Consider the following 72,089-nt stretch of genomic DNA (forward strand, 5'->3'; position numbering starts at 1 on the left):
AAAGGTATTGGCAACAAATTTAGACGAAAGGGCTGCCGCTATAAGCTGTGTGTTCTGTGAAGGGACAGGGCATAGTCTTCACAAGTGTTATAAATTCATCGAAGGAACTGTCTCTGACCGAGTTTGTGCGAGAAAGGAGGATGTGCTTTGGCTGTCTGAGGTCTGGCCACCGCTCAAAGGACTGCGAAAACAGAATGATCTGCCAAACGTGTGAGAAAAAACACCTGACTTGCCTCCATGATAATCGCACCGAGGAAGGAAGGATGTCAACAATGCCTAATGCAGCAAGAGACATGTCAAACGGACGCAAGATAGAAAGCTCACAGCATAGGGCAACAAGAACCTCACTTGAAGCAACATCCAATAGAGTCCTCCAGCATGTCAAAGACACTCATACGTCCACCATCATCCCAGTGTGGGTGTCAGCCCGAGTAAGCCGGATTGTGAAGTTCTTGTGTATGAACTTTTGGATACACAGTGACACAACCTTTCTCCTGGACGACACTGCAAAGGCTCTACATGCGTAGAACGAACCAGTTCAGCTAAAGCTCTCAACAATGGCTTCAAGAAACACTGTTGTGTCCTGTACGAAACTGACTGGTCTGCAAGTAAGAGGAATGTACTCTGACAAAATAATTCCGCTGTCAGTGACCTATACAAGAGTATACCTGCATTGCTGCAAACAGAGATCATATTCCAGCACCAGAGACGGCGAAAGTATGGCCACATCTCGAACACATCGCAGATGAGATAGCTCTGCACCAAAGCTGACGTAGGCTTGCTAATTGGCTACAACTGTCTTCAAGCACTCGTCCCAAGACAAGTGGTTTCTGGTGAAGAAAATCAGCCCTTTGCACTGAAAACTGACTTGGGCTGGAGTGTTGTTGGCTACGGCAACTTATGTCTCGATTATGGAGATGCGATTGGACTGAGTCACCAGGTCATCGTGAAGCAAGTGCTACCAGGTAATCCATCCTTATGAAATCTCTCAAGCGAAGTGCACTACGTCTGTAGAACACAGATCCAGGAAGTTGTATCGCCTGCAGCTGTCATCAAGGTGCTGGAATCAGACTTTGTGGAAAGAGCTTCAGAGGACAGCAACATATCTCAAGAAGACCTCAGATTCCTGAGGTTGGAAAAGGGCATCAGACTCAAGGAGGATGGTAATTATGAAATGCCACTGCCATTCAAGAAAGACGGACCCAGCTTAACAGATAACAAGATATGTTCTATCCACCGTCTCGGATGCTTAGAAAGGAAGCTGAAGATAAACGAGCAGTACTACCAAGACTACATGACCTTCATGGACGAGACCATAACCCGTGGAGATGCAGAAAAGGTCCCGCAAAAAGATATCGGCAAAGCCCCAGCATGGTACATTCCCCACCACGGGGTGTATCATCCACAAAAGCCTGGGAAATTTTGTGTCGTCTTCGAGTGCTCCGCAAGATTTAAAGAGACATGCCTGAATGATCATCTCCTGAGAGGCCCAGAGTTGACAAACACCTTGATCGGAGTCTGTCGGTTTCGTCGAGGTCCTGTGGCAATCATGTGCGATATTGAGCGCATGTTCCACCAGTTCCACGTGAAGGCAGAAGATCAAGATTACCTACGTTTCCTATGGTGGGAGAATGGAAATCTCGAACACCTCGCCGCTGAAGGACGTGGACGCTTCAGTTTAAGACACCATCCGCTTCATCCAGAGGAATTTCTATGTTGATGATGGGTTGGCAAGTGTACCATCTGAAAGGCAAGTGATCCAACTAGTGAAAGAGGCAAGAGAACTATGTAGCACAGGCAAACTCTGGCTGCATAAGTTCATCTCTACCAGCAAGGAAGTCCTAGCCACAGTCCCTAAAGAGGAATGTGCTAAAGTTGCCAAGGACTTTGACATGGCACTCTGAGAGCAACACATGGATAGAGCACTCGGTGTTCATTGGTGTGTGTCTTCTGACCAGTTTCAGTTCAGGGTGCTTGTCAAAGAAAATCCATTTACCCGAAGAGGAGTCTTGTCCAGGGTTGCCTCAGTATATGACCCGCTTGGGTTCGTGGCACCCTTCATCCTGGTTGGAAAGCAGATACTGCAGCAGATGTGTCGTGATGAGCTCAGTTGGGATGACCCCTTGCCTGATGACCTTCGACCCTTGTGGGAATATTGTCTCAAAGACCTGAAAAACCTGGCTGGTGTGAAGATCCAGAGATGCTACGCTCCACCAAGCTTCAATGTCCAACACTATGAGCTCCACCATATTTCCGACGCCAGTGTGTCAGGCTACGGAGAGTGCTCATACCTTAGAGCGTCAGTACATCAGGTGAAGTCCACTGTACCTTAGTCATGGGAAAGTCAAGAGTCACCCCTTCTAAGGTCACGACCATACCAAGACTAGAGCTGTCAGCAGCCGTGGTAGCTGTCCGCACCAGTGACCTGCTCAAGAAATAGTTTGAAGTAGAATGCCTACAAGAAGTATTTTGAAGTGAATCAATGGTTGTACTTATACATCAGTAATGAAGACAGAAGATGTCATGTGTTCGTAGCAAACCGCATAGAACGCATCAAGCAAAGCACAGAGTCAACGCAGTGGAGGTATGTGACTACTGAGGAGAACCCAGCAGATCACGCCTCAAGAGGACTCACGGCAGAACAGCTTATAGCCTCTAACTGGTTCACAGGCCCAGACTTTCTGTGGCAGAAAGAGCTACCAAGTGGAGATGTAAAGGTGGGAAATATCTCAATTAGTGACCCAGAGCTCAAGAAGGCCCTGGTTCATGATACTCAGGCAAAGGAGGTTAAGAGTGGTCCGACTGGTTAAGAGTGGTGAAAGCCATTGCCAGGCTCAAGCGCTGTGCAAGAGAAGTCAAGGGTCTCAAGCCGAAGTCCTGTGAAGCAAGCAGTCTAGAGGAAAGGAGAGAAGCAGAGAGGACCATAATCAAGAGGGTTCAACATGCAACCCTATCTCAAGAATTCCAGTGCCTCCAGCATCACAAGGAGATAGCTTGCACAACTTGGATTTGAGACCTAAGTCCATTCCTGGATGACAAAGGAATCACCAGAGTGGGAGGTCGCTTAACTCATGCTGCCCTACATCCACATGTGAAGCATCCAGCAGTTCTTCCATAGGACAGTCATGTGTCAGCATTGTTGGTCGAACACTATCACGAGAGAGTGCACCATCAGGGCCGAGGAATGACTATGAACAAGCTCCGCTCGAATGGCATATGGATCCTTGGATGCAGCAAGGCAATGTCATCCCATATTTACAAGTGCACTAAGTGCAGGAAGTTCAGAAGAGGCACCGCACAACAAAAGATGGCAGACCTCCCGGAAGATAGGATGGACACTACTCCTCCGTTCATTTACTGCGGGATGGACTGCTTTGGACCATTCCACATCAAAGAAGGAAGGAAAGAACTACAGCGTTACGGGCTATTACTTACCTGCATGTGTTCCAGAGCAGTACACATAGAGTTGCTAGATAGCATGACCACAGATCCCTTCATTAACGCTCTGCGCTCCTTCATCGCTATTCGTGGAATGGTACGGCAAATAAAATGTGATAGAGGGACAAACTTTGTTGGTGCAAGGGGTGAGTTTGATGAAAAATTTAAAGAGATGGATCAAGAGGAGCTCAAGGAACTGGGATGCGAGTTCATCATGAACACCCCAGCTTCAAGTCACATGTGTGGTGTCTGGGAAAGACAAATACGCACCATCAGGAGTGTTTTGACATCTATTCTAGAACAGTTAGCAAAACAACTTGACTGTTCCTCTCTACGAACATTCTTATATTAAGTCATAGCGATCGTGAACAGTCGACCTCCAACTACTGATAACCTGAATGATTCATCTAGTCCAGAGCCCTTGACATCGAACCACATACTGACCATGAAGTCTACGATCATATCCCCTCCTCCTGGAAAGTTTGTCAAGGAAGATCTTTACATCCGCAAGAGATGGCGTCGGGTTCAACTCCTAGCCAACAACTTCTGGTCACGATGGAAGAAGGAGTACCTCTTAAATTTCCAGCACCGACAGAAGTGGGTCAAAGAGCGCAGGAATGACAAGGTTGATGACATCGTTCTGCTAAAGGATGAGCTGACGCCGAGAAACCAGTGGAGGTTAGCTAAGATCATCGAAGTTTATCCTGGGAAGGATGAGAGAGTAAGGAAGCTCAAGCTGCTCATTGGTGACTCAACTCTGGATGGAATGGGAAGGCGCACCTCCAAGCCGGTTCACCTCGAAGACCCATTCATAAGACAGTCACACTGTTGGAAGCAGACTAAGGCCCCGTCCACACGAAGCCGAAACAGGCGAAACCGTTACGGTTTCGATCTATCCGGTTTCGGAGTATCTCCGTAATGACGGAGTCAAGCGAAACCGGGTAGATCTGTAGAAACGCTGTAGTACACATTCCAGGCCCATAAGTGGCGCTGCTTCTGCTAGAAATCTTTGTTGTTGTGAGTTCTGAGACTCTGCGGGCTTAACAGTCATTGGCTAGAGGGTCGAGGGGTGGGGCGATGACGTCATGGTTTACGGTTTCAGTAGGTTTCAGGCGTCCACACGAATCCAAAACGAAACTGGGTAGATTTGAAACCACCTCCGAGGGTGGTTTCAGAAGTTTACGGTTTCGGTCAGCGGATTCGCCGGCTTCGTGTGGACGGAAGGCCGAACCGAACAAGACCTTTGCGGTTTCGCCATGAAATCGGCTTCGTGTGGGCGGGGCCTAAGACCTCAGGGTATTAAGATCACTCTGTTCATCAGTTACCTAAAATTAGATAGGACTTTATTTGATGTTTATATGCAGTATACAGCGCCCTCCATAATTATTGGCACCCATGGTTAAGATGTGTTCTTTAGCTTCTAATAAATTAATTTTTTTCTAAATAATATAGGACTACAATGAAAGAAAGTGTGAAATCCAGCCTTTAATTCAAGTGCATTTATTCAGTAGGAAAAACGTTAAGAAATAATTATTTAACATCAAATCATGTGTGCCACAATTATTAGCACCCCTGATGTTAATACTTTGTGCAACCACCCTTTGCCAACAAAACAGCACCTAATCTTCTCCTATAATGTTTCACAAGATGGGAGAAAACAGAAAGAGGGATCTTCGACCATTCCTCTTTGAACAATCTCTAAATCATCCAGCGACCTGGGTCCTCTCTTCTGCACTCTCCTCTTCAGCTCACCCCACAGGTTTTCAATGGGGTTGAGGTCTGGGGACTGAGATGGCCAAGGGAGGAGCTTGATTCTGTGTCTGGTGAACCATTTCTGGGTAAATTTGGCCGTATGTTTAGGGTCATTATCTTGCTGAAAGACCCAGTGACGACCCATCTTCAGCTTTCGGGAAGAGGCCACCAGATTTTGATTTAAAATGTCCTGGTATTTCACCGCGTTCATGATGCCATGCACCCTAACGGTGCCCAGGGCCTTTGGAAGAGAAACAGCCCCACATCATCACCGATCCTCCCCCATACTTCACAGTGGGCATGAGGTGCTTTTCTGAATACTCATCTTTTGTGTTCCGCCAGACCCACTTAAGAGTGTTTATTACCAAAAAGCTCTATCTTTGTCTCATCTGACCAAAGCACACGGTCCCAGTTTAAGGTCATGTACCGCTTAGCGAACTCCATGCGTTTGCGTTTATGATTTTGAGTTTTTTCCGTGCATGCCTCCCAAACAGCCTGTTGGCATGTAGATAGCGCCTGATGATTCTTTTGGAGACTTTGTGACCCCAAGATGCTACCATTCCTTGCAATTCTGTGACAGTGAGCTTTGGAATTTTTTTTATTTCTCTTACCATCCTCCTCACTGTGCGTGGTGGCAAAATGAACTTGCGTCCTCGTCCAGGCTTGTTTACCACTGTTCCAGTTGTTTTAAACTTCTTGACGATTCCTCTGACAGTAGATATGGGCAGGTGTAGGCGAGTGGCTATTTTCTTGTAGCCATTGCCTGATTTGTGAAGGTCGACACACATCTGCCTTAGTTGAACGGTGTGTTCCTTTGTCTTTCCCATGTTGAAGAGAATGGCTTCTGTGGCATGTCATATTTATACCCCAGGGAAACAGGAAGTTATGAATTACTAATTAAATGTTCCTACATACTCTGATCAACTTTGTAAACTACCGTAGAAATGACATGAATACTTTAATTACATTTATTTCCTAGGAATTGTTAGGGTTGCCAATAATTGTGGAACAGGTGATTTTATGAAAAATAATTATTTCTTACTCAGGGATTTTTTTTTTCACTTAAAATTCACTTGAGTTGAAGGTTTCATTTTTCTAAAATTTTCAGTGTGAGAGAGGCTTTTAACACATCTTAACCAGGGGTGACAATAATTATAGAGGGCGCTGTATGTCCTTAAGACGTTTAAGTAATCATATGTGATTGGTGGTAGTTTAACTGCCGCACATTGACAGTTTGTTTAATTTGTTAACCTCCCATTTTTTGGTTCCTACTGTTCATAATGGCATTGGGGCGGAACTAATTGCCGCCGGCATAGGTTTCCGATACCACACTTTAAGTGACGTACATTGCCAAAAAGCGCGTAAGAAGCAGCACCCTTTTTATAAACTAGAATTTAAAGTAAAGTTAATAGCACTTAAAGAAGAAGGAAAAAAAAACATAAAAGGACAAGAAAGAAGATTCCCTCCCTAAGTAGTTTAGCAGTGGACGAGGTTTGTTTACCTTTTATTGATTTATATGAAGAATGTGACCGAACGTATTCTGCTGGTTTTGTTTCATTCCGTGACATGGTGGATAGTGATTTGCATACAATGTTAAGTTCGTGAATATGTTTATGCAAGTTAACTTTGTAAATGTGTAAGTTGATGTTGAGCTGCGGGCTGTGTGTGAGTATTTTTGGTGCAATGTAGCATCTGATGTGCTGCTGTAAAAAACGGAAATTTGCATGCATTTACTTATTTGATTTATTTTTCTCTTTAAACCCAGTTCTCACGGGTCGGTTCGAACTGAAAATAAACCCTGTATTCAACAAAGACCTCTGGCTTCGTGTGACACTACTTGGGAGCTACAATCTATATAATATAATATATAATATCACAGCCAAAAGCTGTGTGCGCCTCCGGATGATATTATGAATTAAAGACTGCGTTGGGTTCGCGGACGTCTCTGGTACTTCCACAACAAGTAAAGACTCGTAGTAGGGGTTATCTCGGCCAGAGTCCTGCACGGGTTCAGGTACCCGACGGCGGGTGACCCGCACAATTTAGATTAAATGGGAAGAAAATAATGTACTGTGTTGGACATGGGTGCTGGTCAGGTCAGACGCCTGTACAGCGCAGGTTGGTCGCGGGTTTTGCGATTGTGAGCGAGACTTCCCGGTGCTGGATATGTTATTCAGCTTCGGAGGAGTCTTCCATGCAACGGTAGAGTCTGTTCTCAGGGACCAGCGAATGCTGGTCTTTGAGAATAATGAATTTCATTGATTTTTTATGATGATTTGCTTCTGGTTACAAAGTGATTCTTGTTAGTTTCCCCTAATATAAAAATATGGGCATAATTTCTCAACACCACGAAACTACGAGAATAATTCATTTATTCCGGAAAAAAATAAGTTCTTTATTTTGAATAATTGATGAAATAAGGTTTTATTCTCTAAATTACATTCACATTTGGCAATATACCCTTGTTCTCCACGTTAAATATCATCATTTAACTACATGACCCAAAACAACATGAACATAAGTTAACAGTAACACATTGAAAACAAACTACAACCAAATAAGCCAATCACAGAAAACAGCACGACCAAATATGCATGTTGTCGGAGACTCAAGATGAATATCAAGTTCGATAACTCTCAAAAAATCACTAGCAGGAAGCAAAAATAGGAGCCATGTAGAACAATAAAACCCTGGTAAACCAAACAACGGTATTACAAACCCGTCTTCACTTCCTGCGACGTGATTGGCTGTTTTTCATGCGGGAGCAAATTGAAGGCGGGGTCAGCTAGTCGCACTTCCTGCTGGCAATCGCCACACTGCGGCCCCCAAACAGCGGAAAGCTCATGGCGGGACCGGTAGATCGCAGGGAGGTGCCCGGTATGCCTGGACAGGACAAGACACCACCCAGACATGTCAGTTATCAGTGAGGTCATCAATGAGCTCCCTAAACGTGGGTTCCCCCGTCACACACACACACACACACACACACACACACACACACACACACACACACACACACACACACACACACACACACACACACACACACACACACACACACACACACACACACACACACACACACAAGCTGGCCGGGCTATTGCCAGACCAAGCTCTATCGTAGATTGCACGTGGGTCTGGGGAGGCTGCTGTATTTTTCTTCAGCACAAGAGGTGTAATCAATGGGCGTAGTTCAAACGACTCTGTACGCAATTGGTTGCTTGCCATCGCTTCCCTGATGTCCTAAACCACGGGGGGGGGCGCACTGCGCATCAATAAGGAGCTCTGAGGGGTGTTCCACGAACTGAGGTTTAACAAACACTGAGTTAACGCTGAACTCTAGGTTGATTGACCCTGTGCCGACCAACCCAGAGTTTTCGGTTCCACAGCAGCGACTATGCATTAGTTCAATCAACTCGGGGTTGGTTAACACAGGGTTGTGCGCGTCCACGCCAAACCTAAAAAGACGTGATGTATGGATCATGGAAACCCTGATCGATATGGCGAAACGGGCCGCTTATTTCAATTAAATGGAACTTCAGGTTGTCCTGGAGAGCTATGACGAGGAGAAGGACATTATCACAAGAAAAGGGAACGCTAAAGCATCTGCAACCCGGAGAACCAAAGCCTGGCAGCGGATGGCTGACTGCGTAAATGCGTTAGTTACACGTCAAAAGCATGATCCTTAATATTTGAGCCATGAATATATAAATATCCCAGTTAAGCATTCTTAAAGATCCTACTACATAACCCCTTTCTTCTAGAAAAAAAGATGTCCTCCGATTGCTTCCAATCGGTCAGCGGATGAAGTATAAAAATTAAGTATAAAAAACTGGTAAGCTTTTCCCACCATCGTATTGGTATAAATTTAAATAAGCCAATTTTTTAAGCCAATCGTGAAAAGGCCGACAGTCGACAGACTGGATCTGGCCCTCAAATTGTCTTGACCCCGGTGGAGGAGCTGTTAATAAACATAAATTCAGGGCGCCCTGGCATGGAAGGGTACCTGGAGGTACCTACCTCCTCAGAGAGTCAGGGGCCATACCCCACAGGTTGAATGTAGGTTTTTGTGTTTTCTTGTATTTAGGGGTCCAAGCCAACAGGTTGGATCCCTATTGTTTTTGTAAGGATTTTTATTATACTTCCCAGGTAAAAGTGGTACCACAGCCCAAACCGTAAATTGTGCAGACACACCAATTGCATGACTAGATCCAGATCTGAGCGGACTACGCAGACCACAAAATCCAGACCTGCCGGTCCCTAGGTGGCGCTATACCAAGGAAAACGCGTTTGGGGCTATAACTCCCACACCGAACCTCCCACAGTCCAAAACATTAGACACACAGATTCACTGGAGTCTGTTGCATCTTTTGGCATAGGCCACGCCCATTTGCGTCAATACATTTTTTTCGCAAAAACGTGAAAACCGCTAAACTGCTTTTTCCTTACTCCTCCCACATTTCTTGACCAATCGACACAAAACTTTGCACACGACATCTTCAGACGCACACGCAAAGAAATTATCAAACACTTCTTTGATCTGACCTTCGACAACAAAACGGTAGCGTTTTGAATATTTGTTTATTAGCTACGTTACACTTGGAAAATGAAAAATCCCCAAAAACCCAAAATTACACATCGGATCGAGTCCAGATTTAACACGCATGTTGGTGCTACCCTTAATGTCGTTCGATAAAAATTTCGGAAAATTTTCGCAATTAGGGGCCGCAATAAACGAGGAAATTGTATATCTTCTAATTGGCCAAAGGAATGTTCTTCTAACTCAAGTGATACCATCAAGGGCCAAACCCGAGTCTATAGAAAAAAATTGGCCCAGAATTATTAATGTGGGCCGGAGTTATTTGGCAAAGGAAAATTGTCTTTGGGAAATTTCACCAGAAGGGGTCGCCATAAACGAGGAAATAATATATCTCCTAATTGGCCAAAGGAATGTTCTGAAAACGTGTTTGGGGATATATCTCCCACACCGAACCTCCCACATTAAAAACCACGGTAGCGTTTTGAATACTTGCTTCGCGTTGTGCTGGCGAAATGCACATATCTTGGACCCCTGCATAACTGCTTGCAGTTCTAGTTTAGATTTGTTTTGCCTTCGAAGTAACACATGCAAACCGTGTGCTTGCCACAGCGCATACTATTCCAAATGTTTCTTTTTTTGGTAACTTGGTAGAAAACCTAAAAGTGACAATTCATCAACTTCACAGATCAAGATGGATTAGTGCTTGTAATGAAGCCGCCGGCTACGATCGAACATTCTCCAGTGGATGCAAGTCCGTTAGGTCTATTTTGTACTTTATGTTGTAAATGCCTCTCGGCATAGTACTCAGACAATATTGCTCTTTGTATGATAGGAGGCCGATACAAATCTTGGATGGGTCATCTGAAACGACTGAGATGTGCTCAGCATCTTCAACATTATAGCCTAGATCAGGGGTCTCAAACTCGCGGCCCGCGGGATGATATTTTGTGGCCCCCTACTTGATATCAAAGTTAAGTGTTAGTGCGGCCCGCACGTTTTATTTTTTTTATTTATTTTTTTGCCGAGTCGCTGCGCTTGCCCGTTGGCCTCATTTATAAAGCTTGCTGCGCACAAAAACCTTGCATAAGACGGAGGTGAAATGTGCTAGGCCAACGGTATGGCTTCTCCCAAGTCTGTGTGCGCTGGAGATACGCCCTTTCTGTGTGTATCTCTTTCCAAACACCATGCACCTGACCGGGTTCTCTCCTGTGTGACTCCTCTGATGTATTTCGATCTTACTGAAGCATCTGAAACTAACCGCTAAGCAACCGAGTTCCTGAAGTTGTGGAGCTTCATATCCCTGAGCATGAAATGTGCGTCAGTTTTTTTTCACTGCAAACGTTGGTAGGCTATTTATAGAAAATGTCGATGTTCTGACATGATTGATTGCATTTTATAACTGCATGGGCCTGGATACGTCGGTAGGGGTAGGGGTGTGTGTGTGTGTGTGTGTGTGTGTGTGTGTGTGTGTGTGTGTGTGTGTGTGTGTGTCTGTGGGAGGAAATATTGACGTGTGAAAGAGTGTTTTGTATCAAGTTGAGGCCGACACATATTAATCGAAATTTATATATCATAAGTTACACATGTATTAAAAGAGGTTGAAATCGGGCTCGGGCTCATAATTACAGTTAATGTGTCGGGCCGGGCTTGACACACACACACACACACACACACACACACACACACACACACACACACACACACACACACACACACACACACACACACACACACACACACACACACACACACACACACACACACACACACACACACACACACGTTTGCGGTGAAAAATGCTTCTGCACATTTCACCCCGTCTTCGCAAGGTTGTTGGGCGCAGCAAGCTTTATAAAAAATATATATATAAAGCCCTGCAGGAGCTGTGTGAGAGGAAGCGCTGCCAGGTCTCTGGCAGTAAGGAGTAGGCAAGAAAAGCCATATGTTCAGGACACTTCATGTTCTGAAGGAGGTTCATGTTTTAAAGTCGTTCATGTTCAAAAGAGCCATTCATGTTCAAAAAAGCATTCATGTTACAGAACTGTTAATAGTAAAGCTTGAGAAGACTTGATATTTGTACTTTTTTGTGGAAAACTTGATGCGGCCCAGCCTCACCCAGAATCTGCCTCCAGCGGCCCCCAGGTAAATTGAGTTTGAGACCCCTGGCCTATTTAAAACTACCATTTGCAACAAATGGAGGGCTACGCAAATAGTCTGGAGTGAACTGAGGCCAGGTCCTCGATTGGTAGTGTTGGCTATGTAAGGCTATTTAAATATATTAAAGATTTGCGCGAGAATCTATATCCCTCCACTCCAGCAAAAAGTCATTCGATATGCCAAGATGTCGAGCCGTGGTCTTATCAATGGCTCCCGGTGGATTGCACGTATAATTTGCGCTCCGATATCAGCAGTTCTCTCATCAAAAGGGCATGCCATTGTGATCACATGAAATCTGCGGTGAACGCCGGTTTGAATACCCAAAACCGGGTTATGTTTCAAACTTCACCTGCGCAAAACCTGCTCCGACCAGGTTTGATTCAGAGCATATGTTTCTATAGCAACTAACATACCGTGATCCTTTTGGAACGGAAAACCTAGGGTTACCGCAAACCCTGGGTTAACTTACCCGGTTATGTGATAAAAGCGGCTTTGTGGAATACCCCTCTGGACGCAGCTCTAATGGCCCCAGCAGCCTTGATTGAATCTGCGTCAGCTGCTCCACAGCAGCTGATCAAGGGGGGGGGGGGGGGGGGTGCGGCGCGGCCACGCGCGCTCCGATTTACCATTACTATTCCTACCGTTCGGAATTGAATACAGTTTGATGGTTGTCGTGGAAATATCAATCATAACTATAAATATACAATCACATACAAATTATATTAACCTTGTTTATATAATTATTACATTAGAAGGAACTGTATACATTCTCCCTGTAACTTAAAACAAATCCCTTCCTCTCTTTTAACAGAGAGGTTAAGTTAATTTGCATTTGAGTTCCCACTGGAGCCAGTCAGTCTGGTATCGAGACCAGGCCAATCGACTCACTTCTTTGTTGTGTAAACTGTTTACAGCCATGTCTTACAAACCTGCAGACATGTCCAATATCCACCCATTGTATTACAAATTGACTTGGCCTTAGGTCACTCCCACTCCCTATTCACAATGAAAACGTTTGCCTATAAGAATCTTGTTCACCTATTGTCTCGCTGAATGTATCCTTGGTAACCTTTGCTGCCAGTACTTTTCCCATGATCATGCCTTAAGATTAAATCAAATATTTTGCTGTCCGACGTGTCCGTGAGAGAACTTTCTCTTCATCAATGGTTGAATAAACCATGGATGGACTAGACACTGCCTCGTATTTGAGAACATCATAATATATTATCACGGCCAAAAGCTGTGTGCGCCTCCGGAATATTATGCACAGAATTGCAACCCTTTGAGTGCGACAGTTTTTAAGCACTCTACAAATTACGTGATTTTGTAATTCGTCAGACACCTTATATCCAAACCATTTTCATATTATGGAGCCGTTCTTTCGCTTAAAAACAAGCTCCTCGGCGCCGCTTGTGCAGGCGGACTCCATAGCTGTGTTCGAAATCGTTCCCTATCACGGATATAGTGACACTAAATAGGGTGCTCGCCATTTTGTAGTGGTGTTCGAATTCTCAGTGGTTAATTTCATGCACTATGTAGTGCACTTCCAATACCCAAAATTTGAGTGTACATACGATGTTCCCTACATGTTACTCCCGTATACCACAATGCAATGCGGTCGTGTTTTTCCGGAGGAGAAGAAGAAGCTGAATAACCGCGAACCGTCTCCGGCTTTCGTTTAGAAATGTCAACAATTTATTTTGGATTTAACTTAGAAAATGTAACATTAAAAATTAATTTAAAAAAAACTTGATCAAGGAAATGTAACATTCAACATCAATACAACCTCCAGCTTTCTTCGTGAGTGCCCGTTTTGTTTCCATGATGTGGGCGCATCTGTCTGCGTCACACAAATACCCGGCGCATTTACTGACGCAAATGACGTTTAGAAAAGTTCAGCGTAGTGTCCGAATTCTTGTCTGTTCGTTCCGTATATAGTGCACTACATCATGAACACTATATAGGGAATAGTGAGTGAGTGAATAGTGAACGATTTCGAACACAGCTCATGTTTCCCGATTTCAAAAAGTGACGTAAATCAGTGGAAGGGGGGGGGGGGGGGGGGCCGGCAGAGTGTGTGTGTGAGCCGGAGGCAGAGCGGGAGAGACATAAGCAGAGTTACGAAATAGCAGGCGGCAGGCGCGGTTCGAAACTGCTGTTATTTGGAAAAAATGTGCTGTAATTTCAACGCAAATTAAATTATATCGATGTTGACGATATGGTCTTGTTTCATATCGCGTTTGATACAAATATCGATATATTTTAAATATCTAAATATAAGAGCCCAGCCCTAATACACATCTTAATTCTAAACATCATTTTACACAGCCTATAATAGGAAATGCTCAAATTGTGAAATGTCTGGGTGATTGCAGTGACTTGGGTGGATTTGCATGCACCGTAAGGTTGATGTAGTGGGTTAAGAGTACATTTTATTTGGGCAACCATTTGGGGCTATCCGAGGTCCCTTTGCCTACGGAAGCATGGCGGGCCTCGGGAAGAAGCGCTCGACAGCTTGATTTTTCTCAGTGCGCATTACTGTCGGCTCAGTGCGCTTGTTGCGCTCTCTTTATGCGGGAGATGTTGCGCTAAGTGGGTCGCAGAATTCGGTGTAACAGCCTTTGCTGTCGGCCATGGCTAAAACCTGCTTTGCATATTAGAGATGTAACGATACATGTATTCCTATGTAACCGAATCGGTACGGACGTCACGGTTCGGTGCATGGATTTACACAGAGAATAAACGGTATCAAATTAAATAAAACTGGCGTGCAAATTAATTAATGTAATGCGGAACTAATGTTAGATACGCGAGTTCTTCAGGGACAACTAATGGGGCGTTTTCCACCGGAGGATGCGGGTCGGTTCAGTTTGCTAAGGTGCGGCACGGATCATTTTTCCACCGCCAAAAGTGGGTGTGACCCGGACTGAGCCGTATTGAGCCGTACTCGTCTCGCTGTACTCCACCGTTGGAGTACTGAGACGCCTGAAAGGGTGCCGGCAAGTTCGAGCTACACACGCCGTCCGTTGATTTGTCGACAGAATCGCACTTCCGTTAGACAGGGGGATAATAACAAACTAACACATTACCCCCAAGGTATTTCTGGACAACGGCACAAAAGTTTGCTCATTGTGCGCGTTCATCTTTTCCTTGGATTTATTAGCAGGCTACACTGTGATGGGCTGCTATGAGCGTAGCTACCGCGACTATCGCCATCCGGTTTAAACCCTCCCCCTTACCATAAGGGTAGTGTCGGCGGTGGAAACGCGAGCCATAACTGATCTGCACCGAACACCACCTTCACTACTCCCCCAAGCCGCACCGAACCGACCCGCACCCTCAAGTGGAAAAGCGCCACAAGGGTACCGTCGGCGGTGGAAACGCGAGCCGTAAATGAGCTGCGTCGAACCGCACCTTCGCTACTCCACCAAGAGACACACCGAACTGACTCGCACCCTCCGGGGGAAATGCGCTAATTCTTTGTACTTTGCAATTACATAAATAAGACATGCTTCATTTTCATTTTTATAACTTATTGTCATTGTTTGTTTACAAGTTACGGATGGAGTCTGGAGATGATGTGGGGTACTTATTGTTTACATCTTAGATTACACAGTTGACACTAGGTGCTACAACCTGAGACATGCACAATGAAGAATAATTCTATACGTTGAATTTTGCATCTGAATATTGCATATTATGATATTTGATTTTGAATTGTGAACACGTTGAAAAAGTAAAGAGTTCAATTCAAAGGCAAAACAATCTGATACGTTACTTCAATGCAGGAATATTCAGGGCTTAAAATTCAATGGCTTTTTATTTTCAAAATCCGATGAGAGAGATATACTTCCATACATAAACAGACATGGCACACACACACATATACAATATTTCCCGTATGGGCCAATGAAGTGCGTCTTAAACACACAAACACGGACACATTTGCACAACCAGGCACACACACTTATTAAGCTCAAGACTTTACTATCAGGGGTGAGCCCATGGATAACCAGGATGAACACACACACACACACACACACACACACACACACACACACACACACACACACACACACACACACACACACACACACACACACACACACACACACACACACACACACACACACACACACACACACACGTACGTTGTTGGAAAGATACAGAGATAAAGAGCAGTGATAAGCCGATAAAACACAGCTCAAGTTGTTCCACTGCACATCATATGTTTCTGGTAAACTACTGAAAAGCTGTATAATTTTTACCCAAAGCCTCAGAGACCCACACAATGAAAAACGATGGACCCAATACCCCTAAACCGAGTTTAAGGTTCTAACCCTTGGGTTTGTGCGTTTTTGATTGTTTGTGCGCGTGTGTGTATGTTGTTACCGTAGAAACAGCCCTTGGCCAGTCCGGGGGTGAGAAGGCTGAGTGAGGTCAGAATAGGAGGAAGGGAGGAGACAAGGGAGGTCATCGGCGCTCTGCAAGCGTCAGGGGTAACGGCCGGTGCCGGGTCACCACCGGGTCTGCTATCCTCCTCTGAACTGGTCAAGGTGGTGGCAAGGTTACCATTGCAAATAAGGGGAGGGGCCTGAGGGAACATAATCTTTTCCTTGAATTTGTATTGGTAAAGAGAAAACATTGTACCCGAGTAAAAGTTCATTCAATTTAAAGAAGGGTCTTCAGACTCTGATGTTTTAGATAATATCAAATAACCCTTTACATTCGATATAATAATAAGAGACATGCCTGTTGGCATTATTTGACTCTAGTCAGACACACGGTATGCCATCAGCAACCTGGTCTCACAGGAATCCGTGAAATGACTACGGACGAATAATTCGAAAATCCGTGGACACATCACGGAAACACGCCGATTTCCGTGATGTGGCCACGGAATTCGCTCCAATGCAAGTTAATGACGCTGATGTTCCGTGGCTCACACACGGATCCCCGTTTCAACAAGCGAGTCAACCACGGGGCTTAACTCAAAACCCGGGGTGGTCTCACTGAAACACTTAAATTGTCCTTGTTGTGTCCACGGAAGTTGCTCCAATGCAAGTAAATGACAATGATATTCCTTGGCACACACACAGATTCCCGTTTCAATCTGTGTGTGTGCTCCCGTTTAAATCTGTGTGTGTGCCACATTTGACCACAGCGGGGGCTTAACTCAAAATCCGTGGTGGTCTGACGGAATCACTTCAATTGTCCGTGATGTGGCCACGGAATTTGCTCCAATGCAAGTAAATGACACTGTTATACCGTGGCTCACACACGGATATCGGCGTGTTTCCGTGATGTGGCCACGGATTTCGAGTTAAGCGTCCGACCGTAGTCATTTCACGGATTCCTGTGAGACCATGTTGGCCATCAGAGATCTATAGCCTGGGAACTAGATGAATGTGCCAGCTCATTAGGTGAGTGCTGCATGCAGCACTCAACTATTGTTCTTCTTAAAAGATCCCATGGTATGAAAATGTCACTTTATGAGGTTGTCTAACATTAATATGAGATCCCTTAGCCTGCCTATGGTTCCCCAGTAGCTAGAAATGCCGTTAGGTGTAAAACGAGCACTAAGTATCCTGCTCCGCCTTTGAAAAATGAAAGCTCAGACGGTCCGCTTTCGAATTTGGCCCCATATGTTGTCATAAGGGGCCAGGTTACCTCCCCATCTCTGCTTTGCCCGTCAAGAGAATTTGAGGCACCAACGCCGCGGCGCTGCCCGCTTCCGAGACAGTGGTTCCTCGGCAGCGGGCAGCGGGGGTCCGGCGGGAGACAATCGCAGTCTACAATCCCTTCCTCCTCCATGTCGTGGTTCCGTCTACTTCAGATTGATGTGGTAGTAGAAGAACCAGAGACGTCGGAGAACCCAACGCAGTCATTAAACCTAGGTTATATTTGTTCTACAAGTGTTGTGTGCTTTTTGCATTCAGAAAGCTCATCTTACCTAGGCGCAATATCTGTTAGAGGAAATTGCCACGACACACATCATAGTTATGGCAGTGACATGTCACCCTTATGTAGATACTAGAGATGCTGCGATCAGCATTTTTGGACCCGATAACCAAAACCGTGATCTGCTGATCGCCGATCACTGCCGATCACAGATTGGCAGGGGAATGGGAATCTTCCATATCTTTTATCTATAATCTGGATAGGTGGCAAGCACCAGTTTCTGTTCCAATAGTTTCTGTTCTTTGGATCCTTCAGGACTGAAACATCAAAGCCTCCGCGGAATGTGTCATATACGGTCTGTCCGCGCGCATACTGCCGTCATTACGGTACTGAAATGTGCCTGCGCGCATACTGAGCTATGCAAGTTCTCAGTAAACGACACTGAACATTAAACTGCCTAGTAGGAGACATTGCTCTTCAGTTTGTTTTAATTTTCTTAATTTTAAATAAAATTTCTTAATTTTAAATAAAAAATAATAGTTGCACGAATAATATACGTTATGTGATCAGCCTTTTTGATCAGTGGTTTTGGGGTGCTCCGATCAAATATTTTTTTTGTCAATATCGACGATCATGATCGGCGTCCGATCAATCAGAGCATCTCTAGTAGATACTAGTGGTGAAACGGATCAGTGTGTCCACGGTTCGGTTCGGATAACCGTTTTGGGCCTCGGTTTCGGATACGGTTCGGATTAGGATCATGTCCGTGATAGTAAAAAGGCGGAGTTTTTTTTGACGGAGGGTTTGGGGGAGAAACACAAAAATGAATGAGACCCACAGTCTATTTGCAATGTGTTAATTGACTGCAATCAGACAACTTGCAAGGCTTTTTTGTGCAATAAATGTTCCCCTAAATGCATTTGAAAACATGTTGCACTGAGTGTAACATGTAAGGGATAACGGCCGACGAGGCTTAGAACTCTGGCGACGAGCGCAGCATGAAGCCAGAGTTGCCTCTACCTGTCCATTATTTCCATCGAACCGGTCGACCTCGAAGGCCGTTATCCCGCTTATCACCCATTTGTATTTATCGCCCGTATATTTAGAATATAATTGTATCAATTACTTTCTTTAAATTTAGGAATCGTGCGCTTGAACTTCAGAAAACAACCTATTACAGCTATCGCACTGGAGAGTTACTCAAGGGAGGGGCGGGAAAAGTCTCATTGGCTCGGGCAGCACTGGAGAGAATGCATTCCGCTGGGTCCTAAACACCCTTTGTATCGGACGTAGGCTACAGTAGGCAAAATACGCTACATAAGGCAATGCCTTCATGAAAACGAAATCCGCGGATCTCCAGAATGCTCCGAACTGTGGTAAACGAACCGAACGGATTCGGATACAATTCGAATCCGCTGCAGGCCTAGTAGATACCTTCAAATAAAGTGTTACCATTTCTTTATGTCTTAATGTTGTCTTTTGTGGCTTTACTAATACATATTTTCAACCTCACTTTTTCGCATTTTCTGCTGGAAATGCATATTCTATTCTTCTGATCTTATATGTGGCGGGTCTGATACGATGACTGATAAGAGGAGCGCCCTATGAGAGCGCCGTCAAGGCATCTACATAAAAAACCAAGATGGATGTCAATGTCCAATGTGTCACAGGTTATGTTGCGATTGGTTGTAGGTCTATCCACTTGCATACAGAAGCATTTTGGTTTGAGGCCGTTGATAACCCACCTCGGAAAAACGCAAATGAAATGGTTCCAAAGTAATACAAATTTGCAAGTCAGTCTGATGATGTCAGGCTAAGAGAGCTACTCACTTGGGAAACACAGGGCAGATCAATGGGCTGGTGGTCTGCTGCTAGCTCAGGGAGTTTGGTGAAACTTGGGGGTCTCAAGTCCTCCACTGAACCACCTGAGGCCCAGGTTTGGTCCCCCTCACTACAGCGGTTCCTCTTCAACCAGGACTCACACAGGTTCTGATCAGTGTGGAGTACAAGAAAATACAGTAAACCACCATACTAGGAGAATAGGACAATAGATTAACCTGGTACTACAGTTCTAACCTGGTACCACTGTATATCCTAGGAGGACAATAGGACCACTAGCAGACTCACCTGGTACTACAGTATTAACATAGTACCACAGTAGAAATTTACAAACATGCTAGAGGGACAAAAAATGCGTGTGTGCGTTTGTGCACCAGTGTTTTGGTGGAGTTGTGGAAGGCCTCGACAAGCTCCAGACCAGGAGGTTCAGAAAGTGACTCCTCTTCGAGGACCTGACAGACCAACAAACTTCACGTCAATGCAGCTTATGCCAACACATTTCCTGTTCGCACACCATTACACCAACAGACTTCCTGTTAATGCAAACAAGAAAAATCTGACATCTAAATTGCGTTAACAATTTACATCAGCTACAACGCAAACATGATATTCTACGTATTTATTGTTTTTTAAATTAGGTTTTTTGGTTGGCATCTAAAAAGGAAACTGTACAAATGATACAACTGCACACAGTCATGCTTTCAAAAGCAACCAGTAGTCACGTAGCACAGTCCAAGTAAACATTGGCTTGTAGCGCCGACTGCTATCGAGATGAATGATCAATGCATATAACAGATAATTATAGGTCTATGAATGTAGTTTACCACTAGTGTTTTCAGGCCTAATGGTACGTAGCAAATAAACCTAAGGAGGCGCGCAGGATGGCATATTGGCGCACAAATTTTTGGATAGATGACACAACAGGCGGTTTCTAATTTATATTTTCGTTCAAATGTTTGTTCACTTGGTATATTAAGATTTGAAACAAATTGATTACAAGGAAAGGATGACCTCAATAAAGAATTTATTACATAAAAATAAATATGAACTTTGTAACAACATAGCACTAAGTGAAAACATTACAGCTGTCAATCTTCCTTTAATCCCATTAGAAGTCATTATTTTTAGTAATCTAATTATAAAAAAAAATGAAATGCTCAATTTAGCCAATTCTTAATAATTGTTATGTACCCATATATTGAATACTCAGGCTTATGCATTGCCAATGGCACTAATCAACGTTATGCCCACTAGAGCGCATTCTACCAATAAAATTTTTTTCTTGCCGAGCAAATAATAGGCAGTAAAGGGTATTATATTAACGTCGCCTCTTGATGGCGTCAATATAATTAGCCGCATTGTCCACGGGGAGAGCACTGACTCACATTTTTACATTGAACCCAATTGTTGGTTGCGATTTTTTCAACGCAAAAACAAAACAAAAACAAATCATTGAGTTGAATGGGACTGCAAACATACAATGCGATTTCCGTTTGGTGTCAAATTGTATTTGGCCCAAGGTGGATTTCCTACAGCTTTCATCAGCTAATTCATCCGTTTAAGCATTCACAGTCGGGTATCTTTGTCGTAGTCACCATGGCCATTGTGCAAGTTGAAGGATATGAAGGTTACAGCCTATTAACGTTCCACAACAGTGTTCTTACTGCATCCATATTGGTAAGCTACATTAGGTCTATTCGTAGACCAAAAATAATCGCAATCTGTTACATGTTTTTATCATTCATCTCGAAAGCAGTCGGCACTACAACAGGGGTTGACACCAACGGTTGCCCGCTTGCCCGGGGCAAGTATAAAAAAAATGTTTGGGCAAGTTGAGATTTTTTCCGGTTGCCCGAACGGGCAAGTGGATTTTGGGTGGATGTTAATATAAAAGCTATTTATTCAAATGTTTTTAGAAACGGCAGAACAACCTTTTGTTCCTCAAAACCACACAAAATAGAAGTATTTGCAATTGATCAGCGCGCTGTCTTCTCTTCTCTCGGAAAAGCGAGTTAACAGACACGCATCGCTTCAGTGCGAATATAGCCCCGCCTTCTGTCACTCACTCGCAGTGCGGTCTCTGGCAGTGATTCGCTAAAGGTTAGCCAACACAGCTAGCATCTCAAGTGCAGCACCTCCGCGAACGGTTTAGGTAGAAGTTAAATGGAGTAGTGATGGAGGAGTGCAGTTTGGAAGTACTTTGGATTGAGGCAAATTATCAAGGAAAGTCAAGAACACGGTTTTGGGTTTCATAACTGTGCACATGCACACAGCAATAGAGATCTTTTTCACGAAATTGGACCCTCACAAACTATATATTACATGAAAGCTGAGCCTCCACTTATTCCAACAGTCCAAACCATATCATTCTGTGACTAAAAACTCGCAAATAACAACTTAAGAAGAAACGTCCCCTTTTCTTTTAACAACCAAAAATGAAGTATTACCTTTGTGATTTTTGTCCACAAAGTTGATTCTGATCTAATAAAACCACCATAAACAGATTATCCAGTATCTGGGCCAAATTTTGCAACTTAACATGGTGTTTTCAATCAATGAATAAGAGAAGGTTTCTTAGGAAATAGGTAAATTGCCTTCAATCAGAAAACATGTTCTTTAGCGCAATCTAGTGGCCATATATTTATTTGCGAGTGTTTGGCTTGGTGCATTCAATTGCCCTGAACTTTAAATAGAGGTGTCAAGTGTCAAAATTGTAAGATATCTACCTTATTTGTGTCTCATAGTAAGACAGCGCTCCCAACTGATAACGACCAACTGATACTGATAATTATTTCAGGTGGAAATGTTATCTTCCACTTATGCTGTGTTCCATGGCTTTATTCACTTTAACCAAGTATTATCCCCATTGAATATTTCACTTGCACAACAATCTTTCTTTTGGCCCAAAGATGACATTATCGCCCTTGCAGTTGTGGAGATATAATCTATTTACTTTTGTTATGTTCTTTCCTGAACAAAACTTTTCCCCTGATATCAAAAATGGTATAGAATATCGATCTTTTTCCAGGAATGGTATTGAAGTTAGAAAATCCAGTATCGTGACTGACAACCCTACTAGAAACGCGATTGTGATTATTCAGTTAGAGCTACAAGAAACTTAAAAGTTAAAAAGACATATCTTTGCTACTACCTCTGACATTTAGTCATGTACATTTGCATAAAATCATGCAGGTCTACATATAACTTGGCGATAGCTTTAATAGGTTGGAACGGTGGACTGAAATCACTTCATGGCACGATGTGAGCGCTCGATAAATAAGTAAACAAAGAGAAGTTTGTTATTTTTTATGTGCTGAAGCTAAAATTCAGCTTCAGTCTGAGCTAGGAGAATTTTTCTGAGCCCCCCCAAAACCAGGCCGGGTGCCTGGCAAAAAGAGGCCCATTCACGATTCTGATTATAATTTGGGCAAGTGAACATTACATTCGGGCAAGTTGAACCTGACCTGTACTTGCCCGATGGGCAAGTGCTTTTGAAACCTTAGTGTCAACCCCTGTACAAGCATTGTTTAATTGCACATTAAACAATATAGATGGTTTTTCTTTCGTTTTCATTTCGGATACAAAATGTATTTTCAACATTGCGATTATTATAGGAATATGCCATGAGGCATTATAGCTTTTTCTCTCACTTTTTATTGACCTGGGAAAAAAGCACAACCAACAATCGTGTTAAAGGAGAAAGGGCCTTTATGTTAACAAACATGGATTTAAAGGCAATGGGAAACATCAAGGGCGGGAAACTATCGAGGTCTTATCCATATGTTGATAAAAAAATTATTGTGACAGACTTACCGAATACTGACAATGCTGTCCTGTGATTGGTTGGGGAGTTATGGTTGTGGTCGCGTTCTCTTCTTCGTCCTCTAGGTTAATCAGCGCCTCTCTCAAATGGAGACTCTTCAGGTGGTCCCGGACACCCCCCTGAAACAGACAGACACACACAGAGATAAAGACAGATGGATAAAAGGACCAGCTGTCCGATTTTTGAACAGCTGGTAATTCATTTTTTCTTCGTTGATATTTAAATACATTTGTAAATTTCATGACAAGAAGAGTTTACACAAACATGTTCTGCTACTGCATATGTGTGTGTATGCTCTGAATGGTTGTTTTTATGCATCAGTGTTCCCTCTCTAATTTCACAGGCCAATTTTCTTATTTATTTGTATGTGAATATAATTTGAATATTAAGAACAAGGAATGAAAGTCGAATGGGATTATATAAAGATTCTTACAATTCAATTCTTACAATTCTACCATGTTCATTACGTGATATGTTTTGCATAGTTCAGAATTATTTTATTCAATAAATGCACTTTATCCAAGTTATCCTCTCCTTGTGATCACTTTGCTTTTGTTATACCAACTGAAAATAACAATGTTAATCACAGGCCACCTGCTTTACCATCTGGTCAAAACCGTCCGCACCAATATGCGATCTCTCTCACCTCGTTAGTTACCAGTAGTACCAGTAGAGGAGAATGTTTTTTTAGGGGAAACACTATGCATGTATTAGGGATGGGCGTGAGGAATCGATTACTCGAGTACTCGAGTGTGTATTATGCAAAGTACGAGTTTGCATAATACACACCAGTGGCGGCTGGTCGTTTTTAAAGTGAGGGAGGAAGGACCGCACACTTGGTTGCCATTGGCCTGCTTGCACTGTTGGTGTATGGTGGCATAAGAATGTGAGACTCAAGTTGTTTCAGGATGTTTTGGTGAACTACAAAATAGTAGGGAGGGATAGTTATGTGAATAAATTTGATACAAAGCCACCAGTGGCATCACTGTAATCTGAAAGCTGGTGGGCAGCATGTCTTTGAAATGGACTACAAGGGCAGAAGGAAAGGATGCAAAGCCCATTAGTCAAATCAGGCCTACTCTTGATTTGTAAAAGTAAATCTGGGCCTATTTTTGCCCTCAATGAATGAAGTTATTGGTTGTAATTTAGCCATGTTTATTTTTAGGTACAATTGTTTTAAGAAAAGACTGACCAAAAGTGATGCCATTTAAAATGCATCATGCTCTGAATCATTCACCCTTTCCACACCATTTCCACAATATCAAACAGAACGGTCAGAGTAGCAAACTAGCAAAAGAACGAGAACATTATTCTAGATTCAACCTGATCTATAGGCATGGTGCCTAGCAAGGAAAGTCGCATAGCAGCACCAACGTGAACTTGACACTAGTCGTGGCGTTTGGTTGCTCAATCAAGATTTTTCCCATCAGGGAAACCATAAACAGCCCACGTTGGAGATTTGCCATTATTCATTAGCAAACAGGGCCAGCAATACAGTCGATTGCTAGTAATGCTACCAGTAAGCCATGAATACCTAGCAAACCATGTAGCACCCACAACACTGACGTTGCCATTACTTTTGGTGATCTCGATTTTGCGAAGTGGTCTACCTTTTTCTTTGGTCGCTAACTTAGCACTGTAACTCAATGAATAGAATGCTTTGTGTAATTAAACATGAACAATGTCCTCTGTTTCCAATGTTTCCATTGTACACTTTCGCAAATGTTAGAATCTCGTTATCCTTCAGATGATTTCACCTGCTTTGCGTCTCTTAGACTGAGCGGCAATGCGGGCAGAGCGGGTTTGTTTGTTATCGACAGCGTTGCCAGATTGGGTACATTTCCCGCCCAATGATCATTTTCCCAGCCTAAAGCGGTTAAAAGTAGCCCAATTGGGTGGGAAATCTGCCCAATCTGGCAACACTGCTCACCAGCCAGGGATCCTGCTGATTGGTTCATAGCGCAGCGCGACTAGATTTTTGCGTGAATCAGACGCCTGTAAGGTCCCACCCACTCAGAGGAGGACTTTCCTCCTCTCTCCCATTGAAACCCATGTTATTCACCGGCCGCCAGTACTTTCTGAGAAATGAAGGGGGGGAGTCAACGGAGGCTGAGGGAGGACCTTCCTCCCTGAAGTAATTGTCAAAAGGCGATAGGGGGTGCTAATGTCCCTTTACCCAGGGAAACAAACATTATATTCAGAGTAGGGCTGCACGATTATTGCCAAAATGATTATCACGATTATTTTGATCAATATTGATATCACGATTATTTACCACGATTATTCATTGAAAAAAAATCTTTCGAATTTCTACCACCCCCTTGTGGTAGGAGCCACACACTATGCTCAGCGGCAAATTGCCGCCAGGCCACGCCCCCCCCCCCCCTCTTTTCACGCTTCGCGCCGGACTCACGCAGTCGCAGACAGGTGTACAGGGAGCGCTTGGTTTGCTTTGCAGCGGAGGTAGAGCGTTTACTGCATGGGCGGGGCTCGTTTCTTTTTTCGTTTTCTTTTTTTTGCGGGTGCATTATTTAAAATTAAAAAAAAAATAAATAATAATAATAATAATTAAAAAAGAATATCGTAAAAATATCGCGGGAACACTACGTGTAATCGTGGGACGCCAATATCGTCATCGCGATAAGAATTCGATATATTGTGCAGCCCTAATTCAGAGGCATTAAAGTAGTCATATTTAAGGGCATTAATTCATAACAGTAGTCTGGGCAATCTACATTTTTATTCTCAACAATGTTAAGGAGGATCTTCCTCCCTCTCCTCAATGGAGAAGCCTCCACTGATACAAAGTTTTCTGAAGCAAATGTATCAATTCTGTGCGACGCCACTAACGCATGCCGTGGGCAGAAAGAAAATTAAATGTATCAAATTTCTGTGAGGCGCGTGCCGTGCCGTGTGCAGGCAAGCCAGAATTCAAAAAGTTAAGAGATGGCAGAAGCGCAGCGAAGAATTTAAATACTTTAAAGAAATAGGAGATCATAAGGTGAAATGTAAAATATGCCAAGCGAAATTGAGCTACCAGAGTACTACAAGTAGGCCTACTATGCAGCAACATATGCTCCTGAAACACAACGTTGAGTTCGGGAAAGCAGACCCGCAGCGACCAAGTGTGTCGGCTATTTTCACCGCCGCAAGACGCAGCTTTAATCCCGGCCGTGTAGAGAAGATCACAACGCGTGATAGTGAGTATTTCCATAGTCCATTTGCTGCCGTTTTATTTGCAGCTTTAAATTACTTGCAATGGTTAGGCTACTTGTTTCGTTTTTGTTTTCTTTAAACCGTTACAGGCCTTGGTTCGACGTGATTTAAATTGTGAGACGCATATTTATTTTTGTAAGGAAAATGTTTTGAACGTTTGCAAAAATAAATAATGAAAACTCTGACTGTTTTGATGGAGAATAAGCATTACATGTTTGGTTGATAATATTGCCGTTCATCATTAGGCCTATTCCAGCTGCAGATGCGTTGCATTCTAAAAATATATTTGATTAAACGAGTACTCGATTGATCCTCAAGGAATTCCTTCGATCACTCGAGTTTGGAATTTACTACTCGTGCCCACTGTGCCCAATGTGCTTGCATACATAGTATGTATGCATGCATGCATGTGCTATGTACTCGCGTGTGAACAGAAATGACAGGGTTGCTGGCGTGTGAACTGACAGTGGTGCCGGGGGGGCAGCAGGGCCGGGCGTGGCCCTGCTCCAGCAAGACGGAGTGTACGTAGCGGTCGTCCTCCGTGTGGGTGTCACACAGCAAGAGCTGCAGCGCGTCACCGTGGTAACCGTGGAGGACAGCCACCAGCGTGCGGTCGCTGCACAGGCTCTGGAAGGAGGCAGTGGCCACAGCGCTCCAGTCGCCCTGCAGGGGGAGCAGACGACACACACGTACATACAGGTCAGCAGAATGCACCCAATCATGTGTCAATCACGCAGAGGTAAACTGAGCCAGTTGACAGTTGTTTTTCTGTACGTTTATCCATTTATAAAAAGGAGATTTGTCCTTTAAAATGTGAACAAAAGAAACATTACACTGTGTTTATCCATTTCCAAGACTTTGAACAACTTCAGATTATTTAACATATTGTATCAGACAAAAGGGTAAACAGGAGAGAATCGCAGTCAGATGCCGGATTTGATATACAAGTTAAACATTTTGTGTTTAGCAATACTGACAGCGTGAAATTACACACACACACACACACACACACACACACACACACACTAGGGATGGGCAAAATGATTCTTTTCCGGGAATCAGTTCTTTCAGTTCAGTATAACCAGGGGTTTTTCTAGAAAAAATTCACAAGGGGGAAAACATCAATGGCGAGGGAGCAAAGCGTGGAAGGGGGGGTTCACCCCCCTTCCGCGGTGCAGAGCTTTTGGAAATTTGAGGTAGAAATGGATCATTCTGAGGCTTGTGAAGGACCAGTATGTTGACTCATATAGTAAGGCCAAATTACTCAAAATGGCTACAGTGATGTTGATAGGTTTTCAATGTAGTGAGTCCCCGGGACCCACAGGTGGCGAGTTGGGTGGGTCCCTGAGAAATTCAATGGGTCCCGACTCCCCAGTTTAAAAAATGTGTTTCTTTTTTATTATTATTCTATTTCTTAAATTATATTAATAGTGTTAAACTCCTTGATGGTGGTATGATATGGTTAGAGCTGGAGTACTCAACCGTTCATGTTTAACACTAGAAACGCCGGGCCATTTTTACTTACTCCTTGCGCCGCAAGAGGGGTCAAATGACCCCTAAGTCATTTTAATGAGAGGCTGTGCATTTGCACATAATGATCACTAGGTGGCGCCAATTAGCTAATACCGCGCGAGCGCCACATTTGTGTGTGTGTGTGTCACAAGCCTAGTCCTCACGATTTTGTCATAAATGTACATATATTTAATCAGAAGGATTGCAAAAAAATCCTGTTTGATTTGCTCATTCGACACGAATGAGCACAGCATCGAGCAGTGGAAACGTGGGTTTATTTACTATGAAGTTCGTATTCTTAATTGTTGAAATGAAATCAGCGGTGACGAGCTAGTTGTTTTGGTAGCGGCTAAATTAGCATGTCGCGATACTTTGTACAGGGGATCACGTCTGCGCCGAGTAGATGCGCAGAGGGTTGAAACAGCGCTTGTCCGATCTGCTCACAAGAAGGTTTCTTTGGCCAGTTACTGTGATTAAACACGAGTTGTTTAATGTTCACAATGTATTGTTTTTCATGGGGAAAATGAGATGCGTCCCCGGGACGCATGGATAGTGAGTTTAGTGCGTCCTTTCAGATTTTAATGCGTCAGGGACGCAGGACGCGTACCTAGCAACATCACTGTGGCTAAGTTACCATAGATGCAGAACATTACATCCAGTAATGTATATAGAAAAAACACGTACTTCGGGAACCTGCTGGAAGAACACTTTCTTTATTATTTAAATTAGTATTTTTCTATTCCTCAGCCCCCCCCCAACACTCCACTGCTTGGTCAAAGTTGAATTGATAAATTTGGTTCGGGAGAAGAGATAAAAGCCCACCTACACTGTAAACTGATTGGTTGACTTACCGATCCAGGCCAATCAGGAGGCGCCTGAGGCTCACGTGCACACTGCCTCATGCACAGTTTCTAGATCCCTCTCTGTTGTGCTGCGCGCTCGCTACACAGATGCGATGCGAACGCGGTTAGGAGCACGTCTGTCTCCTGTGCGTGGTCTTGCTCGCTCGCTCTCTATTCCGGGAGATTTTAAGTAATTTAAAATTTTCGGCAAGGAGGCGCTGGGTTGAAACAAGGAGGCGCAGCGCCCCTCTTTCCCGGTTTAGATTAACCCCCGAGTATAACGATTCGTTTGTTTGATTCGTTCGTTTTGATTAGTTCGTTAAGTCAGATTACTGACTTAACGAACGTTAAGTCAGTAATGACCCAAGATACGTCAGACAGAGAAAGCGCGCAAATTCGACAGTACCACCTTGTCATTTGTTTACCAAGGTGCCATGGCAACACCATTGCTACCTCTCATTGGCTGAATCTTTGAGAACGTTGTAGATTCAATCAATATAAGGTTGCGGGGAGGCAAAGCTCTGTTCGTTTGTATATTTTATTTACGTGACCATATTTTTGTTTTATGTTAAAAAAAAAAGAATCAAAGAACCAGTTCTCTTGTTTTGGGGAACCAGTTGTTGTCGTTCACCTTCGGGATTTGTTCGTTGTGAACGAATCGGTCGCGACTGACTCATTCCTAACACACACACACACACTAGGGATGGACGATATGGCCTAAAATCCATATTGCGATACACATGCAACCTATTGCGATAACGATATATATCACGATATATAAATCATAATAGAACCATTTCAGAACAGGTAACATAGACTCTAAGGAAAGCTAAACTGCTAAATGTATGTCGTTTTGAGAACATTTATTGTGCAAAACTAATCATACAACATAATGTTGTAGCTGCAGAGACTTTTTAGAAAGAAAAAAATCTTCTGTGTAATGACGTATACTTCTCTTAATGAAATAAAAATTGGTGGTGTCTTGTTAATAAAGAAACGGATACTGTGAATTAGGGAAATACGTCCAGTATTAGGCATGGCTATTTTAAATAAAGAAAAATCTTCCAAGTGTGTGCACAGATACTTGCTATTAAAACATAAAACAATAAGTGGAAAATGAACGCATATAATTTTGAAATGAACATGAAATGAGAGCAATCACCAGCTCCTCCGTTTCGCTTTCAGCCATATTTACTTAGATGACGATGATGCGTTGAAGCCGGTTGGAGCTCATGGCTCTTTAAATTCCGCGGGTCGCGGACAATGCGTTGCAGCCGGTTGCAGCTCGTGGCTCTTTAAATTACACGGGTCGCGGACGATGCGTTGCAGCCGGTTGCAGCTCGTGGCTCTTTAAATTTTGCGTGTCGCGGATGATGCGATGCAGCTGGTTGCAGCTCGTGGCTCTTTTTAAAATTTGCGGGTCTCGGACGATGCGTTGCAGATGGTTGCAGCTCGTGGCTCTTTATATTTCGCGAGTCATGGATATCTCGCGTCAAACATACATTATCGCGATAGAGCAATATAACTAAAATCTCTATCGTAGGCCATTTTTTATCGTTTATATCGCGCATTCCACACACACACACACACACACACACACACACACACACACACACACACACACACAACTTACAGAGATGGGTTGGACTCCCGTGAGCATTGCAGGGACAGCCTGAGCAGGAAGTTGAGAGTAACAGGATCTGGAATAATAGGATGACATAAAAAACCTCCTATCGCGAAACCTGACTCATTTGAAATCACTTCCCTTGTGTTCACACCACACTGAAAAGACTGGGTTCCATTTACTCCAGTCAATCTCAGCCCTTAGAAAACAGAAGATACCCCCAAACTACACGTTACAATACACTAACCTGTATGGGATTTAAGACCTAAAACAAATGGGTCCCATGTTGTATTAATTGTGTAAAGGAATACTTTACTTTCTCTAGATTTAGGTTCAGTGAACAAAACAAGCATTGTGTGAATGCACTGAATTCCATTGTCCAGGTCGGGTTCTCCATTTGTTTGAGGCTACAATATCCAAAGAAGAATACTTTAGCAATCCTATGATGGATATTCACAAAACCTAACAGGACGTCAATAATTAAAACTCTTCATGTGGACTATATACAGGTCATACTCTTGCACGATATTAGAATATCGTGCAAAAGTGCATTTATTATAAGTTATTCAACTTAAAAGGCCAAACTAATACATTTTGTAGACTCATTACATGCAAAGTAAGATATTCCAAGCTAGGGCTGAACGATTTTAAGAAAAAATTGAAATTGCGATTTTTCTGGTAGAGATTGCGGTTTCGATTTCACCTCGATTTATTTTCTTTAAATCAAGTTTCAGTATAAATTAATATAACCAATGAATTCCATTAAGGTAATGCAATAATGAAAACTGCTGGCAACAGATTTCAAATGCAAGACTGTTTATTCAAGTACCTAAGAAACAACAACCAAAAAAGTCAAATAAAAAGGGAGCCCTCTTTCTTAAGTAAACTTGCTTCAATGGCTCATCAGCATCAAAATAATTGCACTTTTGTAAAAAAAAATAAATAAAAAAAAAATAAAAAAAACGCAGCTTTGACGATCCCAAAATCGTAATGCTTGAGATCGCGATTTTCGGTCGAAAACGATAGATCGTTCAGCCCTATTCCAAGCCTTTATTTGTTAAGATTTTGAAGATTATTGCTTACAATTTATGAAAACCCCAAAATCAAAATCTAAGAAAATTAGAATATTGTGAAAAGGTTCCATATTGTAGGCTCAAAGTGTCACATTTGAATCAGCTAATTAATCCAAAACACCTGAAAAGAGTTCCAGAGCCTTTAAATGGTCTCTCAGCCTGCTTCAGTGGGATTCACAATCATGGGGAAGACTGCTGACCAGACAGTTGTGCAGAAAACCGTCATTGACCCTCCACAAGGAGGGAAAGCCTCAGAAGGTAATTGCAAAAGAAGTTGGATGTTCGCAAGGTGCTGTATCAAAACACATTAATAGAAAGTTAAGTGGAAGGGCAAAGTCTGGAAGGAAAAGGTGCACAAGCAGCAGGGATGACCGCAGCCTGGAGAGGATTGTTCGCAAAAGGCCTTTCAAAAGTGTTGGAGAGCTTCACAAGGACTGGACTGAGGCTGGGGTGAGTGCATCAAGAGCCACCACACATAGACAAATCTGTGAAATGGGCTTTAAATGTCGTATTCCTCTTGTCAAGCCGCTCCTGAACAAAAAACAACGTCAGAAGCGTCTTACCTGGGCTAAAGAAAAAAATAACTGGTCTGTTGCTCAATGGTCCAAAGTCCTCTTTTTCGGATGAGAGCAAATTTTGCATCTCATTTGGAAACCAAGGTCCCAGAGTCTGGAGAAAGATTGGAGAGGCACAGAATGCAAGATACTTGAAGTCCAGTGTGAAGTTTCCACAGTCTGTCTTGGTTTGGGGAGCCATGTCATCTGCTGGTGTTTGTCCACTGTGCTTTTTTAAGACCAGAGTCAACGCAGCCGTCTACCAGGACATTTTAGAGCACTTCATGCTTTCTTCAGCGGACCATCTTTATGGGGATGCTGACTTCATTTTCCAGCAGGACTTGGCACCTGCCCACACTGCCAAAACTACAAAAACCTGGTTCAATGACCATGGGATTACTGTCCTTGATTGGCCAGCAAACTCGCCTGACCTGAACCCTGAACTTGGCATTGCCAAGAGAAAGATGAAAGACATGAGACCGAACAATGCCAAAGTGCTGAAGGCCGCTATTGAAGCATCCATAACACCTCATCAGTGCCACAGGCTGATAGCATCCATGCCACGCCGCATTAAGGCAGTAATTCATGCAAAAGGGGCCCAAACCAAGTACTGAGTACATATGCATGATTATACTTTTCATAGGGCCAACATTTCTTTATTTAAAATCATTTTTTTTATTGATTTCATGTAATATTCTAATTTTCTGAGATTTTGAATTTTGGGTTTTCCTAAACTGTAAACCATAATCTTCAAAATTATAACAAAAAAAGGCTTGGAATATCTCACTTTGCATGTAATGAGTCTACATAATTACTGAAATAAATGAACTTTCGCACGATATTCAGTATGACCTGTATATCTGTGATCTCTACCTACTTGAGGAACATGAGCTTGTCCACGGAGACCAGGTTTAGGTCTCCAAAGTCCACGTAGTAGACCTCCACCTGGTCCGGGCTGAGCACACGCTGGACCACCACGCGGTAGAACCACAGGTCCCGGGGGGCCACGCAGCAGACCTGCCCTGGCCGCAGGTAGCGCTCTGGCAGCCGGTAGCGTGCTGCGACCCCAGAGCTGTTGTAGCAGCCCCTGGAGAGGGAGATAAACAGAAAGGTTAAACATGGGAAAGGTTAAGCACAGCAAAGGTTAAGCACAGCAAAGGCTAAGTGCCCACGTGCATGCATGAGTGTGATGTGTTCTAAATCCTTTTTAACCCTTTTTCAACCCACAATTAGCCCTATGTAACTCCATTAGGACCCAGTTTGAGCCTTTTGCTAGCCTACTTAAATCCTATTTTAAACCTTTGCTAGTCCTATTTAATCTGTGTTGTAGCCATTTCCTATCCCCCAGCTGTGGCTCCCCATGCAGCACCTCATCTCCATCATCATGTCTTCCAGGGAGCGGGCCTCCTGGCTCTCGCTGAAACGCACGTGGAAGCTGCCGGGGGATTCCACCTGCTCTACCAGCACGGCCGCCAGGGCCCTGGGCCAGCGCCGGGTGGGGGGCCTCAGACGCTGGGCCCGCACCGCGTCCAGAGGGACCATAGAGTTTGACCGCACCTGGACTGCTGGGTACAGCTCCACTAACTACAGGCCAGGGAGCGGGTGGAGAGAGTGGAACGGGCAGGAAATCAAAGCGAGACAGGCAGGGAGGCAGGGGAAGACGCACTAAGATGGGCAATGCAAAACAAAGAGATTGTATTTTATAATTCAGATCCATTTTATTTCCTTTAATATGCTTTATGTAATATTTATCATCACTTGTGTGTTTTTTTTTGTGCATAATCATAACCTCAACCTACTATACATCTGCTGATAACAAACACTTACAGTCAAGATAAGATTATTAATTATTACAGGAAAGATGGATGTCACAGTAAATGTGATTTGACTTTGTTGTACAAGAGAGCCTGGAGGAAGACCTTCACAATTTAGGGCAATCCCAAGTCAGGGGTAGCATGAGCTGTTGACGGATTGGACTTGACACCAGTTGAAGGTGGAACGGGCAGCTAGATGGACCAATGGCAAGTGAGGGAGCTAAACCGGTAGAAGCAATGCCCATCAGACTAGGGTTTACCTGCTGGTTGGTAAGAAAGGAGGTGAGGCAGGTGGTGGGATCAGGCTGGTCCTCTTTCTCCTCCTTGTCATCATCTTCATGCTGCTCCCAGAGGGAGCGCCTGATGCTCTGGTACAGACAACCTTCTCTCCGTCTCCCCTCCTCTCCCCCACACTCTGCTGGAGGATACAGAAATATACACTCTAAGCTGCTGGCTAACATTTGGCATACAGACAAAAACATAACCGAGCTAACGCTTCACATAGATAACAGTAGCAGGGTGGCAGATAGGAGGACAGCCAGAGAGAGCGAGAGACAGCCAGAGAGCAAGAGAGAATGAGATTGGGAGGGAGACAGAGAGTCAGTGAAAGAGACAGAGCAGGAGAGAGACAAGAAGAGACAGGCAGAGAGACAGTGAGGGAGACAGACAGGACGACATAAGAAATAAACATGAGAGAGAGATGGAAAGAGAGACAGGTAAACAGACAGACGTGTTCTGACCCGACTCAGTGTGCTTGTTGCTGAGGTTCTTGACTATCCAGTGGGGGTCCTTGGTGCCCCCTGCTGGCTCCAGGTGGAAGACGTCACTCAGTGCCGCCACCAGCTGTGTGACGCTGAGGAACCCACTCTGCAGCACTGGAAGCTCCTCACCAAACACCCTCTTGACACCATAACAACCAGTAGAACCACCAGCAGAGCAGCAGAACCATAGGATCACATCACAGAGAAGTCGTCGTGATATCAATAAGTTAATGGATGTTCAATAATATTAAATGCCAACGACTATACATTTTCTACAATAAAAGGTAGCATCCAATGGTTCTACTGTTAATCAATTTTCAACTGAAACATTCAATAACCCCCACAAATAACCATAAAATATCAATTCAGGCACAGTAAAATGAAATGTATGACACATGTATCAGATGAAACCAGAGGATTGTTGGAGCAGAGCCTACCTTGTAGTGAGTAGGCAGGTCGTGAACAGACAGCCCCTGGCTGTGGTCTCGAACAACCTGCAGAGTGTAACTCGTATCAGCCTGCTGGGGGGACCGGTCGAGACGGGGATAGAACATCATTTTTACTACCTAGTGTTTGATGGCTTTTTCTTATAGAGTTGAAAGGAATTCGACTTTAGCACGGCTCCGGGATCGAACCCAGAACCTTTAAGGTGAGAGTCAAACACCCATGTCAACCTACTATTCTGCCCCGTTTCCTGTGCTTCCTATGCTAGGTCAGATTTCTTGCTATCTTGTTAATTAGCATCCTAGCAACTATGCTAGGTCGGCCAACCTCTTGACTTTCAACTCATTTGGGAAGGATGCATGGAGGTTGCCATGGAAACACTTCCAGTACCATACTACATATAGGAGACTGGTCTCAGTGAGGGTCGGGGTCCAGACCTGTTGTAGCTTGTCCTTCAGCTCCGGACTCACGGAACCTGCGTAGCCGTTCTCAAGAATCTTCTGACGAAGCTCCGTCTCCAGCTGGCAAGAGGGCACAATAGCAGGAGGTGACAGAATATTGACAGAATACTTATCATGTGAATCACGATACGGAACATTGTGGGAACATCAATTTACTATTTGATCAACAGACAAGAGTCGAATCAAAGAATGAGCTGTCTATAGGATGAATGAATGAATGACAAAACTAACCTTGAACATGAACTTCTCCAGGAGCTGTCCATCTTGGTAGGGTTGTTGAGGTTCTGGGCCTGTTGGTTGATGTGGGGGTCCGTTATCTGGGACCCGCTCTGACCCATTACTGATTGGATCCCAACTTTTACAACAAGGCACCAGGGAATTCTGGGTAGCAGAAGTAGTCCTCTGGCTCGGACTACACTGTGACGGTGCTACAGTTTGTGATAAGAGTATGTTACACTACTAAACATACTTACTATTAAGCAAACGCTCTTATCAAGTACAAAATAACATTTAATATAAAAACATGACATTAATGAGATGGTTAGGGCATCAAGCCCACCTGCAAAGATTCCCACACCCACCTGAGCTTTGTCCAGGCTGTAGTAGCCCAGTCTTTGGATTTAAAGGAGAGAATAAGCAGGGAGAGGGTCTGATGGCCTCAGGCTTCACAGATTCTGTTTTGGGCGACTGAGGTCTGGACTGAGGCCCCGGCTGTTCCGGCTGTTTGAAGCTGACAACGGAGCCCATCCTGGTATACAGGATGCAGAGGTCCGGCACGCGGGCCAGCATGTCCCCCAGCGAGTAGAAGCCGTAGTCAGTGTAGCGGAGTGGGTGACCGAAGCACTGCTGGAACCTTCTCTCCAGCTCCGAAAGACGGAGCGGACCCTAGAACCAGAATCGGACCAAAACCAATTTTTTTTTATAAGATTCACACTTTATTGGCAGTGTGTATAAAAAAAGAACAAATAATTCAGCATAGACCAAGATATAAGGCTTTTTGAAGTTGCACTCTATGTTAAAATGGATTGTTTCTGTTGCTGCTGGCCAAACCCTCATTGAGGCTGTGCATAAACCAATAGGTTTATGCACAGGTTAACGTTTATAGCTAAGTTTTTAGCTACGTCAACGTTCTATAGAGTGCAACAGTGACCGCCCCCTTTTAAACCAAGCCAATCATTCGGCAAGGTAGTCAGAACCATAAAACATTTGATTAGGGGCAAAAAATAATTTCAAATACTGAAAAATCTTATAACCTTTGCCATTATTATATTGATTTATACAAGTTGGGTCATATTCTGTGTTTGTGTGTGTGCGTGCGTGCGTGCATTGTTTTCATCGACATGGTATGTTCCTTTGTAGATGACTGCAGTCACCACGTAATAACGCGTTTTTAAAACATGTGAATTCAGTCTCAAGTTACCTATTAATTGAACATTATGTATTCCTATGCTTTCATGCTACCAAAATGACTAAAAGGCACTGCTATTGCTAAATCATATATTTTTACTTTTATTTATATATAAATAAAGGAAAATAAAATAAATCATATATTCTAGATCAACATATTTTTCATCATGTAGAGTTCATGAAGAAGCTCTAACCAGGCTGACGACTTGAATTTTGCGGGTGCGGGTAAACGTTTCTATGGTTCCAGCGAGCTCAGCCAATCGAAGAAGTCATGTAACACTTCAATTTATGGATAGTGCAGTGGTTTCAAAGTCGCGAAGAAAACTTGTTTTCTAAAAACGAGATGTTGCCCTTTAAACTTGGGGCTTCTACAGGAGAATACACCATTGATTCACAATATAACGACGTGTGGCAAGTATACTTGGTTACGACATTATGGCTTTTAATCAAAACCTCTATTGAGAAAATAAATGGTATTATTACTTCCGGAAGCACACTGTCACTCGCAGTCTGAGGCAGTACCTGGGAGATCAGCTGACGTAGCTGAGATCTGAGCTGGGCAGGGAGGGCCGGGGGTGCCCGGCCCCACCGAGGCAGTATAATAGGGGCCATGGGGCGGGGGTACCGCATGGGGAAAGACCTCAGGTACCCCCTCTTGTTCTTGGGCTTGGTGAGCCGCTGCTTGGAGACCAGCTGGTTGATGCCTTCAGTGCTCTCGTCAGAGACCGCTATGGGGGAGTAGGAGGATGTAAAGATAAAGGAGGAAGGGAGAGAGAGTAGAAGAGAGGCAAATTAGAGGATTAAAGAGGGAAGAATGGTTGTGAGGAGGAGAGAGGAAGAGGTTGAGGATAAATGGAGAGAATGTGATGCGAGAGAGGAAATGGAGAGTGAATAGCAAAAGTGAAGAGAGGAGTGGAAGAAGAGCGAAAGAAGAGGAGGAGGTGAGAATAGGAGATGAAAGACAGTGAGTGGAGGAGTGGTGTGGAGAAGGACAAGAGAGGATATGATATAAAATGAGTGGAGAAAGGAGGATAAGAGAGGAGGTCAGAGGGCCCGAAGAGTAGTGAAAAGGAGATATGTCTAAATCAGTGTCACATCTTAAAAGGTGAATATATATATAAATACACTTGACACAGCGGGAAAATCTGTGTTCAGCTAATTCACAGCCTCTGGGTGTTTTAGTTACATGACAGACATTTTCATCTTTTAATAGCCAGTCTACCCCAAATGACACAGCATCAGTGACCACATTGGTCTTACCTTTTAGAACAAAGCTGCCGTCTTCCAAGTATATGAACGACACCACTTCAGGCATCTCTTTGGCCATATCCAGGATGCTCCGGAAGCCCAGCTCCTTCAGGGGCATACGCTGGCCCAGCATGCATACGTAGTCCTTCCTCAGCTGCTCTGCACTCAGACCCAGCTTGGAAGAGAGTAGTAGAGAGCGGACATCCTTCTTCAGCTTGGCCAACGTCCGATCCTGGCTCATCATCATGACTGTAGTGAAAATAAGGAGAAAAGACTCTTAAGATAGCGGAAAGAATACAAAAACAACATTAGTGTGGAGTGGACATTAAGTTGTTTTTAATGTGCACTCCAGGGCCTATGTTGATAGGTCTATAGGAAGTCTCAAGAACTGCTCTTTCTGCGTTCTTTCCTAACTTTGCAGTATGTCGTAACGTTACAAGCGTCGAGAAATTACCTGTAGGCCTACCATCCTGCATTTAGTTATCCTGTTGCAGCATTAACGTTACACCCTACCTTTACATTCTAGTGGCATCTACCCTCGTTCACATAAGACTAAATTTGCCTTGTTATATTGAATACCAATGTTGCAGAATTACACGATAACTTTAGATTGTAGTGGTATCTGCACTCATTCACGTGATATGAACATCACCGTGTTGTCTTTAAAACATGTTGCAGCATCAGACCATGTTTTATTACCATCACCAGATTGGTTAGCATTAGCTTCCTTCCACCTATTCCCGCTAAAGTCCGTAGTTTTTTTAAGTTGTTTCTAATGACTGCCTGAAGTAGTGCGGTACTTACCGACTTACTGCAGAGCAGCTGACCTACAGGGGAAATTTAATTGAGAATTCAAAGCATTTTCTTTCAGCACTGGTTTGCTTATTTCAATGCATCGACTAACGTTAGATCGGTTATTGAGGTGCGTGGAGTCACGTGAGGAGTGGACTGGGTTGATGAGCGTAGGGAGAACAGGTGTTACACCGAATTCTGCCACCCGTCGAAAAGTGTGACCCCAGAGGGCGCTGTTGCTCATTTTCAGCAACATGCACGAGTTTGAAGCTAGACTCGGAATGGGTACATTCGTTTTGTGACACAGGGCTATGCTTTCTTTCTTGAAAGCGTCTTACTGACTGTAGCGTCTTATGGGGAAAGAAGCAACGGTGATTGACCGTACTAAACACCTTATCCATTCTATGGGTCTGTGAAATGCAAATGAAATCAAATGTAGCCTATTTATCAAGCACATTTTATGTTTTTGTTATAATGCCCACCGTTTTTATTTGTATGCCCACCGTTATTATTATTTTACACTGCCGTTTATGAAATAAATATGAACTAATGCCACAATTATTCATGTCTGCGATCATCAAAGAGTCCACAAGCAACGCAGGTCACAATCAACGATGCCTCAATCAATCTAGCGCACCGTCGAATTCTGCGCCCACACTATTATGCAGGGAAAATTAGTCAAACCCCAACCAAATGTTTTCAGGTCATTTGTCGTCCTCATATCTGTATGTGCACACAATTATTCATGTTTGCGATCATCACAGAGTCCACAAGCAGCAGGTCGCAATCCACGATGGGTCACAATTCATGACAGCAGACCGTCGAAATCTGCGACCACACTGTAAATGCGGGGAAAATGATTCAAACCCCTACCAAATGTTTTCAGGTCATTTGTCGTCCTCATATCTGTATTTGGACACAATTATTCGTGTCTGCGATCATCACAGAGTCCACAAGCAGCAGGTCGCAATCCCCGATGGGTCACAATTCATGACAGCAGACCGTCGAATTCTGCGCCCACACTGTAAATGCGGGGAAAATGAGTCAAACCCCTACCAAATGTTTTCAGGTCATTTGTCGTCCTCATATCTGTATGTGCACACAATTATTCATAACTGCGATCATCACAGAGTCCACAAGCAGCAGGTCGCAATCCCCGATGGGTCACAATTCATGACAGCAGACCGTCGAAATCTGCGACCACACTGTAAATGCGGGGAAAATGAGTCAAACCCCAACCAAATGTTTTCAGGTCATTTGTCGTCCTCATATCTGTATTTGGACACAATTATTCATGTCTGCGATCATCACAGAGTCCACAAGCAACGCAGGTCGCAATCAACGATGCCACAATCAATCTAGCGCACCGTCGAATTCTGCGCCCACACTGTAAATGCAGGAAAAATGAGTCAAACCCCAACCAAGTGTGTTCAGGTCATTTGTCGTCCTCATATCTGTATTTGGACACAATTATTCATATCTGCGATCATCACAGAGTCCACAAGCAGCAGGTCGCAATCCCCGATGGGTCACAATTCATGACAGCAGACCGTCGAAATCTGCGACCACACTGTAAATGCGGGGAAAATGAGTCAAACCCCAACCAAATGTTTTCAGGTCATTTGTCGTCCTCATATCTGTATTTGGACACAATTATTCATGTCTGCGATCATCACAGAGTCCACAAGCAACGCAGGTCGCAATCAACGATGCCACAATCAATCTAGCGCACCGTCGAATTCTGCGCCCACACTGTAAATGCAGGAAAAATGAGTCAAACCCCAACCAAGTGTGTTCAGGTCATTTGTCGTCCTCATATCTGTATTTGGACACAATTATTCATATCTGCGATCATCACAGAGTCCACAAGCAGCAGGTCGCAATCCCCGATGGGTCACAATTCATGACAGCAGACCGTCGAAATCTGCGACCACACTGTAAATGCGGGGAAAATGAGTCAAACCCCAACCAAATGTTTTCAGGTCATTTGTCGTCCTCATATCTGTATTTGGACACAATTATTCATGTCTGCGATCATCACAGAGTCCACAAGCAACGCAGGTCGCAATCAACGATGCCACAATCAATCTAGCGCACCGTCGAATTCTGCGCCCACACTGTAAATGCAGGAAAAATGAGTCAAACCCCAACCAAGTGTTTTCAGGTCATTTGTCGTCCACCTATCTGTATTTGGACACAATTATTCATATCTGCGATCATCACAGAGTCCACCAGCAGCAGGTCGCAATCCCCGATGGGTCACAATTCATGACAGCAGACCGTCGAAATCTGCGACCACACTGTAAATGCGGGGAAAATGAGTCAAACCCCAACCAAATGTTTTCAGGTCATTTGTCGTCCTCATATCTGTATTTGGACACAATTATTCATGTCTGCGATCATCACAGAGTCCACAAGCAACGCAGGTCGCAATCAACGATGCCACAATCAATCTAGCGCACCGTCGAATTCTGCGCCCACACTGTAAATGCAGGAAAAATGAGTCAAACCCCAACCAAGTGTTTTCAGGTCATTTGTCGTCCTCATATCTGTATTTGGACACAATTATTCATATCTGCGATCATCACAGAGTCCACAAGCAGCAGGTCGCAATCCCCGATGGGTCACAATTCATGACAGCAGACCGTCGAAATCTGCGACCACACTGTAAATGCGGGGAAAATGAGTCAAACCCCAACCAAATGTTTTCAGGTCATTTGTCGTCCTCATATCTGTATTTGGACACAATTATTCATGTCTGCGATCATCACAGAGTCCACAAGCAACGCAGGTCGCAATCAACGATGCCACAATCAATCTAGCGCACCGTCGAATTCTGCGCCCACACTGTAAATGCAGGAAAAATGAGTCAAACCCCAACCAAGTGTTTTCAGGTCATTTGTCGTCCTCATATCTGTATTTGGACACAATTATTCATGTCTGCGAGAACGGGGAACGGCCCCATTAAAGTTTTAAATTAATTAATTTGCCTTGTAGAATTCAGCAAGATTAAACGTGCAAATACATCAACAAAATTCATATAAATTGGCAACCTTGTGTGGTTGTTCAAGACACACTGAAGGCATGATGCCACCATAGGTTTGCAGAGAACTATATACAATATGCACACTGAAGGCATGATGCCACCATAGGTTTGCAGAGAACTACATACAATATGCACAGTGAAGGCATGATGCCACCATAGGTTTGCAGAGAACTACATACAATATGCACAGTGAAGGCATGATGCCACCATAGGTTTGCAGAGAACTACATACAATATGCACAGTGAAGGCATGATGCCACCATAGGTTTGCAGAGAACTACATACAATATGCACAGTGAAGGCATGATGCCACCATAGGTTTGCAGAGAACTACATACAATATGCACAGTGAAGGCATGATGCCACCATAGGTTTGCAGAGAACTACATACAATATGCACAGTGAAGGCATGATGCCACCATAGGTTTGCAGAGAACTACATACAATATGCACAGTGAAGGCATGATGCCACCATAGGTTTGCAGAGAACTACATACAATATACACAGTGAAGGGGTGGTGATGAGGGTTGTGAGGGTCGCTGATACACAGTGTCCATCCTCACGGGAAGGGGTGGGGGGGGGGGGTGGTGATGAGGGTTGTGAGGGTCGCTGAAAGACAGTGTCCATCCTCACGGGAAGGGGTGGGGGGGGGGGTGGTGATGAGGGTTGTGAGGGTCGCTGATACACAGTGTCCATCCTCACGGGAAGGGGTGGGGGGGTGGTGATGAGGGTTGTGAGGGTCGCTGATACACAGTGTCCATCCTCACGGGAAGGGGTAGGGGGGGGGGGTGGTGATGAGGGTTGTGAGGGTCGCTGATACACAGTGTCCATCCTCACGGGAAGGGGTGGGGGGGGGGGGGTGGTGATGAGGGTTGTGAGGGTCGCTGAAAGACAGTGTCCATCCTCACGGGAAGGGGTGGGGGGGGGGGTGGTGATGAGGGTTGTGAGGGTCGCTGAAAGACAGTGTCCATCCTCACGGGAAGGGGTGGGGGGGGGGTGGTGGGGGTTGTGAGGGTCGCTGAAAGACAGTGTCCATCCTCACGGGAAGGGGTTATAATCATGTGACATGGTTATCTTTTTTTGGACCGTTTTGGACGGCATCGACTCATTTGAGCCTGGGGGCATGCAGGACAGCTGTACATAGGATCTCTGTCAGGTCTCCCAACACAACCCTCGTGGTACCACCTTCCACAGGTGTCACACTGGATCTGAAACACAACAATTCCCCTCAGGATTAATAAAGTAAATCTTATTTATGTTATCTTAAACCGAGGTCATATTGAATGGGAAAAAAGTTCAGTCTAAATATCTGCGTAAAATGTGTGTCTTCTCCTGTACCAGACTGAATGAATGAATGATCTTTATTTGTCAAAGTACAGGTACAGGTACAGGAACCTCGAAATTTGGGAGAGCTCCCCCCTGGTGCTTAAAGAAAAATAGGACAAGGAACATACATAAACAATATATACAGTATGATAAAAAACGAACATACTGTATATATATCTAACTAAAACTGATACATCTAATATAAATCTAACATCTAATATAAATTAAACTAAAACTGACACATCTAATATAAATCAAACTAAAACGGATGCATCTAATGTAAATCTAACTGAGGTAAAGTGCAGTTGAAGTCCTTAGAAAGTCAGTGAGGCAGGTAGATAAATAGATGGTTCATAGGGAATTGCACAGTTCCCTGGACAGGTTGGCATAAAGAGCAGAATAAAGAATAAATATATTGTTGATTTATACCATGGTTTATTATTTTTTTGTTCATTTAATGCATTTATCTACTTAATATAAACTAAGACTGTTTTAACTTACGCAGTCATGCAAAGACACAGGCAAGGTTTGTATATATGTCAATAAGACATGGTTTAAGACATCGTTATATTGACATCCATGTTACATGTGCATGTACAACTGCTGTTTAACATTCAGACCCTAATTCACATGAATTTAGGCAGATCTCCCTGGTACTTGTTTACATCATGCCTTCTGCAAACAACCTGAGCCAAGAACTCGAAAGCGGTGGTGTTAGAACAATAACTTACCCAGTCAGTGGCATCAGGTCTGTCTTGAGACCCCCCTCGCGCCTCATCTCCCTCTCCACAGTGGTGGCACAGCTCACTGAGATCATCTGGTTAAGATATGGTATTGATTGCATGTAATATTTTCTTCTTATTTCCATGGGAAAATACACCATAAGTGATGCATACTAACTTTCTGGACTTTTTTATATTCATTGAATTAATGATATTGAAATCCTCATGGTGTTAATAGAAGTTTGAAAATGGTTAACATACCAGTCTCATTGAGAAGTGCTAGCAATTTCCCTCCTGTAATTAACCACTGCCCCTTCAGTGTTTGGGAAAGTAGGAGACTCCTCTGCCAGGACTTTCTCAGCATACTACGAACATGTTTGAATAAATGAATATTCAAAACATACTGGCCCAGTTTAACTTAATCAAAATTCATCAACTTTATGTCTCTCTAGGAGTTTAAATGTTGAAAAGGAGACCTTTTCAAAATCTGCTTCATGTTTCCGTAAAGAAATATGCAATTCAAAAACTTACTTTGATGGCAAATATTCCACATGAAGTGGAATCCTGCTGCAGGCTATGTGGCACAGTGTTGGCTTTCCACCTGGACACCGTACAGCCCCTCGCTCTCATGAATGCTCTGAAAAGTAGAAGACTGAGGGGAAGATGACCTAGAGAAATGTAGATAAGCACATTGTGCATGTGTCACATTCACATATCCTAATAAAATCATGGATGTGCCTTGGAAATTTAAATATGAATACATAGCGTAAGATAATGTTTAACTTACTGTGAGTATCCAATGATTTGGCTCATTCACTACCCCCAGAATGACTCCATACAATGAAGGATCACACTTCTAAAATAACACACAATTTACTGTTAAAAAAACAACCACTATATACAGTAAATCGTAAACAGTAAAACAGTAACAGTAAAAACCTGTGCCTATACCCTTAGAATTGAAGTCTTCCTGTTCCAAATTTTGGTCATGGCATATGTATCAATGCAAAGTGCCTTTTTCCCCCCTTGGCAATTGTGCTTCTGGACCATTCTGAACAGGGTGGCATTGATCACCTGGGGAAAGCAAATCCATTTGAAAATGAAGTCAGTTAACTTATGGTGTACTAGCATTTGGAGATTTCTTTGTTATATGAGTTAACTAAAGGAGAATAAAATACTGAAGCTTACCTCACTCTCAAGTTCCTGACCCGGAGTTGTCCTACAGATGTCCCAATAGAACAGCTTGTATGGTCCGAATCTGGACAGCAGAACATGAACATTTTTGCCGTCCCAAGCCTCTGTAACATCTTACATGAAAAAAAGAAAATGTTATAATTATCAAATCGATTCAATATCTTCTCTCCTGAACAGCTGTTTTGTTTGAGTTACCTGAACTTTTAAGGTTGAACATTTACATCAAAGTTTAGAATATCAGAGTGAGCTTCATAGCGTTACATACATTTCTCTGAAGTGGAGGTGGCAGGTGGAGTGGAGGTGGCAGCAGGTGGAGTGGAGGTGGCAGCAGGTGGAGTGGAGGTGGCAGCAGGTGGAGTGGAGGTGGCAGCAGGTGGAGTGGAGGTGGCAGCAGGTGGGGTGGAGGTGGCAGGTGGAGTGGAGGTGGCAGCAGGTGGAGTGGAGGTGGCAGCAGGTGGAGTGGAGGTGGCAGCAGGTGGAGTGGAGGTGGCAGCAGCTGGGGTGGAGGTGGCAGGTGGAGTGGAGGTGGCAGCAGGTGGAGTGGAGGTGGCAGCAGGTGGAGTGGAGGTGGCAGCAGGTGGAGTGGAGGTAATGGAAGAGACTGGGGGAACTTTCAACCTCCGAGGAATTCTTGGGGTTGGGATAGTGTGCAGCTTCAGGTGATCAGTGTTGACCTTGTGGATAGATTTTCCTGAACTATCCACAAGGTCAACACTTTTCTCCTCAATGTTCACCACTTTGAACGGCCCAAGGAACTCCGGATCCAGCTTTCCCCCTTTCCGCTGCAGGCTACGGACGTTCTTCCTCCACACCATGTCCCCCACCTTAAAGCTTGCTCTTTTTTTCAGGGATTGCAGTCTCCCTCTGGTTCTCTCCTGAACCTTCTCCACATTTTGCTGGACAATGTTGACAATTTTGTCCTGTCGCTCGATGTCCATTGCCACCTCCTCTTCATTGAACTGCTCCTCAAAGGACCCATCGACCTGTAAAAAACAAAATTGCTTATTTAATTTGATTACAGTTCATAACTATGTAACGTCATTCAATAATTGTTGAAAATAGTTTTTTGAAGAGAATATATATAAACATTCCAACTAACCTTATAGTTTTCCTGCACCTGAGATGGATACCTGGCTTCCCTCCCAAACATCAGGTAAAATGGAGAGAAGCGGGTTGTGAGCTGCTTTTTGGTGCGCAAACCAAACATCACAGCGTCCAGGTATCTATCCCATGTGTTGGGTTTTTCTCTGGTGAGCTTGCCCAGAGCTCTAGATAGTTGAAAAAAGTTTAATGTTACCCTTTTATATGAGTATGTTAAATGCTGTTTCTTCGATTTTTAACAAGGTAATTTTGTCAATTGATGTAGTTGTAAAATGCATCTCTTAACCTCTGTATAGTGCCATTTAATCTCTCCACCAACCCATTCGTCTGGGGGTGGTATGGGGCACAGAGACTCCTCCTTATCCCCAAAATTTGGCACACTTCGGTGTTGATCTGTATGAATGGTGCAGAGAACAAATTAACCCCACTGTAACATTGAATAAATAAAACAGTAATTTGAAAGTTCAAATATTTGCTAAAATAGCGATAAAAATACATACTTGGTTGACAAATTCTCTGCCTTGGTCAGTCAGTATTCTCTGTGGCACCTCAAATTGGTATACAAATTTGAGAATGCACTGTGTGACCTCGGCTGCAGATTTCGACTTGGCATAGGCCTGTGACCATCTAGTGAAGTAGTCCACCATCACACAGATGTACTGATTTCCCTGATCAGTCATCACAAGTTTGCCAACCAGGTCCATGCCTATAAGTTCAAAAGGAACTTTGGTCTGTTTGAAAACAAAGAGAGAAAGACAGAGAAAGAGGTAATTGCTATGTTATTCACACATGTTGAAAATATGATGAATGTTCCTCCCATCTATAGGAACATGGGTTAAAAGACACAAAAATGACATGTTATACCTTTATTGGTATGTACTCTGTGGCAAGCTTGAGGTCATGTCGACTTTGCTGACACACAGTGCATTGTGATACCTATGGAAGAGATTTTCATGTGATTTGCCGGTTTTTTTGTGCTGAATAAAGTAGAAAATTATTAAATATGGAAGCAAAAAAAAAACCCAATTCTCAATGTCGGTGGACATGCCAGGCCAGTAGAACCTCTGTGAAATCACAGTCCTGGTACGAATTTGGCCGCAGTGTGCACCAATGTCACTGCAGTGAAATTCTTTAAATAAGGCGTCGGCCTCAGCTGCCCCACAGACCACTTTCACCTTTTCCTCCTTGTCCGAGCCCCTACGTCTGACATAAAACAATTCGCCGTCTAGAAGATAGGATGGGAATTATTGATAGGCTACCCTTTAAGCCTAGTTTAAGTCGGCCTACAGACTCACATGAGTTGCAAAGCATAACAGCATAATTTATTGATAAATTATTTATTGCAATAATATATTAAATATCTACTTTTGGCCTACCATCGATCAAAAAGTTGGAGGCTCGTCGTCGAAATGTTCAGCGCTGTTTCTTGTCCAATTCTTTGGGAAACTCTTCATTGATGAGAAACTCCCTCAATTGATCAAACATTAGTTTCTCCATAATATAGCCTATATATATATAATATATATACAGTATAGGCTACAATATATTCGAAACTGCTGTTGAAACTTGTCTTTTGAACTGCTGCAGATAAAGTCTACGTTGTGGTGGTTAACTAACGGTTGTCAATCTGTTTATATTCACGGAATTCAAATTGGATCCAATCAGACACATCCAACGTCATAATTGTTTACATGATGAAGCAGGTAGGTTAAGTGACCCATCGGGGATTGCGACCTGCTGCTTGTGGACTCTGTGATGATCGCAGACATGAATAATTGTGTGCACATACAGATATGAGGACGACAAATGACCTGAAAACACTTGGTTGGGGTTTGACTCATTTTTCCTGCATTTACAGTGTGGGCGCAGAATTCGACGGTGCGCTAGATTGATTGTGGCATCGTTGATTGCGACCTGCGTTGCTTGTGGACTCTGTGATGATCGCAGACATGAATAATTGTGTCCAAATACAGATATGAGGACGACAAATGACCTGAAAACATTTGGTTGGGGTTTGACTCATTTTCCCCGCATTTACAGTGTGGTCGCAGATTTCGACGGTCTGCTGTCATGAATTGTGACCCATCGGGGATTGCGACCTGCTGCTTGTGGACTCTGTGATGATGGCAGATATGAATAATTGTGTCCAAATACAGATATGAGGACGACAAATGACCTGAAAACACTTGGTTGGGGTTTGACTCATTTTTCCTGCATTTACAGTGTGGGCGCAGAATTCGACGGTGCGCTAGATTGATTGTGGCATCGTTGATTGCGACCTGCGTTGCTTGTGGACTCTGTGATGATCGCAGACATGAATAATTGTGTCCAAATACAGATATGAGGACGACAAATGACCTGAAAACATTTGGTTGGGGTTTGACTAATTTTCCCCGCATTTACAGTGTGGTCGCAGATTTCGACGGTCTGTTGTCATGAATTGTGACCCATCGGGGATTGCGACCTGCTGCTTGTGGACTCTGTGATGATCGCAGATATGAATAATTGTGTCCAAATACAGATATGAGGACGACAAATGACCTGAAAACACTTGGTTGGGGTTTGACTCATTTTTCCTGCATTTACAGTGTGGGCGCAGAATTCGACGGTGCGCTAGATTGATTGTGGCATCGTTGATTGCGACCTGCGTTGCTTGTGGACTCTGTGATGATCGCAGACATGAATAATTGTGTCCAAATACAGATATGAGGACGACAAATGACCTGAAAACATTTGGTTGGGGTTTGACTCATATTCCCCGCATTTACAGTGTGGTCGCAGATTTCGACGGTCTGCTGTCATGAATTGTGACCCATCGTGGATTGCGACCTGCTGCTTGTGGACTCTGTGATGAGCGCAAACATGAATAATTGTGTCCAAATACAGATATGAGGACGACAAATGACCTGAAAACATTTGGTTGGGGTTTGATTCATTTTCCCCGCATTTACAGTGTGGTCGCAGATTTCGACGGTCTGCTGTCATGAATTGTGACCCATCGGGGATTGCGACCTGCTGCTTGTGGACTCTGTGATGATCGCAGTTATGAATAATTGTGTGCACATACAGATATGAGGACGACAAATGACCTGAAAACATTTGGTTGGGGTTTGACTCATTTTCCCCGCATTTACAGTGTGGTCGCAGATTTCGACGGTCTGCTGTCATGAATTGTGACCCATCGTGGATTGCGACCTGCTGCTTGTGGACTCTGTGATCATGTTCAGGTTACTTTATTCGTACCCGTAGGTAAACTTGTGTTGCAGTTTAAAAGTGGGCTTCCGTCACACAGTTAGGACAACACATACAAACAAACAAAAATGGGACAGTTACATACAGTGGATAAAACAATTAAAGTGCTCCAGTGCTAATCCAAATTTGGACACTTAAAACTGACCAACATAATTAAAATATAATAAAACCCTGATAAATTACACATACAAAATTAATGTTGTGCAAATATAGCAGTTTCTACAGCTTGTTCTTCAGCGTGATTGCAGCTGGAACAAAGCTGTTTTTAAAACGCTTGGTTTTAAACCTTGGAACTAAAAACCTTTTTCCAGAAGGGAGTAGCTGAAACTCTTTGTGCAAAGGGTGCAAACGGTGATTTAAAATAGACTCGGTTATCCGCTGTACCTGTCTAGTGTACAGGGAGGCCGGGTTCGGCTGAGATTCACCAACTAACTTACTGGACCATTTCACCACCTGATTGAGTGAGTTCCTGTTCTTAATAGAGAGACTTCCAAACCATGAAACCAAAGAAAAGGATACAATAGATTCGATAAAAGCACGATAAAACAAGGTCATTATGGTTTTATCCACCTGGAAAAAGAACAGTTTCCTCAGACAGTGAAGACGCTGGTGTCCCTTTTTACACACAGCAATACAGTTTTCTTCAAAATTCAGTTTAAAATCAATTATTGTTCCAAGGTATTTGTATGAATCCACATATTGCACCGGTTGTGTTTTTATTGTTGTGACATCGTTAGGGGAAGCATGTTTTCTAAAATCAACGATCATATCTTTTGTTTTGAGTATGTTTAGTTGAAGATGTGACTCCTCACACCACTTCACAAAATCCTCTATTATTGGGCCATGACCAGTCTCATTTTTCTGGAGGAGACTAACAATAACAGAGTCATCTGCATACTTGATTATGGTCCTGTTTGCATATTTACTTTGACACATGTTGGTGTACAGGATGAAAAGTAAGGGTGACAGCACACATCCCTGTGGTGAACCAGTAGAGGAGCAGAGTTGGCTGGACAGTACTCCATTAACCCTGACTCTCTGTGTCCTTTCAGTTAAAAAATCCACAATCCAGCCCACAAGATTAAAACCTAGGTTGAATTGTTCTAAAAGCCGGCTCGCCAGGATGTGTGGTTGGATTGTGTTAAAAGCTGATGAGAAGTCCACGAAAAGGAGTCGAGCATGAGACCCACTTCCCTCCAGGTGTTTAAAAAGCAAGTGGAGCAAAGTGACAGTGGCATCCTCTACACCCCTATGTGGCCTGTAGGCAAACTGCATGGGGTCAAGTAAATGCTCAGTTTTTTTGTATGATTTCTAACCTTACCAACTTCTCAAAATGCTTCATTATAATTGATGTAAGAGCCACCGGTCTAAAATCATTAAGGGTTTTTGGACCACTCGATTTAGGGACGGGGACTATAACAGCATCCTTCCAGACTTTAGGAACATGCTGTGTCTGCAAGGATGTATTAAAAATGTAATGAAATATGGAGCTCAGCTCTTTTGCACAGGATTTAAGTAGTTGGCCACATATATTGTCAGGGCCTGTACTTTTGTTGACCTTTGTCGAGTTAAAAACCTTTAGAATATTATTTTGCGATAGTTGAAAGTGCTGTTTTTCTTTTAGTTTCAAACCAAGCTCCTGAACTTCATGGCTAAAATCAAGGGTATCAAAACGACTATAAAAGCAATTAAGAGCATCAGCAAACTCAGTGTCCGACTTAAAGTCCACTAGAGAGAGACGGTTGCTGTGTCTCTGATTCTGGAGGCCCGTTATGGTTTTCATGCTAGACCATGCTGAGCCCAAATTATTGGCAGCCATTTTATTCTCCAAATCAGTCTTATATTTCTGTTTTGCTTTACAAATTTCCATTTTCAGCTCTTTAGTCGCCACATGTAACTCAGAGACTGATCCGCTCTTAAAAGCAAGCCTCTTTTTCTGCACATTAGATTTAACAGAACTATTCACCCATGGTTTATTGTTTGGAAAAATTTTCACCAACTTGTATGGTATAATTGTGTCTCTACAGAAGGCAGTATATGAACACACTACATCAGCCAGCTCGTCCAAGTCATCACCACAGGACTGTTTAAACATTTCCCAATCCGTGCTCTCATAACAGTCCCTTAGACAGTCCACAGCTTCTTCTGTCCAGTCCTTTTTTACCCTCATTTGAGTTTTTTCTCTCTTTAAAACAGTTTTGTATGTGATGATCGCAAACATGAATAATTGTGTGCACATACAGATATGAGGACGACAAATGACCTGAAAACATTTGGTTGGGGTTTGACTAATTTTCCCTGCATAATAGTGTGGGCGCAGAATTCGACGGTGCGCTAGATTGATTGAGGCATCGTTGATTGTGACCTGCGTTGCTTGTGGACTCTTTGATGATCGCAGACATGAATAATTGTGGCATTAGTTCATATTTATTTCATAAACGGCAGCGTAAAATAATAATAACGGTGGGCATACAAATAAAAACGGTGGGCATTATAACAAAAACATAAAATGTGCTTAATAAATAGGCTACATTTGATTTCATTTGCATTTCACAGACCCATAGAATGGATAAGGTGTTGAGTACGGTCAATCACCGTTGCTTCTTTCCCAATAAGAGGCTACAGTCAATAAGACGCTTTCAAGAAAGAAAGCATTGCCCTGTGTCACAAAACGAATGTACCCATTCCGAGTCTAGCTTCAAACTCGTGCATGTTGCTGAACATGAGCAACAGCGCCCTCTGGGGTCACACTTTTCGACGGGTCGCAGAATTCGGTGTAACACCGGCATCAAGTGTTCGATTGAAACACTTTTCAGTTAAACGTCTTTTTCAAAGATGACGTTACGTATACAAATAATTTCAACATGTGATCAACAACTCACATGTGTGTTCTCTTAGTTACAAGTGTAATTTAATACATATGTTGGATGATCGAGCTGTTTTTTAACTTTGAACGTAAGTTGACATCTGTTTCAAACGCCCCGCCTAGTCGGAACGTTTGAAACACACATGCGGGACGAATGAAACAGCATTTTCTAAAAAGAAACTATTGACCTTACTCTTGTTTTTACGCAACATACCGGACAACATAGTAGTGTACTCGTCATTACTAAAATTTCACATAATGCCGCATGATATAAATAGGTTAAAATATATTTTTGGCCCGTGCGTAATTGTGCGTAATTATCCACATACACGTTTCGATTAAAACTCACCTTTCTTATTTTGGACGACTAACTTGCATTAAATTTACTAATGTACTAATTCATCTGTTGTAATAGTCATATCGGTTATTGAAGTGCGTGGAGTCACGTGAGGAGTGGACTCACGTGACTCCTCACGGCATGAAACAAAAAACACAACTATTTATTACAAAAAAACTACCGCAGGAAGGATTTTACTTAGCGCTCTCGAAAACAGGTTCGGGGGATAACATTTGAACGGTGGGGCGTCATTACACGGAATTTCGCTGGGTTGGTCAGTCTTGCGTGCTGAACGTAGTGACGAAATTTGACGTGAAAGCCTTGCGTGGTTTTCGAGGGAATCAGTGTGTTTCAATCGTCCCGTGTTTCAATCGACCCGGCTCTCCCCCTACAGTTTTGTATATATATATATATATATATATATATATATATATATATATATATATATATATATATATATATTATTTCGTCATTTAGCATAGTTCTGATATGACTCAGTTCTGCAAAGTCGATGTAGAACGAAGCACAAAAAAGTCAACCATAAGCAGACACACACGCACACACACACACTTCTTTCCCAGTAAGTGTGTCAGTGAATGGCGTGACGAAGATGGAGGCCACCCCGGTTGAATCTGTAGTTTTAATTAAAGGTCCCATGACATGCTATTTTATGTATTCTTTAATATAGGTATTAGTGGGCAACTAACACAGTATTCAAAGACGTTCCCGAAATTCAGCCGTGGTGCAGAGTTACAGCCACTCCGAGCCAGTCGCACATTGAGCTTCCCCCAAATGCTCTGTTTTGGCGCCTGTAGCTATAATGCAAATGAGGAGGAGCGAGGCGGGTCAAGGAGGAGGGTGGGGGTGTGGCCCTGAGCAGCTTGCAGCCACGGTACCATGCGCTCTGTTTACAGTGGATGTATCGCAATGGCGAGGGGCACACAGCCTTTAGCCGTGTTCTGTAAATATTCTAGAACACACGGGAGTCCTGGAGCTCTATATCTAAATATTATCATATAGCCTACATAGATATCTATATCATATAATATTTATTATCAAGGCAAAAAGCTGTGTGAGACGATATTATGAATCTCAAATGATCGCGTTGGGTTCTCCGACGTTCCTGGTTCTTCCACGTCCACATCAATGTGAAGTAGACTGAACCGCGACAAGGAGGAGAAAGGGATTGTTGCCGGGCAGCGCTTAGGCACCAATGCCTCCGGCGGTGGTCCCTCAGCGGGGCTCAAGCGGGAGACATTCGCCGCCAACAATCCCTTTCTCCTCCATGTCATGGTTCATGTTCTTGAGGGAGTCAAAGCCAAAGTTCCTTCCCCCCAATTCATTCTCAACCTTGGCTGAGATAATCCCCATACGAGTCTCGTTGTAGAAATACCAGAGACGAGAGTCCGACGTGTTATGCGCCATAACACCAAAAGCAGAACGGTTATCCAAATAACAAGGAAGTGTACAACACTTGCGTTACAGTCCTGGAGCTCTATATCTAAATAATTTCATGTAATACATAGATATCTATATCATATAATACATATGATCACGGCCAAAAGCTGTGTGCGCCTCCAGACGATATTATGAATCACAAACGACTTTGTCGGGTTCTGCGACGTCTCTGGTTCTTCCACTTTCACATCAATCTGAAGTAGACTGAACCACGCGCTGCCTGCTGCCGGCTGCCCGCTGCCGGGCGATGGTGCCTCGCGGGAACCGGCGGCATGCCGCAGTTCATGTACTTCAGCGAGTGAAAGCCAAAGTTCCTTTCCCCCAATTCCTTCTCAACCATGGCTCAGATAACCCCCACTACAGTCTTGTTGTGGAAATACAAGAGACGTCAAAGAACCGACAAGAAACACTTGCGTTACAGTGTGTGTATTCACACAAACACATGTGGCGCTCGCACGGTCGTGTCTCATTGGCGGGCCAAAGTCTCTTGGCGGGCCAGGCAGAGTAAGGGGAGGAGCTTAGATGCTTTATGACGACATAAATAAAGACATTCCAAATCGGCGCGCTTGAGCCTCCGTTTTTTCAAAGGCGAGCAGAACAGCTAGTGCTCGTTTTACACCAAACGCAAGTTTTAGCCACTGTGCGACCATAGGCAGGCTAGGGGAACTCATATTTATGTTAGAAAATAAAGTGAGATTTTCATGTCATGGGACCTTTAAAACTAATTTGGGAGTGCCAAGCTTTCTTTTGAAAAAAAAACTACAAAAAACTCACATCAGCTATGTGATGGGACGAGAAGACCTGAATTCGCACATTCCTGTCCAAGCAACAGAGTAACTCCCTTAGGAAGAATGCCCTATAGGTGTATAACAAATTCCGTTAATTAAAACAGAAACTCGTCACATTCTTTTGTTATTCTTTTTATCGGGAAATCAATGTTAAACGCCAATAGGCTAAAGAGACACAACAGAAACACATACACCGCAATCATATTACATATATTGTCTGTGTTCGATGTCATGCGTGTGTGGTTATTTATACAACAAATGAACAAAACAATAATGATCCGTGATCACGTCCAAAGTGAACCAGAGTCTCGCACGGCCGCCGTGTCGGCCTGTTTCCGCGATTGTCTTTCCCATGTATCCAGCAAAACAGTCTCTGATCGTAATCCAAATCAAAAACAGCAATCCATTGCGCAGAAAAACCCAGGAACAAAATTACCGCTTCGCTCACCAGATCCCGAGCTGAGTAAATCCTTCCGAATTCTGGTACTCCTATACATGTCTCACTTTGTGGATCGGTCCAGAGAAAGCAGTTGGTGGAATGTATTAAACTGACATACATATAAACAAAAGATCGCTATAACAACTGGCATTTGCTGTCTAAGTCGCATCGATATTCTAACTTAGCTTGCCGCCACTTCCCCCTTCAAACTCCCCCGTCAGACCATTCAAAACCCTCTTCGCTTTGCGCGTTCACCCCCCTCTTTCACCCAGGTGCGTACCTATTTAAAGGGATAGGCCACATAGATACATACACATAAGGAGGCTAAGTGATCGCAAAAAACACTGTCCCATACATATTTTAGTCAGTGGGATCATATACAGTAAACATAGCATATGGCCAGACAATGTATTATTTCCAGCTCTCACATGTCAACTGCCTATGAGCCTATATGGCTCTTTTCCAGCATCTATGTTTGATAAACAGACACTCATTGTTATGTGAACATCACAGGTGTCCTTATTCTGTCCCTCTGCAATTTGGTCATATTGCTGCTATCATTCTGTGTAGAATTTGTTTAGAGAAAGCCAGCCAAGTCGTCTCCCACAGACATCTAGAAGTAATACTGTGAGGACCTAGTATCGAGAACATACTAGGTAGTGAACATTTGAGAGGGGAAAGAGAGAGGAGTATACTGACAGAAAGAGAGAGAGAGAGAGAGAGAGAGAGAGAGAGAGAGAGAGAGAGAGAGAGAGAGAGAGAGAGAGAGAGAGAGAGAGAGAGAGAGAGAGAAGCACACAGGAGAGATCAAGGAGAGCTGGTTTCTCCCCCTCAAGCCTTCTTCAACCACCTCCTCAAACCACCACCACAAACTCCTTCACCGATGCTCCTCACCGCAGAGCTGGTTCACTGTAAAAAATATAAATGTGATCTATCCAGTTCATATGATTTTCTGAATCACTACCATAAACAAATGTAATGACTATACGAATAATAAAGAAAAACCTGTTAAATCAACAGTTTGAATCACAAATGTAATCAAACATGCATTTGTGAGTAAACTGAACTTGGCATTTGTAGTTCCCAATCTGTGGCGCCAAATGATTGACACACACGGGGTTTCCCATAGAGATTTGAAGGGGTTCGTTCTGTCGACGTTGACAATCCACAACGTGCTCTTCTGTCAGCAAGACTCACTTAAATTGAAGACTTCGTGACGTTTGAAGCGCTTGGAAATGTAAGTTACTTCGATTTTTGATATTGCATTCTAGTTATCAGGTCATTTTTAATAACCTTGTAAGGTTTCATGAAATACATCCCAATTGAAGTGTTTTTATGTTATAAACTGCTTTTGCTAAGTCAGTTAGTGCTAGCATCTCAAGGACGTTGTGGTTCGGCTTTAGCCAAATAACACAGTTAAAGAGTTGTTAAAAAATTTCAGCCATGCAACGAACAGTATGTGCAACCGTTGTGCAACCAGGACTCTCGTATCGCAAGTTGTTTAATGAGAATACAATTCGGTGTTTAGCTAAGCTAGTCGCACACGTGTCTTTTTTATGTAGACTAACCTAGTCAAGGCCTGCGGTTTCATCCATACAACATGCCATTTTCACGCATTTTAATTGCCCATACTAATTACACCAGCCGTACCCAAACATCGGGCTGCGGGACATTCAGATCTTGGCAGATCTTAGCTAGATTCCTAACCGGGCCTATGGCCGGCGGCGGAGCTCCGACCGCCGAGCCCCCCGACCGCGGAGTGCCCTGACCGCGGAGCCCCCCCCCCGACCGCGGGGCCCGACCGCCGAGCGGGGAGGGGAGTCCTCCGAATCAAGTCTAGTATTTGTTACGTATTTTAGGAACACAAGCTGTATTTCCCTCACTTAACCAATAGGGGGTAGGACCAAACATATAAGCCGTAAATACTACACATAGCCACAAGGGAAAGCAGGACATTACTGAAGGCTGCAATAGATACTTTAGCCACAGAGGGCAGCACCACAGACCAGGCGAGGAAAACCGAGGATTACGTCACACCGGTTCCTCTCCAAGTCTTCCGGTCCTCGCTAGGGATGGGTATCATTTGGGTTTTATCCGATACCGGTGCCTACTCTGTACTTTTCAAACGGTTCCGGTGCTAAAACGGTTCTCAAACCGGTACTTAAAAAAACGAAACGGCACACACTTGCATTAAGCAGAAAGTCAGCGGACACTGAGTTGAATGGCAACGGTGTTTGCTAGCCTACTTGATATGCAAGATTTACGGTTGGCATCAATTACTCGACTTACCCGAAGAGGCTGCTGTGAGTGCTGTGACTGATACATATCTTTTTAAAATTACAAATAATTGTAATTACTCACTGAAAGCAGGCAGGCACGCATCATGGCGCAACATTACTGCCAAAGTCATATTAAGTAATATAACTCATGTGCGCAAGGCAGCCACAGGAGAGTTTTGAAAAGAAGAAATATTTGAAGCGAATAACGACTGTTTTTGATTTGTTTATTTGGTTTTTGAACAGCAAGTTTTGGATGCATGCATCGGCTTTGAGTTTGTTTGTTTGTTACTTTAAAATTACATTCGCTCGCAACACACACACACACACACACACACACACACACACACACACACACACACACACACACACACACACACAGAGACGCACACGTTCATTCACGTTCACCCACTACAACCTGCCGATCTTCAATCAAAACAACATCAAGTAAGCGATGCCACAGCGCGTTGACAAGTCCGTCCCGAGTCTCGAGGCGCCCATAGGCTTTATGGTTTATATGTTTGAAAGCCGTGACACACTCTTTTACCAGTTGGCCTGAAATACCACGCCTCGCAGTCATGGACCTATAAAGAAAGTCGTAGTCGTACCATGCTTGTTTACCGCAACATTGAGAAGGGTCCCGTCTGAAACAGAGTCGCGCAGCGCTGCGTTCCGAACGTTGTGTAATCAAATACACCGGTATGGCGGTAGGCTATATTAAAAAATCATATCCTAACGAAAATACACACCGTTATTCAGTGAGAACCGGTATAGCGCCCAGCACTAACGCAAGTTGACGCAGCAACACCATGGGGGCGGGGCAGGGGGCGTTAGAAAACGTCAGGCACCGTTATGAGGAACCGAAATGTGTGTTCTTATTCGATCTCGTTACAACCGTTTACGTCGGAACCGGTTCCCTACTGGAACCGAGTTTCGGTGCTCAACCCTAGTCCTCGCTGAGTCCATAAGAAGCCTCCAGTTCGTGGAGGCGGGTTAGAATTCTTCCGGCAGCGATTAGACATAGGTGGGTTTATGGCTTTGATCAGCTAGGAGAACGCTCGCACGTGCTTAGAATACATCTTCAATCTCTCTTTGCTTCAGAGTATCAGTTTACCATACCGAAAAGACTTTATACAAATAAAGTCTCTTTAAAGCTATTCCTTTGGATTCGACCACTTTCCTGGAAGAACTCTGCAATTGGTGACGCCCTGACGTTTTTGGAAAGTTCCGGACCGAGACTAGCGACCGCGAGGCCGTTCGGAAAGCAGTACAAGCTACTTACAGGCGCCACAAGAAAGGTAAACAGAACCTGTTGTCCATGACTGAACTCTGTATAGTTAGAAATAGTCACATTTAGGTGAATAGCTTGTACTGCATCCGTCTGGTTGAGGGGACGTGTGGTCTCGGCGATCGGATTGAAATTCATAACAGCCGTTTAGATACACGGCCTCGGATACGCTAACAAATTAAATCAAATAACTATCTCACGAAGCAAAGAGCTAGGAGTGTGTTTTATATGGGTTTGTAGATAGACCGTATCCAATCCTGTCTAGATCTAATGTTTGTACCACGTGGGAGACGTACTACCTGTGGTTTTAAGTGTAAATGATGATAAGCTCCGAAGTTCAGCCGGGCCACCATAGGGTAAGTGGTGATAAGCTCCGAAGTTCAGCCGGGCCACCATAAGGTTTATTTATTACCGGCTACAAACTTCTAACCTCTTACGGTGGAGGGAGGAAAGGTCAGGTTTTTAACGTTAATCTATCTTAGTTGCATATTAAACCGGAGGCTTGGCCGTCGTTTGCCAAGGAGTTCAAATCGAATTGATTCCTCACAGCCCGGTTCATGTAACATCTAATGTGCAATTTTGATTAGTATAGAACGCAGCCGTAGAGGTAGACTTACGCAGTATTAACCCATCTGCTATCAAGTGCCTCGCTAACCCGCCGTGGGGACAAACTTGCAGGAATCTCATACTTCTTATAGAGATCCAATACAGTTTGTTTCTACCGCGTTATTGGATGTACCCAGTGTTGTATAGTAGCGAAGTAGAAATACTTCGTTACTGTACTTAAGTAGTTTTTTTGGATATTTGTACTTTACTTTACTACTTATATTTCTCTGTACTTACTTTTACTTCGCTACATTTTGCGAAGAAAACGGATACTTTTACTCCGCTACATTTCCCTTGAAACCTTCATTACTCGTTACAAAATCAACTCATCTTTAGAAAAAAAAAAAAGAATCATGAGAGATATGAGAATAACGTCGGGGACTGTGGTAGAACACAGACTGCGAGCCTGTTTGGCGAATCAGCTGTCCCAGCGCACGTTCGCAAAGCCCCCTTGCTTAGTTACTGTTGCTACGTCGATCAAAACTCCTACGACTGTCAACACACAAATGCATGGCTAGGACGAGGGCAAGGGCTATCAAAATTCTACTATTTGTATCAGGCTGGTTTGTACACGCAGTATTACAACACTATCTTATACACTTCAATACGCTGTATATGTGCGTATTGGCGCGAAGTAGAATAAACTGAATAATCACCTCAAGGCAGGGCAATAAACAGTTTGATATGCCCGGCTCGCGGAAGGTTACCGTAAGGTTACCAATTTGGGATATGCCCGGCTCGTAACGGTAAGCCGTCCACGAGCCGGGCATATCAAACTGTTTATTGCCCGGCCTCTCGGTGATTATTCCTTACTTATTCTCAAAATTCTGACCCTTTGCTTTTTTATTAACAGCAGTTACTTGTACTTTTACTTTCAGTACTTAAGTACATTTAATATCAGAAAAGTACTTTTGATACTTAAGTACAGTAAAGATCAGATACTTTAATACTTTTACTTAAGTACTATTCTAAAAGGTGACTTTTACTTTTACTTAAGTAATTTTCCAGTAAGGTATCTGTACTTTTACTTAAGTATGGCTTTTGAGTACTTTATACACCACTGGATGTACCACGTGGTATACGATTTAAGGGGACGGCGCGTCTTGGAAACGTGCAGTTCCTTTGTTCATACCTCCACAGTCTTTATAGTCGGAGCCCTTTTTGAAACAAAACGCCATTGCTCGAGAGCAACAGGGGGCTCAGCTAAGGTGTTACATCCTCTCTCCCTCTCTCTCTATCTCTCTCCCCCTCTCCCCCTCTCTCTCTCTCTCTCTCTCTCTCTCTCTCTCTCTCTCTCTCTCTCTCTCTCTCCCTCCCCCTCTCTCTCCCTCTCTCTCCCTCTCTCTCCCTCCCCCTCTTTCTCCCTCTCTCTCACTCACTCATCTCCCTCTCTCTCTCACACTCATATCCCTCTCTCTCTCTCACTCACTTTGACACTCTCTCTCTCTCTCACTCTCTCTCTCTCTCTCTCTCTCTCTCTCTCTCTCTCTCTCTCTCTCTCTCTCTCTCCTGCAAGTCAGTAGGGTCTGAATGGTCAGTCTTTTGTTAAGACTGCATGACCTCTGACCTGGACAATAGCAGATCTCCCTCCCTCTCGCTCCCTCTCTCTCTAGAGATATGTTCACTCTATCTCTCTCCAAGCACACACTGATTGAAGGCAACAAGTGTCATTTTTGACCTGGGTGTTTTGATAAGGCAATGGTAGCCTGCACAAAGGGACCCCCGGTGTGCTCTGTCTGTCTGTCTGTCTGTCTGTCTGTCTGTCTGTCTGTCTGTCTGTCTGTCTCTAGAAATATGTTCTCTCTCCATAAAAATATTCCCTTAAAAATCCATCTGTTTCAAATGATAACAATGTTTTGGCAGTTACTTATTCAGCAAATGTGTATAATTGTCACATTTCACTAGTCAATAGCTGGAAGTATTATATTGTATATTTCATTCCAATATTTGAGGTATTTAGTTTGATTTTGATTTAAATATCAATATCTAGTTCATAACTACAGTTTCCGCACGCTCATTAAGTGCCCTCATCCTCATCCTCTACGAATCAATAAATCCATAGCAATAAGTTGAAAACCATCGGTAAAGCAATAGTTTCTGACGCATAATATTTTGGCTATAATTTTGTAACTAATAGAATTCAACATCTATGGGAGAACAATATTTATGCATACATGTGATAAATCTGTAAATCCACTTTGTTTGTACAGACATATTGCTTTTGGGCAACCAGGAAGGTTGTTCCACAGTTTCAATATGGAATATTGAAAAGTAATTAACGTTGTACAATCTTGTAACTCCCAATTCCTCGCTCTTTCTCTCTGTCTGCCTGCCTGTCTAAAGATAGGCCCTCCCTCACCCCTTAAATTCCTTCCCCATCCTTTAGTCCCTATCTCCCACCCCCCCTCATAAAGACCCCCCCTCATAAAGACCCCCCCCTCTTCCCCAGAGAATAGAATGAACCCCCACCCTTCCCACATCACCTCTCTCTATCTCTCTCTCTCTCTCTGTCGCTATTTTTAGCAATGATAACTTCTATTTGTAGTTCCCCTTATCATCCAAGGATCTCATAGGGCTATCTGTGTACATATAAATGTACACAAAGCGCAGAAACAGAGTGTATTAAGAACACAAATTGCGGTTAAGTGGTAGCCTTATGCCATAAGGTACCACAGTTTTCAGCCGGACAGATAGAACTCATAGAAGTTTCAGTAGTCGGCTGATACGTATGTAGTATGCACCGCAGCCATATTTGTAGTTCTTGGTAGTGCCCCCTACTCGTTAACACGAGATTATTCCCAATTACATCTCAACATCTCCAAATGTACCACAAGTATATAACTATTATAAGTCCCAACTAGACGACCCCCAGCTTTCCAAGTAGCCGATCTCTTGCATTTGTACTAAATTTGTTCTCTTTTCTCGTCAGGCCTTGGCAACCCGAGCAGTAATGGATGCCCGACATTCATCATTTTTAATCGTTAACATTACTACAAATATTCTCTTTTCTAATCAGGGAGTGGCAACACAACGATCAGTTGCCCACGATCATCATTTTACTTCTGTGCATAAAATATTAATTCTCTTTTCTCTTTAGGAGGTGGCAACACAAGCATTATAGTTGCCAAACACTCATCTTTTTACTTCTCTGCATTGATCTTAATTCTTTCTCTCTCCAGGAAATGGCAGTATAAGAACGAACACTGACAGTAATTATTTTTTTTCAGGTTGCTGAGCCCTTCTGTCTATTCAACATGCGTTTTGTGTAGCAAGACAGGTAGAGAACCAGGCTGGTTCAAATAGACACAGGGTTCAACTGCTAGAATAATATGTCGAATTAATAAATGGTGCACATGGTTTTAAACGGTGCCCAAGGAGGGAGTTAGCTCAACACAATTACAATACGTTTTTTGCGAATATTAAATCTACATGGGTTAAATTCTGCTATAATCAGCTACTACATACGAATAAACACTGCGTAAAATGTTCAAAGGTCAACTATTGCCTCCATTGGAGCGATTGCAATAGATATAATATCGTACCACAATATGCATGCATTATCTTGTATTCAACAATTAGGAAAGCCGGATTCCAGAACCGAAAGAAGTCCTACAAAAGGGCACCGACCCAGGGGTCTTGCATCAACCAGATCCCTGTACGGCAGTTACACAGTGATCTTAAAATAGAAATAATTATCTAGACTCCACATCATGAACGGTTAGCCTTTAAAGTTGTCCATAGCGTGCATACCGCTCGTCCACAGAAGTCCGGGGTTATCCAGGCCTGGGGATTCTTATTAGAAGAGTTCTGGGATAACCTCCAATAGAGGATCCTGAGGACAAGCGGTAGAAATGCATAGTTCAACAGACCTGACGAGGTCCAAAATACCAAAATAAGAAAGAATAAAATATATATTTCATTGCAAACGATGAAAATAATAAAAGTCTTCATGTAATCTATGGTTAATAATTGGCAATATTTACAATTAAATTACATAAGTAATAAAAAGTAATCCATAATTCATCATAATTTAGATTAACAATATACGTGTTACGTTTTTTCTTTACACGCCAAGGCAGTGGATGCTCGATTATTACAATATATCACAACCAGTTTAATGGTCAACCAAAACGCACAGCCGTACGTAACCCCGACTGTCCCCAACTGACAACGTTACGGTAACAACAGAAGTATGATGCCTAATATTGAAATGGAGATTTTTAATATTAAGATATTTTGATAATGTTCAAATTTAAGTTTTGTATGTTTGTATTTTCCCATGTGGTCTTGTCACCCTGTTATTCTGCAGGGTCGTTCAAAATCCTTTGAGGTTAGTGGAAATCAGTTCTCACTCTGTTCCTCTGTTGTCCAGTGTTGGTTTGGGCCCGTTATCCTTGATCCCCAGTGAAGCGCAGAGACGCAAGTGATAAGGAACGGCCAACCCCATATTTATGACATCTTAAGGAATGATGACTTAAATGACCATATGGTTAACAAAGGCTTTTGGTTTGTTGTGAGGCAGCTGTCCTCAGCAACACTTCTGAATGTGTAAGAACTCCTGGCCACTCAGCGGCCCTTTCTGCGGACCCTTTAGAAAATGAAGGGCTCCGCAGGAAGAAATCCCATCTGAAGTCTCAAATTGTTGAATAATATGCTTATTTTTAGGTCTGTTGATGCATGTTATGATTATTCTTCGTTCGTGCTTTTCTTAAGAATGTGTATATAGAGATAAAAATAAAATGAAAATAAAAATCTGTAAAAATATAAAATGAAAACAAATGGTGGATTCATATACCATGTGTGAATGTCCTCTTGTGTGTGTCAGAGCCACCAAAATAATGGAGGTTACTCGACTGATACATACACGAGGGGATATTGAAAGCATACCACATATAAAACTAAAATAATTAGAAAATGGTTCATTATAATTAACTTGCAATAACATATGCTTCACCCAATAACTTCTGAATTTTTCTTTTAGTTTCAGGTTTTGTTTTGTTTTAGAATATCACCCTATATTTAATGCCCAGATGTGCATAATTCGGATGACTCTTATTCTACCTAGTTTAGATCGATTTGATGTTGACCTACAAAAAACTAAATAATTATAATAATAAATACTGTTCATGTAATGGTATAGTTAGGTCTGGGACCTGCGTAGCTAAAAAAAACTGTTTTGGAAATAGTAATGGACGTGTCCGGGACATGTATAGCTAGTGTAGCCCTGTGCTATATTTTCCTTTAATTTTCTTTAAGTTAAAAGGTGTTAATAAATGTTTAATGATTTTGAATGCATTATGCAGAATGTTTCATTTTCCTATGGCCTGTATTTTATTTTCATTTGAGTATGTACGTTTTGGTTGTTTTCTTAATGTGACCTTTGAACCGGAGGGTTAAAAGGTTGGAAGCTCGGCAGCTGAGGAAGGGTGAACCAGGAAGAGGACGGACGGCTAGTGCGAACTCGTGAACCATTTATACCGGCTTAGATCTATGCATGCAATAATACTCTGTCTAGGATATAGACTAGAGGTATACTGTTTAGGTTGTCGGATAGATAACCACCACATCAGTGATCGTGTGTAGTGATGTTCTTTCTGAGGTATACAGGAGATGCTGAACCTGCATCCAGACGTGGACGCGGCGAAGCCTGAGTGCGGTTAAGTGGGATGTGTGCCCAAATAAGGATCTTGCCGGTCGTTTGGATAAGACGCCAGCATAAGGATCTTGCCGGTCATTTTGGATAAAACGCCAGCGTGGACCAATCGGCACGAGGACCGCGACTTTCCGCTCGCTTCCACACGCACGCACACACACTCCGCCAAGTGAAGTGAAAGGTACATTTGATTGTTTGTTTGTTTGCTCCTGTGAGTGAAGCGGCCGTTTTGTTTTTGGCCTCCACGTACCCAAGCGACGACACAGGCCTGCAACGTGGGGATAAATAGTTCGTGCCGGCATAGGACTGCATTTTGATTTCAACATTTCCAAAATGCATGTGATTTCATCTGTCAATTGATTTACCTGTTTCTTGTGTGAATTGATTTACCTGTGGGTCGATGCACTGAATGATTCTTGTTAACGTGTTAATCGAATGAAACCATCTTTCATAGTAACTTATGTGTTTTTATTGTCATTACCATGCAGTGATTCCGATACATTAGGGGTTTATTTCTACAAGACACTACAATACAACTAAACATAAAATCGGGTAGATTACCACATATAGCGTGTGGTCAGTTTAGTGTGAACTTGGGAGCGTCCCAATTAACTTTTGGGTTAATTAGAATATCATGTTCATAGCCATGGCATGGGGGCGCTACATAAAATGGAGGCTCTGCTGGGATTGTTGTGTTTGTATTGTTTTGGAATCCTTTTTGTTGTCGTAGTCTTATTGTCTTATTGTTAGGTAAGCAGGCAGTTTGCGCTTAAAGAAGATTGTAATTTAGCTATGGAGGATCCATCAAATTATAAAGCCTGGCAGCAAACAGAGCTTCTGAAGTGGTGCAGTAGTGAGGGCATTAACCCTAAGCATGCCATATTGGTTATCGGTGTACGTGAAGATCTTGAAGTGGGCCAAATTGAAGATGTCCTACATACTGTGCGATGTTGGGGACGTGTCCGAGTACGGGGGAGGAAATTCAGCAGTGAGGCTGGTGGCCTTTTAGTTCTTTGTGAATGCAAAGAAGAGGTTGTTTCAAGTTGGGTTCCCCCGGAGGTGAGGCCTGCTGATGGTGACGATGTATGGAAGATTGTGAATGCTAATGGAACTCCTGCTGCTCCTGATGATTTTTCAGAGAAGTTGAAAATCTTCTTAGCAACTGAGGGGAAATCAGTAGCTGATTTAGAAGGTTTTTGCACTCCGTCAGTTCCCCCTGGCGGGACTTCAGATGCAGTTCTCCAGTCTTTAGCTGATGCTATCAGTCGAGCTAATAAAGGCCAGACTGAGAGTCATAGTTATCGCCGGCTTAGGATTTTCTCCGGTAGCATTCCCACCCCGGCTGGGGAGGAATCATTGGATTACTGGTTAGAACAGGCGACACTGATGGTCCAAGAAAGCGAATGGCCTGAGCAGGAAAAGAAACGCAGAATCATTGAGAGTTTGAGGGGTCTTGCTGTAGAGGTAGTGAAGTCCTTGCGCCTTAGTAGACCCCGTGCCAGCCCTGAAGAGTATTTGAATGCACTAGATAATGCGTTTGGGTCTGCAGAGTCTGGTGAGGACCTCTATTTCTCTTTTCGCCTCATACAGCAGAAGGCTGGTGAGAAGTTGTCTGACTATGTCCGGAGGCTTGAACCTATTCTGGCTAAGGTGGTTAAGAAAGGTGGTATTTCAGACCGAGACAAAGACCGAGTGAGGGTTGAACAGCTGCTTCGTGGGGCAATCGGTTCTGATTGGATGCTGCTAAGAATGCGTTTAAATGAAAGAAAGGTCTATCCTCCTAATTTCCTAGATTTATTTACCGAGATCAGAACGGAGGAAGAACATGACCGGACACGGCAAAGAGTGAATACCCGTGTTCGAAGTGTTGCTGCACGAGATGAATCTGCAGAGAATGACACTGACATTGTGGAGGAACTGAAGGCTGACTTCAAAGCTCTTAAAACCTATGTGTCTGAGATGAATAAGAGGCCATCCTTCGGTGAGGGGGAATGTGATGTTCATCCTTTAGCATCCCAGTCATTCCAGTCAGGCAAGGACGGAGCTGACGAGGTTGCTTTGCGAAAGAAAGGTAACAGATTAGAAAAGAAGTGGAAGGCTAAAGGCGGGGATGTAGCTGAGCAGCAGGTTGCAGCTGCTGCTGTTGGGATGAATACTGCTGAGCGTGGGTCTTCTGCACGACCGCAGAGGTTTAGGAGTGATGGTGACCGTTTCTGTTACCGGTGTGGGGAGGACGGTCATATCGCCACTAAGTGCTCGTCTCCTGAAAATGAGAAAAGAGTTATTAGGAGGCTTATTGCTTCACTTAATAAAGCCAAAAGAAACTGCTTTCCTGACAGTGATTTTAAGGATGACACAACGCACGCTTCAGTCAGAAAGCAAGCTGTGCAATCCAAGACAACTGCTACGTTTCCTAAGGGGCTGATTGGTCCGTCGTCTACTATGCAGGTGAAGGTGAATGGGCACCCCTGTACAGCGATTCTGGATAGCGGGTCACAAGTGACGATCATTTTTGAGAAATGGTATGAGGAACACTTGTGGGATGTAACCATCCAACCAGTGTCGGGGTTGGCCATTTGGGGCCTTAGTGATAACAGCTACCCATACTTAGGATATGTTGTAGTCGATATGCAGTTCCCTAAAGAGCTTGATGGGAAACAAGAAACACTGTCAGTGTTGGCTTTGATTTGTCCTGGACCTAGCACGCCAGATCAGGTCCCTATGATTTTAGGCACCAACGCTAGCTTGTTTCACCGACTTGCTGCTGTGTGCGGCCATCAAAAGAGTGAAACTCTGACTAATACTTTTAACATCAGGGGGTTTGGGCTTGAGAAAGGGATGGTTTCACAGAGTGTTAGCGAAGGGGACCCAGATGAAACTGTCGGTTTGATCAGCTGGATGGGCCCTGGGCAGCTAACCATACCCCCTCTAGAGAGCTGTTGTGTGCCGTGTCAAGTGGACTTATTTCAGTCAGAGCTTGAAGGCATAGTTGTGGTGGAGGCGAGTGATTCCACGCCATTGCCTCAAGGTGTGATGTTGCAGCCTGTGGTAGCCCTAGCTAAGGCTATTAATCCTAAATGTTTCTCTCTGCTACTGCAGAATGAGTCCAAGAAAGAGGTGAGGATACCTTCAGGCACACCGCTAGGGAAAGTGCAGGTGGCTGATTTGGCGATTTCGCCAGGGACTGGTGAGATATCAAGAGAGATGGACCCCAGTCAGATTTGATTTTGGTGATTCTCCTATTCCTAGGGAATGGAGAGAGAGACTTACCCAGAAGCTGTGCCGGCGGCGCAAAGTGTTTTCACTCCATGAATGGGAAGTTGGCTTGGCCAAAGGAGTGGAGCATCGCATTCGACTGTCTGACCCCCGACCTTTTCGGGAGAGGTCGAGACGTTTGACGCCTGCTGACATAGAGGATGTGCGTAAGCACCTTAGAGACTTGCTAGCTATAGGAGTGATCAAGGAGTCACGGAGTCCGTACGCATCACCGATAGTGATCGCCAGAAAGAAAAATGGTAGTGTGCGTATGTGCATCGATTACCGAACTCTGAATACTAAGACTATTCCTGATCAATACACCACCCCACGCATCGATGATGCACTGGACTGCTTAACTGGAAGCCGATGGTTCTCCGTTCTTGATCTTCGTAGCGGCTATTATCAAATAGCCATGGCCGAGGAAGACAAGGAGAAAACTGCGTTTATATGTCCTCTCGGCTTCTATCAGTTCGAGAGAATGCCGCAGGGAGTAATGGGGGCTCCTGCGACATTTCAACGTTTAATGGAGAAGGCCGTAGGGGACATGAACTTGTTACAAGTCCTTGTCTACCTAGATGATTTAATTGTTTTCGGTGCGACTTTGGAGGAGCATGAGGAGAGGTTGATGAAGGTGTTAGACCGTCTCGAGGAAGTGGGTCTTAAGCTTTCAATGGATAAGTGCCAGTTCTGCCAGCCTAGAGTAAAATATGTGGGGCATATTGTGTCGGCTGACGGGATTGCCACCGACCCAGCTAAGGTGGAGGCTGTCACCAAGTGGCCGAAGCCTACTGACTTGAAGTCCCTGAGATCTTTTCTCGGTTTCTGCGGCTATTATCGCAGATTTGTAGCACACTACTCCTCCACAGTTAAGCCATTGACAGACCTGACCAAGGGTTATCCTCCAGTGAGGAAAGGAAAGAAAGTGAGTGTTAAAGACCAACAGCAGTACTTTAAAGAGTCTCAACCGTTTGGCTCAAGATGGACTAATGAGTGTACCAAGGCTTTCCATGAGATCATTGAGTGCCTCACCAACGCGCCTGTATTAGCTTTTGCGGACCCGAACAAGACCTATGTGTTGCACATTGATGCTAGCCTTAAAGGGTTAGGGGCTGTCTTAAATCAGGTGCATGATGAAGGCCTTAGGCCTATCGCGTTCGCCAGTAGAGGTTTGAGTGCTGCAGAGAAGAGGTATCATATTCATCAGCTTGAGTTTTTAGCCCTTAAATGGGCAGTGGTGGATAAGTTCCATGACTATTTATATGGGGTGAGATTCACTGTGATGACTGACAACAATCCGCTCACCTACGTATTGACAACTGGGAAGCTAAATGCGACAGGGCATAGGTGGCTTGCGGCCCTAGCTACATATGATTTTGAGATCAAATATCGCCCTGGTAAAACTAATGTTGACGCCGATTTGCTTTCCCGGATTTGGATTGACGAGGACACTGAGCCCTGGAAAAAGCTGTCACAGGGTGACGTGAGGGCCATCTGTGGTTATGCACACGTACTGGAGTCACCTGACGGGGAGGTGCGTGTAGCAGATAGACTAGGTATCCCTGCAGAAGGTGTTCCTGAGTTGTATGCTTTTGCAACTCATCTCAATCTGGGTAGTCTGGCACAGTTCACCCGAGAAGAATTGCGAAAAGCGCAACTGGAGGACAGTGTACTCAAGGTGGTTAGAGAGGCCCTGAACACTGGCCAGTGGCCAGCTAATTTAAGCCAGACTGACCCTGAAGTAGGTTTGCTGAAACGTGAGAGTCCGAAATTCAGTGTTGAAGACGGACTAGTGTACAGAATTACAAACAAAGCCTCCGGAAAAGAAAGACGTCAGTTGCTACTGCCCAAGGAGTTCAGATTGCCTGTGATTCGTGCTTTACATGATGATATGGGACACTTGGGGGTAGAGAGAACTGTAGACCTGGTAAGGGAAAGGTTTTACTGGCCGAAAATGTCTCAGGCTGTTGAGAGATACATAGGTAACTGTGGGAGGTGTGTAACGTGGAAGAGCCCTTGTTCCCGAGCTGCTCCGTTACATCAAATTACCTCTAATGGACCTATGGAGCTGGTTTGTATCGATTTCTTGTCTTTGGAACCAGACTCAAGTGGATATGGTAACATACTCGTCGTTACAGATAATTTCAGTCGCTACGCGCAAGCATACCCGACTAAAGATCAAAGAGCAATAACAGTGGCCAAAGTCTTGGTTGAAAGGTTCTTTGTGCATTATGGCCTCCCGGCTCGAATTCACTCGGATCAGGGCCGTGATTTTGAAAGCCGATTGATCAAAGAACTTTTGAGGACGTTGGGGATCCGAAAGTCCAGAACGACTCCCTATCATCCCCAGGGGGACCCCCAGCCTGAACGGTTTAACAGAACGCTGCTTTCCATGCTGGGGACTTTGAGGGACACACATAAGAGACAGTGGAGCCGTCATGTGAGTCAACTAGTGCATGCATACAATAGCACTAAGAGCGATGCCACAGGGTTTTCTCCCTATTACATTATGTTTGGAAGAGAGGCTAGATTGCCAATTGATGTGTGTTTTGGCACTGATAAGCAGGGATCGGTCAGTCATTCACGTTATGTAGAAGAGTTGAAAGAGGACTTACAGAGTGCATATGAACTTTCTGCCAAGTCAGCTACACAAGTTCATTTGCGAAACAAAAGGAACTACGAAAAGGTCATGCGCAACCAAGTTTTAGCCAAGGGGGACAGAGTACTCTTGAAAAATTTGGGCTTGAAGGGAAAGCATAAGTTACAGAGCCGTTGGAACGCTCTACCTTATGTGGTGGTTGAAAAGCTACCTGACTTGCCTGCGTACAGAGTCAAGCCTGATAGTGGAATGGGGAAACTTAGAACCCTACACAGAGACAATATTTTGCCTATTGGTGAGCTGGTCCGGATAGCTGATGAGGAGCAGGATGCTCCATTGCCGGTCGCAAGATCTTTGACTAGGACTCAAAGAAAATCTGTTTCACCTAAGAGTCCTAGTTTGAGACAACCAGACCGCTACTTAGTTGATGAGGACACTAGTGATTCTGAATGTGAAATTAGACCCGTTTACAGATGGAGATCTGAACCTCCTGATTCCTGTACTCGTGGTTTTCAGAGAAGCAGGGACGATGTCATGCCAGTAGTGGACACTGTTGATGAACAACAAACTGCATCTGATCCAGAGGAGAGTGAGGTTGAGTCTGAGGTGATATCAGAGCCTGAACATGTCCTTGCTAATGAGAGTGATGATATTGTTAATATTGGTAACGATGCAGATACCCCT

At 43.6% G+C, this 72,089-nt stretch overlaps 1 protein-coding gene and 1 long non-coding RNA gene across 9 annotated transcripts; both read right to left on the minus strand.

Annotated features, from left to right (window-relative positions):
• Positions 1–7,571: 7,571 nt before the first annotated feature.
• Positions 7,572–39,368, minus strand: tdrd5 (tudor domain containing 5). 8 transcript variants are annotated; one of them, XM_030371849.1, is made up of 18 exons: positions 39,211–39,368; positions 38,419–38,655; positions 37,681–37,886; positions 36,333–36,636; positions 35,983–36,041; positions 35,728–35,811; positions 35,284–35,367; positions 34,826–34,985; positions 34,346–34,503; positions 33,641–33,855; positions 33,149–33,358; positions 30,654–30,720; positions 27,132–27,329; positions 23,441–23,569; positions 20,002–20,079; positions 19,619–19,777; positions 16,280–16,481; positions 7,572–8,073 (listed from the first exon to the last, which is right to left on the minus strand). In XM_030371849.1, exons 2-18 carry the CDS (start codon positions 38,651–38,653, stop codon positions 7,976–7,978), a joined length of 2,646 nt encoding a protein of 881 aa, XP_030227709.1. In that variant the 5' UTR covers positions 38,654–38,655; positions 39,211–39,368; the 3' UTR covers positions 7,572–7,975. The 8 variants fall into 8 exon arrangements, with proteins under 8 accessions (XP_030227709.1, XP_030227711.1, XP_030227710.1 ...); XM_030371851.1 differs by having other exon boundaries at positions 34,346–34,500; positions 35,284–35,340; positions 39,211–39,367; XM_030371850.1 differs by having other exon boundaries at positions 35,284–35,340; positions 39,211–39,367.
• Positions 39,369–43,312: 3,944 nt separating this feature from the next.
• Positions 43,313–45,585, minus strand: LOC115555157 (uncharacterized). Its single transcript, XR_003978826.1, has 7 exons — positions 45,482–45,585; positions 45,245–45,367; positions 45,081–45,149; positions 44,825–44,961; positions 44,555–44,658; positions 44,303–44,388; positions 43,313–43,453 (listed from the first exon to the last, which is right to left on the minus strand). It is a non-coding gene; the product is annotated as an uncharacterized LOC115555157 (long non-coding RNA).
• Positions 45,586–72,089: the final 26,504 nt, after the last annotated feature.

Source organism: Gadus morhua, chromosome 12, assembly GCF_902167405.1.
Source record: "Gadus morhua chromosome 12, gadMor3.0, whole genome shotgun sequence".
Lineage (NCBI taxonomy): Eukaryota > Metazoa > Chordata > Actinopteri > Gadiformes > Gadidae > Gadus > Gadus morhua.

What these genes read in the sequence shown, in the direction of transcription:
- tdrd5 (XM_030371844.1), bottom strand. Translation starts at nt 38,653, where the DNA reads ATGATGATGAGCCAGGATCGGACGTTGGCCAAGCTGAAGAAGGATGTC. An exon ending in GACATGATGATGGAGATGAG is followed by an intron (nt 33,359 to 33,640) that starts GTGCTGCATGGG and finishes CTCCCTCTCCAG; the next exon opens with GGGCTGCTACAACAGCTCTG. An exon ending in GACAAGCTCATGTTCCTCAA is followed by an intron (nt 30,721 to 33,148) that starts GTAGGTAGAGAT and finishes CTATTATTCCAG; the next exon opens with ATCCTGTTACTCTCAACTTC.